This window comes from Pleurodeles waltl, chromosome 2_2, assembly GCF_031143425.1.
Source record: "Pleurodeles waltl isolate 20211129_DDA chromosome 2_2, aPleWal1.hap1.20221129, whole genome shotgun sequence".
Classification (NCBI taxonomy): domain Eukaryota; kingdom Metazoa; phylum Chordata; class Amphibia; order Caudata; family Salamandridae; genus Pleurodeles; species Pleurodeles waltl.
In genome coordinates, this window is record NC_090439.1 from 687,135,382 (window position 1) to 687,207,470 (window position 72,089).

Below are 72,089 nucleotides of genomic sequence, written 5' to 3' on the forward strand. Positions count from 1 at the left end.
GAATACAAAGACCCCCACCATCTTGCAATTACATGAAATATGTCCTAATACCCCAATGTCGTGTACCTAATCTCTAACCTAAAAGAGAGCTGAGCTAGCCATGTTAAACCTAATCTGCCAATGCCATGTCAATGAGAAGAGCCCCCCCCCCAACCCTGGTTACCTTGGAATGAGGTCTCTAGCTCAGACTCTGTAGGGACAAGAAGACTGGATCAGCGTCAAGGTGACGTGCAGCATCAATAGCAGCGATGGCATCTAGTCAGAATCCCTCTGACTATCTGTCCAAATGGGGTGCATTTATACAGATCTGCCCGGACCCCTGATGTAGGTTTGTTCCCAAACAATAGATAACAAGACATGCTTGGGACAGTAATTTATGTAAACAATTCCCTCGAAAGCGTGAAGAGGCAAAGTACCGAATGTGAACACCTACAGTTTGTTTATCTTTGTCACTTGATATTGACGCCATAGCGCGGTGGCACTGATAACATGAAACTAAAACATAGGCCTTAGCTAAAACAAGGCAGCCATTTTAAAAGATATAATAAAATAAATGCGCTAAAACAGAGCAAACTAAGTAGGGTGAAAGTCACATTTGGTGACAGGGACACAAGTCTGCCACCCAAAGGCTAAGCTAACTCCAGTTTCCCATTAAAACAAACTAGGATTCACTACAATTAAATGTTTGCTTGTCCCAGAATTTTTTAGAACTCTCCTATGCTTGCTTGGTATTATACATCTTGCAATCACTTAAACTGTGGCTCTTTTGGACTGTCCCCAAAACGATCACAACCTATGCTAGAGTCCTGGTCTATTTGAAGAATGTCTTTGAGCCGATGGTGTATTGCAAGTGTTGCTGCTTACCCTTTAATATTTCCTAAGAGAATTGAGATTGTGGCAAAAGTGCCCATTATTTCACCCCCAAATACAGGGCGAGACAGCCCCATGTTCATTATTTGTTTTAACACCTTTGGAAGGTTTGAGAGTGTTGGCGAATAGACTGCAGCAAATACTGTGTCCCAAGTGGCACAGTCATCTACGGAGGGATCTATCCCAAATTGCAACCATATTATGAAAATTCTATCTTTATCTTTGGATCCCGTATTGGGAATCAGTGCTTCCAGCTGGTTTGTTTTTTGTGCAACCCAAAACGGAATTTCTTCACATTTGGTGAGAACTTTACCCATAATTGCATTGATAGTTACTAGGTTTATCCCTGTTGTCATCAATTGTTGGGCAGCTGGAGCAGCCCTTGCTGGGGCAGTAGTTTCAGAGTTTGCATTACAAATTGTATTAAGTGTCTGTTTAAGCTTACTAAATTGTTATAAAAGGGCCATAAATCTGCTGCCTGCAGATTTTATACATTTGGATATGATGAATATATAGCAAATACCGACTATGTTGGTCCTCCGTCATTGCTAGGAGGACCTAATCTAACATGTTGAACCTCATGTGGGAGGGCTCATTGAAGGGGAGAGGCGATTTGTGGCAAACTAAATCTGACACTGACTTCTCAGGGAAGTCATGAAACAGACCATACCCCTTTCCCTCAGTTTCCTCTGCACACCAAGGCAGGAACAAGATGCTAACTGGATTTCAATGTATTGAAACAATTGCATCCTAGTATAAAAGCGTGCTGCGATAAGGCAGATGAAACATAAAAAAGTAAAGTGGGTGTGACAACAGGACCTATGAACACACAATATCATAGTACACAGGGCATGTATGTAGGACACTAGAATTGTCTTCATGTGTACAGTCAACACCAATGATGCACATATAAACTCAAAACATGAGTACTAGCAGTAGGAAATGGCAAGTGCCTGTCCTGTATGCAGGGACAGGTGGAAGTGACTTAACTCCGCCAGTGTTAGGTGTCATGGCGGAAGGCGGTCTGCACTTCCGTGCTATTCCTCATTGGCTAACATTGGGATCTGTGGAGTATAGGAACCAATGATGATGAAAGCCGGTGGTGACGGTGTTCCCCGCCGCGGACGTGACTGCCATTTTCTTTCTACCACTTCACTTGATTCCTGACTTTCCACTCAACGACATCTCCACTGTGTGTGCTGTTGTGACCTGTGTCTGGAATCTGCCATGACTCGTGCTACAAGGGAAAGGGCCCAAGCCTTCACGTCGGAGGAGTTGGAGAAGCTCGTGGATGGGGTCCTACCCCCTGTATGGGCAGTTCAATGGGCCTCCAGACCAACAGGTGAGTACATCATGGGTATGTTGCATGCAACATGGCTGCATATAGATGTATGTGTGCTAGCAGTGTGTCATTTGGGGTGGGGTATGGCAGCAGGCAATGTGAATGCAGAGGTATGGGTCATGTGTGTGCTCAATGAGAGGAAACTGCAGTATGGAAGCCATTTGTGTGACAGGCTGGATTGTATGGTTCATGGTGTCTTTCTGTCTGTGTCCTCTGCAGGTCAGCACCCATTAGAAGAAAGTGTTGTGGTGTGCCATCGCCAAGGATGTGCGGACCCTGGGGTCCATAGCCGGCAGAGCACCCACTGCAGGAAACGGTGGGAGTACCTTAGACACTGGGCCCAGAAGACCGCAGAGGCCCAGCTGGGGACGGCCTCCCAATGAGGTAGAGGTGTCCATCGGAGCCGGACCCCCCTAATGGCCCACATACTGGCGGTGGCCAATCCTGAGTTGGATGTGCGCTTGAGGGCAGCACAGCAGCCACAATGGGGTGAGTACAGACTGTGTGGTATTTTGTATCTGTTGCCTGCCATGGGGTTTGGGTGCAAGGTTCTAGTCAGTGGATGCCCCAATTTGCCGGTTTATCCATTCCTGCGTGATCCTGTCTAGCTATGTAGGGTGGTATGCATTTTTGGTATTGCTAGGTAGCTAGCATACCATGGCTAACAGGGCTTAGTTGGTCCCAGTTGGTGTGCAGATGGTAGTGTTTGGGTTCCTTACTGCTGTAGTCCCTAGGCAATGGTTTGTTCCTGTGGTCCATACTGTGCTATGTAAGTCCCAGGGAGTGATTGTGATGTGTATGCCATCTGTGCTGTTGGTGCTGTGATTAACCTGTGCCCCCTTTCTTTCTCCCTTACCCTCTCTCCTTTTGTCATCCTGTCCATGTGTGCATTAGCATCATTTGGTGAAGGAGAAGGGGCACTGGTGAGTGAGGGAGCTGCAGCCCACTGGACCCAGAAGTCAGAGTCCACTAATGCCGAGGGGACCAGTGGGTCGGAGGGCGAGGGGAGCATCATGGCGGAGACCAGAGCAATGACTACAGACACTGATTCCTCCTCCGATAGAAGCTCCCTGGTGGTGGCGGACCCCTCTGGAACCACCCCAGCTACTTCATCTTCCGCCACCCCATACCAGCACTGCCCTCCTAGTGTCCCCCACCCAGGTCAGGTGGGGCATCTCCTTAGCCCCAGCACCTGAGGCCCTGCCCCAGTCAGCCCTGCTGCCCTCAGTGAGAAGGCCATTGACCTCCTGAGATCATCTCTATAGGGCAGTCAACCATAGAGAATGCCATCCATGGGCTGGCATCCCAGATGGAGCAATGCAATGCTTACCTGGAGGGCATTCATGGTGGATTGGCTGCCACACAGAGATCGTTTCAGGCTCTGGCCTCCTCTCTCACGGCAGCAAGTGTCCTGGTCCTTCCGTCCCCCCTCCAACTACCTGTTCCCAGTCGCAAAGCCCTCTCCCCAACCCTTCCCACGCACAGAATACTCTGCACAGAGAAGCACAGGCACCACACTTCACTCCACAAGCACACACACAGCCAACACACAGAAGCACATACAACAACCACTGCCTGCTCTGTCTCCCCCTCTTCCTCCTCACTCACCGTCACATCAACACTCACACCTGCATGCACTGCATCATCAGTCCCAGATCCTGCCACCTGTACAGCCTTGCTCACAGTCACCACAACAGCAGACACGCAGACATGCATCACAGACACCACATGGGCAGTCGCCACCACCACCATCACCACCTCGTGCAGCACACCCACCTCACTTCCACACACTACCACAAGATCCATCCTCATGTCCTGTTTGTCCTCCCCCACCCTTTCTGCCCCTTCCAAAGACACAAACGCTCCCACTCAGATCCCCAACAGCCATCCGCCTCATACACACACACTGTCCATGCACCCAAGTCCAGCACATCTCCTCCTCCTACAGCCACTCCCTCTACCTCCACTCCCATTAGTTCTCCCACACCCTTCCCCACTGGTCCTAAGAAGCTTTTCCTTTCCTGCCTTGACCGCTTTCCTACCCCACCCAGTCCTACCCGTAAGAGGAAAGTCCCCCTCAGCCCAGTACCTCCAGCTTCCATTAGACTCTTGTTCCTCCCCTTAAGAGTTCCCCTGACACTAAGGGGAACAAGAGTGGCATTCCGGCCTCCCTCCCCCATCCAAAGGCCACTTCTCCGCCCCCTACCCAGAAGGGCAAGGAATATCCAAAAGCCACGCCCAAGGACCCCTCCCAAAAACACCCCCATTCCGCCTGAGGTGCCTGCCCACCATTTCCATAATACCCCTGCCCAGTGGAGTGCCTAGGCTGTGAGGAGTCAAGTTGGGCCTTGGACATTGCCCTGTGGCCATTTTAACTTTGGACTGGTTAATGGCCCTTTCTGTACATATATATATTTATCACTATTTACAATTGAGGTCGCTGTTCCCACCTAATTACAGTTGTTGGACAACAGGTATGTGTTCTGGCTTTCTTTGCTCCTGGGTTATGTTGCTGTTGATTCATTCAGCAGATTGTTCTGGGTGTGTGGCATATGTGTTTGGTATGTGTTGTTCATGTGCCACTCTCAGCTCCCTCCCTTGTGTGCTAGGCGGCACCACTCACCGCCATCGTCTTCATCGGTGTTGGTGCTCCTGGACAGCCATTGTGTGGGACAGCATGGGGAAAATTTCCAGTTCGGGTTCCATGGCGGCAGCGGACTCCTCTGTCTCTCTGGAGGTGAGTGCCTCCTTTTATATGATGTGTTTCCGGCAGGCTTTTGATGGCATTGCTAACCCCTAGAAATCCTGCCAGTCTGCTATGTCATAATATGCAGGGTGGGTCCTTGTCTTCCGCCAGCCTGTAGGTGGCTACCGCCATGGTCAGTGGCCATACTGCACTGGCAGTTGCAGTGGTACATTGGCTGTTTATGGGAGGGATCCCCACCATTGTCATCATTTGGCGGTCATTACCACCAGTCTGGCGACTGTACTACCAGCGTGGTTGTCACCTGACAGCCAATGTCATAATCAGGGCCAAAGTGTCAACATAAAATTTGATAAGCAAAATATTCATGTTGTTAAAGTGATCCACAGTTAGAATAGAAGAATATGATCACAGAATATAGGTAATTCGGCATTGTGGTAAATATCTCAATTGAATAAAGTCAGCCTGATCAAAATAGAAGAATTTGAAGCTGAAGAAACTTCATTTTAGTGAAAAGTTAAAATGACGAGACAGCTTTTCCACAAAAATATGTTTTAGTGGAAAAGGAAAATGATAAGGAGGTAAGACGCTAAAAGAGGGTGGGTGTACAGGATAAGGGGAGGCATGGCTGGGGAAGGGGAGATAGAAAAAGGTTTGTTAAAAAAAGGAAGCAAAGTGAGAGAGAGAGTAAATGATTTGAAAAGAGCAAAATATGAGAAAGTCACCTTTTTGGACCTGATCACCCCAAACCTTTTGACTGATACTGGTGGTTAGTGACTCTGACTAGGTCATGGGCACTGCTAACCAGTCCTGGGTCAGTGCTCTGTGTAAAATGGTATATGCAAATTAGGCATAATTATAATTGCCTCTGACAACCTACCTATAAGTCGCTAGTATATGGTAGGACATGTAGTTTTAGGGACCCCAGAGTAGTTAGGGCACCCCTGGGTGCCCTGCTGTGGTCTCTGGTGTCTTTGTAACAGCAGGCCTTCCTTGCTGGATGCTTTTAAATTAAAGGTAACCCCAAATTTGACTTTGGAATGAAAAGTACTTCCAAAGTCTCATACTACCTTATTTTTACATGTGTCACCCCTAAGGTCTGCACTAAGTGCTCCAAGGGTTGGGTGCAGTGTAAATATAAGCAGGGAAGTTATAAAATATGTTTTGTAAGCCTTGGTGAGGGATAAACAGACACATTTGTTTTCCCCATTGTAGTACATTAGCTCCATGGCTAACATTGGGGGGCTTTATTTAAAATGAATATAAAGTCTCAGTTCCACTAGAAAAGAGTTAACTCATTCAAGTTTGGTATCAAATTAAAAGTTAGAATAAATCAAACGTGTCAAGGTTGGATTTATTATAACTAATACAGAGAAAGAGTTTTAGAACTCTTTATGAAAGACACCAAAATCAGCCCTTTCGTGTCTGGCAGCCTGCACCATACTTCCTTAATGAAGTGTGAAGTGGCCTGGGCTGAAACAAAATAAGCATCTGGTCTGGTCTGAAACAAAGGAAGCATCTGGTGGGAAGAGACCTGCTGCAGCAGATGGCAGAGCAGATGACAGAGCAGGATGGGGGTAGAATGGCCAAACTAGTTTCCAAAGAAGGAAAAGCCACCTCGGATGGAAACTGGACCTCCCCCATTTCCTGTTCGTCCAGCCAGATGGGAGCCCCAGTAATTGAATTAGGAGAGGGGCTGGAAGGGGTGTGCTGTAGAAACTTACCAACATCAGTGGGTGGGCTCACACAGATGTAACCTTCATGTTGGATCTTTAAAGAATGCTGCTTTTTGGGATTGACTTTTGCTACACTTCGTAGGAAGTGGCCACTCCAGAGGTCAGGGGTGCTCCCTACCTGTCAACTCAGGAGCCAGGATAAATATGGCAGAGCTGCCCAGCAAATCAGACCCCTGCTGGAAGAAGTTACTGGAGAAGAAGTACTGCCCTGCAAAACCCCTGTTCTGCACCTGAAGCACTGCACCCACACGGACTGCACCAGCTGCACACTTTGGGGATCACCAAGATAAGGATTTTGCCTTGCTTCTGCAACTCCAGGAGTGGACTCCCTGTAAGCTACAGATACAAAGGAGCTGATCAGAGTTCCCTGCATCAACTCCTGCAAAAAGAGCCCAGCTGACAAGCATCCAGCAGCCATTTGAGGATTCTGGCAACTGTAGTACCAACTTCCAAGGAGCAACTTGGAGCTTCTGGAAGCTTGGATAAAGTTTGTGGACACTTCAATGACCCAAAAAAGACTTATAGAAGAATATCCAGAACTTTGGAGGAACTTTGCAAAAAAGCTTCATAAGGTGACTGACTGGTCCGCTAGAGTCAAGCTGGCGACGTCGAACCGCAACCCAGTCTGAATTTCAGGTTTTCCCCACTGAATCTCCAAAGCTATTCCCCATTGACGAGACTTCCAAGAGTTGGCTGGGACCACACTATGAGCCAAGCCGATGATGATGCACTGCTATCCGGCCTGAAGAGGAGCCTCACCCAAAGCCGAAAGAAAAAGCTCCAGAAACATTTCTAAGTGTGAAGGTAAAACTTTGACTGAGGCCTCCTACTAAGTGTACCTGAGCAGGGCTCAATTGTGGTTGGCTTCAACTTTTGACTTTGCCCAAGTTAAGAGCAATGTCCCTGGTTGGGCAAGGATTAATTTGAGACCTTAACTGGGCCTAGTGGGAGATGGAGGTACCTACCTGCCCTTACCAATCACCCACTTTCAAACTTTTTTGGTGGGCAGTGGTGGGATCCAGAACTTGTGTTTAATATTAAAATACAGTGTTATTTTAAGCAAATTAAAAATCCTCTAAATTGTCCTAGGGCAAAAATTGATTTTTGATTTTTAATTTTCAAAATTTCAATTAATTAATTTTGTGATGTTTTCTAAATTCTAAATTCCTTACTTAATTTTTCATTTTTTGTGTGTGCCACATAACTTAGGGATACAATGGAGCTTGATCTGGCTAGCCTACCCACTCTCACTGTAGTCCAGCTTAGGGAGTGGTGTACTGAGAGAGGGTTGCCAGCAGCCACTAACCTTAAGAAGGCTGAGCTGGTTAAGTCCCTTAGGGCCTGGGCAGAAGCTCAGCAGGTAGGCACAGAGAAGCCTGTGGTGAGAGAAGAGAGGGAGGATGTCATTTCCAACCTCTCATGGGGAGGGAGAATCCTAAAACCTTAGTGATGAACTTGAATTTGTTGACACCTCAAGTTAAGGCACTAGAGGGCTGGATACAGGGTTACAAAGTAAGTACTTATGAATGGCTATACCATTTTCTTGATCATAAAGGAGCACATCCTGACTAAATGTATCTCATAGAAGTTATGTCCGTCTCTGGTAGACTCTAAGTTGTCCAATCCCAGGGACCTGGGAGAGGCAGCTGATGAGTGGTTGAGAACCAAGGTTTCCAACTAACACCGAGGGGAGGGGGTGATCAGAAGAAAGAAAAGAGGATGAGGTTCCCCACCCGGGGAAAAGCCCAGGGGAATGAAGATAAGTCCAAGGAGTCCTCGCAAGAGCCACAAAACCCTGCACAAGGAGGGGGAGCCCCAGGTAATACCACTTCCAATGGGAGGGCGGTATCATGGGAAGCATTTTGAGCCTTCTAAGACACTGACGTTCTATGACCTCGCAAAGGCAGGGAAATGTTTTGACTCTTACCAGCCAGGACACAAAAGAGGAGATGCTGTCTGCTCCAAAAAGCCCCCAGCTGGTGAGCAGTCCCATGGGATTGCTAGTGTAGGTGTTGGGGTGAAACTTGGCCAAGAAATGGGGGTCAGGATACACAGAGGTTACCTTAGTGTCTGTGGGAGGGGTGGATTTTGCAGCCCTGGTTGCCTTTCCTCCAAGCATGGAGAAGCACAGGTAGAGGCCGTAAGTCAATAGGACTGAGGTTGAGGCTCTAGGAGATACAGGTGCCAGTGTGACTACTGTCATGGACAAACTGGTTTCTCCAAAGCAGATCCTACCTGGTGTATTTCACCAGATGACTTATGCAGACAGCAAAGTCAAGCTCCATCAAATGGCCATGATGAGCTTGGAATGGGGAGAGGTGACTGGCACTAAAAGGAAGTTGGTCTCATGCCCTCCCAGTGGAGTGTCTACTGGGAAATGATCTTGAAGCATCTGAGTTGCCAGAGGTGGAAAAAAGGGTCCACGCACAGATGGTGGACCTCCCTGAGTTGGTGTGTGCTGTGACCTGGTCACAGGCTGCACAACAGGGAAGTGCTGGACACTTGGACCCTGGAACAATGGAACAAGCCTCCAGAAACAAGAGAAAGGGTCTGGTGAGCCAGCTCAGGAAACTTGATGAATCCAATTCTGAGGTACAGAATCTGAACTCTGAGGTAAGGACCCCACCCCTGCAAGCTTTGCATGACTTAGCAGAATAGCAAGGAGCAGGAGGACCCACCAGCCAAGAGTTGTGCCAGGGGCAAAGAATGTGTCCCACTCTTGAGGACCTGAGGCAGATTGCCTCCAGGTACGAGCAGGGTGATCTCAGTGGATCCCACAGGATGGAGTCCTCTATACGAGGCAAGGGACCCCACACTAAGGGCAACCAGGAGAGTGTTGGTCCCCCAGAAGTACAGGGAATTGCTCCTCACTTTAAGCCATGACATCCCCTTGGCATGCCGTATGAGTCAGACCAAGACCAAGACCTGGAGTAGGCTGGTCAACCATTTCTATTGGCCCAGCATGTCTTCTAAAGTGAAGGTGCACTGTAGCTCCTGTGTCACCTCTCAGGCTAATGGCAAGACAGTGGGAAAACCAAAGGCTACCTTAATACCATTGCCGGTGGTCAGGACCCCCTTTGATAGGGTGGGGATTGATACTGTTGGTCCCCTAGATCCTCCAACTGCCTCAGGAACCAGGTACATTATGATGGTAGTGGACCATTCCACAAGGTATCCAGAGGCAATACCCCTCAGAACAGTCACTGCTCCCACAATGACCAGGGCCCTTCTTGGTGTGTTCAACAGAGTGAGTTTCCCCAAGGAGGTGGTCTCAGACAGGGACAGGGCCACAAACCTTATGTCTGCCTATCTGAAGGCGATGTGGGACGAATGTGGTGTTTCTTACAAGTACACCACCCTATATCATCCTCAGACTAATGGTATGGTGGAAAGATTTAACAAGACCCTGAAGGGCATAATTATGGGTTTGTCTGACAAACTCAGGAGGATATGAGTTGTTCTCTTCTCATGCCAGCTTATTGCTTACAGAGAGGTGCCCCAAAAGGGGACGGGCTTCAGCCCTTTTGAGTTGCTGTTTGGGCACCTTGTAAGGGGCCCATTGTGTTTGGTGAGAGAGTCTTGGGAGAAGCATCTCAAGAAGTTCAAGCAGAATGTGCTTGACTATGTGCTAGGTCTGCAGTCCCACATGACAGAGTACATGAGGAGAGCAAGCAACAACCTGGAGGCCAGCCAAGAGCTCAAAGCTCTGGCATGACCCAAATGCTACTATGCCTGAGTACCATCCAGGTCAGTTGGTGTGGGTATTAAAGCTTGTGGCTCTGAGGGCCCGCCAGGCCAAGTGGACTGGGCCCTACCCCGTTCTGGAGAAAAAGGGGGAGGTCACCTACCTGGTGGACCTCAGCACCCCAGGAATCACCACTGGATCCTGAAAGTGAACAGGCTTAAACCCTGCAAAGACAGGGCAGACATGACCATCCGTATAGTCACAGATGAGGGAAGGAAAGAGGAGAATGAATCTCTGCCAGACCTCCTTTCTAACAATGTGCAAGATGGGTCAGTGGAGGGAGTTGTACTATCTCCTAAGCTGACAGCAGAAATACAGCAAACAAGTGTTTGAGCAGTTCACTGGGCTGTTCTTCCTGACCCTTGGACTCACCACTTGGTATCTCCATGACACTGACACAGGTGACAGCCTAAGTGTCAAAAACAAGTTGTACAGGTTGTCAGACCAGGTCAGAGCCACCATCCAGGCTGAGGTAGCTAAGATGTTGGAGCTGGGGCTAATCCAGCCCTCTGAAAGTCCCTGGGCCAGTCCAGTGGTGCTGGTACCCAAACCTAAGACCCAAGGTGGGAGGAAGGAGTTGAGATTCTGTGTGGACTACACAGGTTTGAATGCAGTCACTAAGACTGACATTCACCACATGCCTAGAGCTGATGAGGGCATTGATAGGTTGGGGGCTGTGAAGTTCCTGAGCACATATGACCTGACCTTAGGATATTGGCAGATTGCCTTAAGCCCAAGAGCCATGGAAAGGTCAGCATTGTCCACACCAGAGAGCCACTATCAATTCAAGGAGATGCCCTTTGGTTTGAGAAATGCTCTTCTGGTACTCAAACCTAATCCCCAAGGTGGGAAGAAGGAGTTGAGATTATGTGTGGACTACAGAGGTTTGAATACAGTTACTAAGACTGACGCTCACCACATACCTAGAGCTGATGAGCTTATTGATAGGTTGGGGGCTGTCAAGTTCCTGAGTACATATGACCTGACCTCAGGATACTGGCAGATTGCCCTAAACCCAAGAGCCAAGGAGAGGTCAGCATTTTCCACCCCAAGAAGCAACTATCAATTCAAGGTGATGCCCTTTGGTCTGAAAAATTATCTTGCCACCTTTCGAATGTTGGTAAACATAGTCTTATCTGGGTTGGAATCCTTTAGTGCAGCTTATCTTGATAATAGAGCTGTATTCAGTTCCACCTGGGAGGATCACCTGGTCCACCCGAGGGAAGTGCTTCAGGCCCTGCAACAAGCAGGCCTGACTATCAAGGCAAGCAAATGCTAGATATGGGAGAGTTCAGTCGTGTACCTGGGCCACCTTGTGGGTGGAGACCACCCAGACTCAGGTCAGGGCCTTTCTTGGCCTGACTGGGTATTACAGATGATTTGTCAAGAACTATGGGACCATTGTGGCCCATCTGACAGACCTCACATTCAAAAACGTAGCCTGAAAAGGTCATTTGGACCCCAGAGTGTCAGAAGTCCTTTGACACCATGAAGGAGGCTATGTGTTCAGCACCAGTGTTGCTGGCCCCTGACTACACTACAAATCTTTTTGTACAAGCATATGCTTCAGAGCAAAGGATTGGGGCAGTGTTGTTAAATGATGAGGGCCAGGATCAGCCACTTGCTTGCATTAGCTGGCAACTACTACCGAGATAAAGATGGAGCACATTTGAGAGGGAGGCCTTTGCTGTGGCCTGTTCTCTGAAGAAGCGGAGGCCATACCTGTTTGGCACTCACTTCTGTGTTCAGACTGACCACAGACCTCTCAGATGGCTTAGGCAGATGAGGGGGAGAACTAAAAACTGTTGAGGTGGTCCATTTCCTTACAGGGGATGGACTTCAGAGTGGATCATAGAGCTGGTAGTGCCCATGCCAATGGAGATAGACCTTCCAGGATTTTCCACTTAGCTGATGAGGACTTCAGGATGTAGGGTAGCACCCATCACCTTTCGCCTGGGGGGTGGGGGCAGTATGAGAAAGTCATCCTTTTGGCCCTGGTCACTCCCAAACTTTTTGACTGATACTGGTGGTTTCTGACTCTGACTGTGCCTTGGCACTGATAAGTCCTAGGGCCAGTGCTCTGTGTAAAATGATATATGCAAATCAGGCATAATTATAATTGGCTCTGACAACCTACCTATAAGTCCCTAGTATATGGTAGGACATGTAGGTTCAGGGACCCCAGTGTAGCTAGGGCACCCCTGGATGCCCTGCTGTGGTATCTGGTGTCATTGTAAAAGCAGGCCTACCTTGCTGGACGATTTTAAATTAAAGTTAACCCTATATTCGATTTGGAATTAAACATACTTGCAAGTCTCAAAGTACCTTATTTTTGTTTTTACATATAAGTCGCCCCTAAGGTCTGCCCTAAGTGTCCCAAGGTTTGGGTGTAGTTTAAAGATAAGCAGGGACTTTATAAAAGATGTTTAATAAGCTCTAATGAGGGAAAACAGCCTAACTGCTCAAGGGCCAAGCTACAAAGGGTGGAGCAAGGATATATTTATTGAGACCTTGACTGGACCTAGTGAGGGATTGTGGCCTAATACTAAATGTAGGTACCTACCTGCCCTTACCAATAACCCACTTTCCAACACAAATATAGCAGGAGGAATAAGGAGTTGGCAAAAAACTATCTGAATAAGGTAGAAAGTAGAATGAGTAAATGGGGTCAAAGTTAATGAGAGTACAATATTTGCAAGAAAAAACAGAAGTAAACTGGAGGAGGTGTAAGGGGTTTGAAAAAAGGGTGTAAATCAGTAGTGGATTGGGGGGATTATGAAAAAAGAAGTACACCTGGAGGGAAATTAAGGGTTGAAAAAGGGAGTAAGTCTGGAGTGGGTTTAAGGGTTGTGTAAGAACGAGGGAGTACAGTTGGAGGGGGTCAAGGTTATGTTAAAAAGGGAGTAGATTGGAAGGAGGAGTAAGTGGTTCATTAAAAATAGGAGCAAGGTGGAAAAGGGAGGAAGAGTTTGTCAAAAACAAACTTGAGTAACAGTGGGAGCAAGTAACACAGGGGGCATAAAAGACAGGGAAGGGGGTCTAGACAAAAGGGAAGGGGTTAAGTGGAGACTCCTTTCTCCACCAAAGACCAGAAAATGAAAATAAAATATGAAGAACTAAAAGTTTCTTTAAAGATGAGTTCAGTTTAATTTCATCAACCTCATGAAAGCAATTCTAAAAAAGACAATTGTCAACATGATTTGATGAAATAAATTCATCCAAACCATTTGTCAGGTTTGATGTTCCTCACAATCACATAAAATCAAAATATAAGCATGTTATTAAACAGGATTGAGACTTTTGTATAACTGGGATAACCATCTATTTTCTCACAGTAATTCTAAAGTAACCATCACCAATCAAAAACAGTTTAGGTGATTTATGTCCTGGAGGATAATAAATCAGACAACCTCATCTTAACACAATTTTGGAAAAATATATAAAAAATACTCTAAGATAGCGTGACAATGAAAACACAGAAGGAACAATTCATACTGTCTTTAGAAGTTTAGAAATGTGTGAATTTCTACTTTACGCATTCTTGTGTTTTGAGCAGAATAAAACACTCAAATTGTTTTACATCCTTGTGGCATAGAACTGCATTAGAGAAAACCAAAATTATTATCTAGCATGAAGCGAAGCTTCATATTGTAAGTAAGCCCCCACTTCGAAATAACATACCGTGAATCTACAAATATGAGTATGTCACTCTAACATAGAAAATAAGTAAGTAAGCATTCTGCAACACCACGTAAAGTCAAACAAGCTTTTATTTTAACACAAGCCGACGGTCACTGATGAGGAAAAGGAGTATTATCGAAGCAAATGTGAAAGCTCAAAATGTTGCAATTGTGAGCTATATAGTGTTTTCCCTAAACAGAATCATCTTCAGAACAGATATTTCTCTAGAGTGATCAACTTACATAAATCCTGTACACTGTCTCCCACCAGTGCTGATATGGTTGATTTTCATACGCACAATACCTCTCCTTTGTTCGAAAGGTGAAAAAGTAGAATTGTCTCAAAAAAAATCATGTTAGTAGTATTTCCAATCAACCAATTTGCTAAATACATGTAGAAATGTACTGCACCCTTTTTATAGGCTGAAGAACTCTCACCCTCCAAACATCCCCAGTAATGTAATTGGACAGACAACCAATATTTGCAAAACAACTGCTTTTGAGGTGATATTTTTAACCTCAAATCCCATGAACAATGATTGCAGGTCTTCAAGAACATATAATTGGTTATATCTGTATTGAGATTTTAAGGCCATGAAATCTTTATTTAGTTTTAGCACTTTTCATTCAACAATGAAGTGTTACTTAGGGCCAGATGTAGCAAAGGGTTTTACCCATTTTGTGTCTATGGGAAAATGTGTTCGTGCATATGGCCCTTAGTTTTTTTCTTAAGCAGAAGATGGTGATGCAATCTCCAAAACAATGTTCTGGAAATCAGTGACCAGGCAGTTGATAAATATTCACTAATGCACATAACATTCCTCTGGATACCCCATAAAATGGTGTATCAAACGTGGTCTTGTTTAATTATTTGAAAGCAGTGCTTAATGTAATCATCTAGAACAATGGTGTTATCATGAAATGTTAAATGATGAATCTCAGAGAAAGTTGGTGATCTCCAGTGACACATTATTCTTAGATGTTTATATTATTTTCCACTGTGAAACCCTGGGAAAAAAATAAAACCCAAATCTACGATCTTCAGTAAGCCATGCCACACTGTAATGCAATATATGGAAATTTGATCATGGTGGAGACTTCATTGTTTGGCCATAAAAAAGATTTACTCTTTAGAATAACGAGCAACAGCATTTGATCAAGTCTAAAATGGAATAAAATTTGAAAATAAGCTGTGCCCAGAGGTGCACAACTCACTTGAACACAGATGAATATAGAGTTTTACATGCCACCCTCAACAAATATCCAATTATTTTAGGAGGAGTCTGCAAGTTTGTTTTGACAGCATTGCATGAAAATATTAAACATGTGAGTAACATGCTCCTTTTTAGAATTGTAATCTTCTCTTACAAACTTAAAGTGAATAGAGATTGTCTTTCACAATCACTTTTAATCTCAGGCAGGATTTTCATAATAATAATAATAATAATGTCTACATAAGTAATGTAGCCATAAGGCAGCCTAAATCCTTCATAACTGCATATTATTTAAGGCAGATTTGAAAGATGAGAAATAATTCTAATTTATTAAAAATTCAAGCTAAAGCACAAGAGTTTCCCTAAATCTTCTGTTTATTTTTTGTATGTGACACAGAATGTTTATAACTGAAAAGTAACAAATATTTAATATCAGCATAGAGGAGTTTACGCTCTTGGCAGAGATGAGTGAATGTAGTAATAACTTGTTCAATATCTTGTAGCTGTCAGTCTATTAAAAGTAATGGGAGAAAGAGTACATTTCCAATAAATCTCCCCAGCATGAGGAAAAGAGTCTGAAAGTATTGTGTTAGTGACTTGCACCTTGGCACCAAAATATAATGTTCAGATTAAAGTCACAGACATAGGAAGGGAGGCACATTTCTCAAAATTCCAGTGTACAAAAAAGCTAGTTTATGTGACAAATATATTTTTCCATTTATATAAATATCAGTAGCCAACCTGCTGCCAACACTATTAATCTCAATGTCAGTTGATGATTGGATGATAAAATCTCCATACATGCACTTTACAAAACCAGTCTGTGAGCAGTGTACTAACTTGGACAATCTGTTCTACGAACACAATTCATAATTTGGGGTCAGACCTAAAATCCATATTTATTATTAGAGACATATCCTACAATGATTGTAGTTAGGTTTGGGAACAAGAGGTGCTGTAGCAGAATCCATTGACGTTGATACCGAGCCACCAAGTACTAATTACACATTGACTTTCACCAACAAAAGGAGAATGCTTTTAGCAAATATAGTTTACAACTCCTCCGAGAATCCATCGGATTTCCTTCATATACCCTAATGAATAGCCTTAACAAACATGCCAATGTTCCCCCACAGTGATATGGACAGAGAGAAAGTTGATGGAAGCATCTGCTGTGTACAAAAAGGCAATCAGGATTATCATTTTTGGATAATACCATTCTATAGAACTCCGAAAAAGCATAATTGATCTTTCCATGCCCCATAAAAACATTACATCTACATCATCTTTAGTAAAATTAACACACACATCTTGAGCCTTTCTTCATATCATACAACTGGAATGTGCAGTGCTAATCTATCTATAATGCAAATGGTCTGCACAGATTTTTGGTTGGCGCGCTCAGCTGCCGTGCTGGTGACAGAGGACACAACAATTGTAACAAAAGGTAATTCACCGCACTTCAGAAGGTCCGATAGAAAGTCTCTTTATTTGAGTGTTTCAGCGACCAATGCATTTCAACTCACAAAGAGTCTTGCTCACGGTCAGTGAGTCCTTCTAATATAGTCATTAAATAGTGGAGAGTATGTTTTGCCCATAATGAGTCATTCTAGACCTTGTAGTTTGTATAAAAGCCTAAACAAACAAATAACACCAATTAGAAATAGTAAAAAAACATGATGGTTATAACCACATAAATATTTTTGAATCAGCTGAAACAATTATCAATTGATGCTTAACACTGTGCTGTTTATGATAAGATTGAATCTTGCCAGTACATTTTAAGTGATGTCTCTAGGCGATTGTATCTAATCTAGTTAAACTTCAAATCGTTCATGCATTGATATCTATTCACCAAAAGAGAGTACTTAATATGATGATTTGATCAATATTAGCTAAGTGCCAGTTAGATATTGTGTTAGGTGAAATTTTGTCTTTAAGTGTCATATACAATCGCAAATAAGTGCTGTATTTGTTATTATTGCAGTTATGTTCTCAAACTAGGGGATAACACATTATCAACCCTTCACCATCACATGTAAATCACTTACATCAACGACTGTCAATTGATTGTAAATTTAAGACATACTGTATGAATGTACTTTTTTGAACTGTGATATTCTGTCACTTATAAATGTTCAAAAATGTGCTCATCCATATTCAGTCCATAAGATGTCTTAGTTAGGAGTCAAATTATACATTCACTCTCAAGATGTCGCAGTTTTAAGATTCTATCTCCGCCACGTTTATTTTTACTGACCAGAGCCAGGCCACAAAACCTCAGGCTTCACCAGTTTATAGTATGATGATTATTATGATGTTTTGCTATTGCGTAACTTTGATCCTGATGTTATATCGCCCTAATATGTTCCAGTATTCTCTTTTTCAGTGTGCAAATTGTACTGCCTATATATCTTAGACCGCATTTGCATTCAATTAAGTAGACAACAAACTGACTGCTGAATGCTATTCTCTGTGAGATACAAATGTCTTTCCCCTTACAGTCCTTAAAGTTTTTTAAATTTTTTCTTATTACACAGGCCTTGCAATTGTTGCATTTGTAAAAGCCCATGTTTCCTTATCAAGCCAGTTTCTTGTTGGTTGTGTAGTAAAGTGACTTTTCATCAGCATGTCTTATCGAGAGCAATCTTCTATACGTTACTTGTGGTCTTGTGCCTAGATTGTCAGGATTGTCTTTTGGCTGCGCTATATAGACTATCTTTTCATTATATGGAATGGCTCAGAAGAAGAATTTGACACATACTTTCACAAGCTAAATCAAAACAATTGTGGTCTGCAGTTCACATTTGACATCTCAATGCTATACAAATACACTTTCTAGATATCAGGGTCTATGTGGAGAAGAACCAACTACATACAACTGCTACAAACAGCATCTTACATGGAAAAAGTTTCCACCCGAAACCACTACTTAAAATCATCCCATTCGGCGAATTCCTAAGAACCAGAAGGAAATGTTCAGATGACACTGAGATGGAAACCCAATTTTCAAATGTAAAACAACAATTCCTTTGGAGGGGATACCCTAGAACTCACATTGAGTTAGGAGCTGAGAAAGCAAGAGGAAAAAAATTACCTGGAGCCATCACATAAAAAGTTCCGGCAAGATTCAATCTCATCACGAACAACACGGTGTTAAGCATTAATTGCGAATTGTTGCAGCTGATTCAAACATGTTATGTGCTTATAACCATCATGTTCTGTTACTATTTCTAATTGACCTTATTTGTTTGTTTAGGCTTTTATACAAACTACGAGGTCCAGAATGCCTCATTGTGGGCAAAACAGACTCTCCACTATTTAATGACAATAGCAGAAGGACTCACTGACCGTGAGGAAGACTCTTAGTGAGTTGACAATCATTGGTGGTTGCTGAAACACTCAGAGACTTTCTTTGGGACCTTCTGGAGTGCGGTGAATTAACTCTTTACCATATAGATATATATATATATAGATATATATATATATATCTATATATATATATATAGAGAGAGAGATATTATTCTCCAAAGCCACAATTTGACCGCTGAACACTTTTCAGAACAGGTGCATCCTTCCGTGCTCGTGGCTGCATGTACTCTTTGTGCTTATCAGGATTCAATTTATTAGCAAACAGGCAACGCATTTCGACATAAGCATGTGTTTTTCAATGCCGATTTCCGTGGGTGAACTTTGATCACGTGTTTCTATACCTCTATTATCTGCTCCGGCAGCCACATTGTTCACAAGTCACACAATGAACTTCATTGAATTACTGTACACTAGCTGAAATCGATGTATTCATCAAGCGGCAGTGATTCCACAATTACTAAATAAATGTTCCATGTCCCTCATTCAGCCTCAAATGCCATTTATTCACATCCACATCAACAAATGCTCCTTTTGTAACTCACGCTATACATTATAGTAATGTCGACTAGGTGTTGATCGGTGTGCCAGACTTCTTGGTTTATGACTGGTCAAGCAGTTCATTAAATAGTCCTTCTCCAAAGCCACAATTTGAGCCCTGAACATTTTTCAGAATGGGTGCTTCCTTCTGTGCTCATGGCTGTACGTACCTAATCCATTCACAAAAGTTAACAAGGAACAAAGGACTCAATTTATTAGCCAACAGGCAGACGTGTTTCGACATAAGCATGTTTTTTTCATTGCTGATTTCTGTGGGTGAACTTTCATCACGTGTTTTAATATCGCCATTATTATATTGCTGCAGCCACATTTGGCACAAGTCCCATAATGCCCTTTATTGAATTACTGTACACTGGCTGAAATCGATGTATTCATCAAGCGGGAAAACCACCCTGGGGACTGCCCACAACCGCTGTACTCGTGTTCAGGCCCCAAGTCTTTACTGCTGGGACAGTGATTTCCTTAGTGCTAACCACTGACTTTGGATGACCATCACACTTTAAGTGCTCTTCGCATTGTTAAATGCAAATTCAGCTTCCCAGAGGAGGTTTTGCCAATCTCCCGCTTGACCCAGCAGAAATAGCCTCAAATATTGCTCCAACTCCTGATCAGCTCTTTCTCGCTGCCCATCTGTTTCAGGATGGTAACCAATTGAATACCTAGTCTCTATATTCAGCCCTTGAGTCCTCCAGAAATGAGACAAGAATTATCACTCCCTATTAGAGATGATTACATTTGGGATACCATGTGCTTGTACTATGTGTAAACTGAATTGTTGGGCCAGTTCTTTTGCATTGAAAATGTGCTTTAATGCAACAAAATGAACCATTTTTGTAAAGGCATCTACCATAACTAGAATGGTATCGTAACCCTGACTGGAGAGCAAGTCAACAATTAAGTCCATTGTAACTGTTTACCAGGGATAAGGAGGGATGGGTAATGGTTTTACGAGTCCATGAGGGCCTTGTCTGATCGATTTTTCCCTGTGCACAAACTCCACAATCAGCTACATATTGCTTAATGTCTTTATTTAAGTTTGGCCACTCAAATTGTCTTCCTATCAATTCTTCTATTTCATGGGTTCCTTTGTGACCTGCTAGAGGATTGTCATGACAGTCATATAACTTTTTCTCTTGTAACTCTTGAGTGGGCGAAAACAAGAGCCCATTATGGTAAGGTAGTTGATTCTGGATTTCTCTTGAAGGATCCATGTCCACTCATTCTTGCATTTCTTCTGGCGTCAGGGACCTTCTAATCCTTTCTTCCAGAGTTTCATTCACTATAGTTCCCACAACCTTTGATTTAGGAATGGTCTTCTGATTTTCAATAGGAATCTTCTGTCCCTCGGTGTTAATTCAAGACATCAACCTTTTCATTTTTGTTTCCTGGTAGATAAGTTATCACAAAGTTATAGTCTGCAAAGTAAAGAGACCGACACAGCTGTCTGGGCATGAGAGATCTTGCTGACCTTAGGAACTTCAAATTCTTATGATCTGTGAACACAGGTATGTTATGTCTAGCTCTCATCAAATAATACCTCCATTCCTTAAGGGCATCTTTTATGACCAGCAACTTCTCAGTAATGGTGTAATTCACTTCTGCTGGCATTAGTTTCTGACATCTGTAAGTCACCGGATGTAATTGTCCAGTTTCCTCACGTCTTTGCAATAGAACACCCCCATTTGCCAGATCTGACGCACACGTTTCCAAATAAAATGGTTCAGAAGGATCTGCACGGAGTAAGATAGGAGCTATGATGAAAATCTCTTTCAAGGACCGAAAAGCCTCTTCGGCTTCCTTAGACCACATGAGTGGAACTTCTTTTCTCAACAAACAAGTGAGGGGAATCACCTTCTGGGAGAATTAGCTATTACATCTCCTGTAAAAATTGGCAAAGCCAATAAAGCTTTGAATCTTTTCAACACAGGTGGGTGAGGGACAGTCTATCACTGTTTTTATTTTTCATTCATCCATGGTTACTCTCTCAGGAGATGGAATAAAGCCTAGGAAATCTACTGTTCTGACGCTGAAAGCACATTTCTCCAATTTCACGTATTGACTGTTCTCTCTCAGACTTTGTAGTACGCCTTTAACATGTTCTTGATGTTCTTCATCTGAAGCCGAGTAGATTAAAATATCATCAATATAGACAATTGCACACCTGTGCAACAACTAACTTGGTGCATCATTTATGAAGTTGGGAATGGCAGCTGGAGCATTGCACAGACCATAGGGCATTATCTATTACCCATATTTTGTCCTGAAAGCGGTCTTCCATTCATCTTCTTCTCTTATTCTGATGAGATGATATGCTCCTCTTAGATCCAGCTTTGTATATATCTGTGCTTCCTTCACCTGGTCTAGGAGAACAGAAATCAAAGGTAAGGGATACCAGTTCTTGACTGTTATTCGATTGAAGCACGCGTAATCAAGCACGTGTAATCAATGTATGTTGTCAGATCTCCTGCTTTCTTTGAGACAAAAAATTAACAGTGAATTAACAGATGACTGGGAAAGTCAAATGAAACCCTTTTTTTTAAAGATATTTTTGAATATACTCTTTCAGATTTTGTTTTTCCTTCTCAGTTAAGGATTCAATTCTACTACAAGGAAGGTTATCACCTGGTTCTAACTCAAACTTGCAGTCATACAAATGGTGAGAAGGTTGTTTCTCAGCCTCCACTTCATTAAACAGATCCCGGAATTCTTTGTGCACCTCAGGGATTTTATAAGTGTGTAACAGACATACGGAGGTTCCAAATTCACACAAACTGGTGGCTAGACTGAGTTCCCTTGATTGTGAGTTCTTGTGGAAGCAATACTCCTTACAATACTCAGAGATCATTTTAATAGATCTTTTTCCCAATCTACTGTCGGATTGTGTTACGTTAGCCAAGGGAGTCCTAGGAATATGTGGAATTGTGGAACATCTATCAAATTAAACAATACAATTTCTTGATGGCCCTCTTGAGAGATTATCTCAACTCTTTCAGTAGGGCTGCTTATGGGACTAGAGGAGAGGTTCTTTCCATTTACTGCTCTCACAGCCTCACTCAAACTTCTGAATAGCCTTTAACCCTATATTAGAAGCAAAATTCAGGTCACAGGAGTTTCCAGTGGCTCTGGAATCTATCATCACTGAAATGTCAGACAGAGTTGATCTTCCAAATTTTAGTGTAATGGACACAGTGCGGTGCAGAACGGATGGTGTTGGCCAATTGATGGGTCTTCGGGGTTGTATCTTCTGTAGCACTTACCAATCCAAGTTTTCCTTCAGCAATAACGTAGGTTTTTAAAAAATAAATCACAACAAAATGACCACTTGCTCCGCATCATGGGCAAAGATTGTTTTGCCTCCTTTCTTCCTTTTCCTCTTTTAAAAGAGGCCCTTGTACAGCACCTATTTGCATGGGTTCTACCAATCGACCATTTTCCAGAGTCCTTAAATTTTCTGTTCTCATTTGATAGAACCTAGCCAAACTTGGGCAAAAGCCTCTCTTCTTCTCTCTGTTTGCTGGTTGTCTATCTACAAAACCAAATCTATTAACGCTGAGAATTCAGTAGGCCTATTTGGTAGTTGTGATAGAGTGTCCTTGAGTTCATACTTCACAGCCCTTTAGAACAGGGCTGCCTTTGCATTATCCAGCCATTCAGTTTCTACAATTAACTTATTGAATTGAGTGAGGTAGGCAACCAACTTTTTATTGCCATGTTTCTATTCCAACAGTTCACTATCTGTCACCTGGGCTACTCTTCGCCTGTCAAAAATTCAAAGGAATTCCTTCTTGAATTCTTCAAAGTAGTATAGAAATGGGGCAATGGCAAGGACCAAGCAGCAGCATCACCATATAAATAAGACAATATGAAGGCGACTCAGGGTTGTGCATCAAGGAAAATCGCAGGGCGGCAAATGAAATGAAGTGAACATTGAGTTAAGAAAATTTGGGCCTTTTGCAAATCAATACTAAAACGCTCAGAAGGTGCCAATGGAATTACCAGCGACAACCAGTGAACCACCTGAGTAGTGTTTCTAGGATTGGGCATAGATGTTGAAATGGAAGTCTGACTTTAGGGGACGAAGCTGCAAAACTTGTTCCAGTTAGATAACCACCTATCTTAGTCACTAATTCTGTTGTTTATTTCCAAGCTGCCACTATACCCTGCCGTGGGCTTTTGTTCTCTTCCCTGACTGCCATTAATTATTTTTTAGTCCCTTCTAGGATCTCTCCCAGGTTCTTTAAATCAAATCCTTCAGCCATTCTGCTCAGGTGAATAATTTGGATGCGGGCACTTCACTGTGTCACTAACCTGCACCTTCTTGTTTGCAGCATTCACAGGAGCAGAATGATGCTAAGAACCCACTATATGGAGAGTGGAACTCTGATCAACATTAAGATTGCTGACACACAGCTTGAAAAACCCATAATAGAGACAAGCTGCAACCTTCTTGCAGCACTGTAGCTGATCAAAACTACTCTAGTATTCAACAACGGTATGCATCTTAAGAGATGAACTTGAAAACTCATGTGGGCACTTTGACCCTGAGAGATATTTAGCCAGATGTTAGATAGGGATAGGTTTTATCATAGGCTGGTTTCACCAGCTAATGGTTTGATTTAAAGAATACCATTTAAATTGCTGACATTCTTTTTGTCTGTTTAATTACAACTAATATGCTTATCTTTGAAGAAACATCTATTCATATAGACCATATAGAGTGCACTAGATGAAGCCATTCGTTTTTAATAAAGCCTTTTTTAAAGGTAATATTGTAATCCCATAAGATTGTTTAATACCATATACGTGAAATAGGAGGTACATGTGTTATAGTCCGCCTGACACCCTAGCTTGAGTTTGATTCAGGCTGCACAGCCCAGAGGATTTTAGGTGTCTAAAACTGGACCATATTTGCTGGTAAACCTGCAAAATTCATATCACTCAACATACCAGTATTTATCACACAATGTACTAAAGGTGTGTTAAGCCTTAAGGTTAATGTTATCACAAATAGCATGGTTTGTTCTCTGTGAAAGTAATTTCTCGCAACATGCTTGCTTTCAAATAAAAAGCTAAGAAATCTATTTTCATATATTTTGCTTAATAAAAACAGAGACATATGAAGTTCTCAGTGCTTTAGTGCATGATTGGGACCTGGTAACAAACCAATTGACATGAGGTAAGAGTGAGTGGGTGTGTGGTTGCTGGGTGGAAGAAATAAACTAACATGATATACAATATTACCTGCCAGGTGTAGAATAGTACTGAAAAATAATGACATAAAGCAATTAATGTTACAGCCATCTTTCAATTATTGCAGGGGGTTAAAAAGTTTACATTTTAAAATTCAGTGTAGTTGAACAGGCAAAGAATTATTGTTTAGTTTTTATCTTTAGGCTATGTTTCTGGTTAGTCAAATAGCCTTCTCCTCTATTGACTTTGCAATCAATTCCTATGGTTTATGTTTGGAAGCACATGGATTTGCTGATGGTGCATTTGGACTTAAACCTGTCACTGGTGTTAGAGCCAGAGACCTTAAGCTCTTTAAATTTCCAATAGTTTTCCAGAAGCCAAAGATAACAGTTTTAGCTATGTTGTGTATCCATTTTAGTTATACAGTAGCTCCATGCACGTTATTATAGCACATTAGGCCTGCTGCTGTGTACTTTAACTTAGATATATTTTATTCAGCTTCATTTATTATTTTAACAAAAGCCACTTTAGCGATCTTGTTTTAGTTTCTCTCTATCTAGCTGTTTTTGCTTAGGCCAGCACTATGTTCTCAAACAAGATATTCTTGCTCACTCTGTGCTTCGTTCAAGCTGTAGTGACATATGTTGCCGGTGAACGTTTTAAAGGTTTTGTCTCTGGTATTCATGGAAAAACACACATCCTGATGTAGGGACATTTTCTCAGAACATCAGCTGTTTTATTATAAAAACACTTCCTTGTCCCTTACACGTTGGAGGGACATTCCAGCCAGAGACCCACGACTGTATGCTGATTGCTTCGCTACAGCTGCTTATGCAGACTTCAGGCATTGGCTCAGGTATGGGGGATGATGTCTTCCCAGGGGAACCTGATGGGCAGAATTAGAGCTTAACACGCTGTGCTCTATTATAGCCCAGGTAGGAATTAGTCTAATGACTCAAGACAATATGGTAGCGTTATTTCTATGCTTCACTCACCTTGTCACAATTTTAATCTTGTCAAGCTGTATCATCCTGGTTATTGCAGCCCATGCTTTGTTATCTAAGATGCAGTCGCTTAATTAAAATCTTATTGAAACATATACTACTGCCTCTGTTTGTCATTGTGTATGTGAGACTAATGTAACTGAGAGAAACAGATGAGACCTGAGTCACCACGATTTCCCTCAGAAATCAATTATGTCATGCGCTCAGTTGCACAATCATCCCTGCCCTTGGGTAGGGATGAGGCACTGCTAGTTAGCTGGAGCAAAACCCGGATTAGGGCGACAGGCGTCACCTGTAGTGGGTAAGACTCAGTCTCCCACACCGCAGGCGATTCTGCCGCTCAAAATCCAGTCGTCTCATTAGAATAATGAGAGCCTACGCGATATGGCGCTGCCAACGTTTGGTCAGGCTCTAATTTTCGGGTCCTCCTGAGTATCTCTGTCTAACAATATACAAAGACACCTCAGTACTACATACAGAGATGTCCGTGGTATTGAGGATTCCCTCCTCAGCTAAGTAGGGAACACCTATCTGATGCTGGAGGTTGTTCAAGCTTGAACTCTAAAAGAGAATCCCCCATTTGGTGTGCTTACCTCTGAACAAATTGACCATTCATTATGGTGAATCCGCAACAGGTAGCAATTGCAGTCAATATGTGACAACCCCTGATTACACAGTTATTGGCACAAGGCCTAACGGCCCAGGGGGGTCCAGTCACATTTTTTGCTGATGAGCACGCAGCTTATAGAACAGAACTTTTCTATTCTTCGTCACATTTCCAGCAGTTGATGGGAACACAAATACATTTCATCACTATACACTTGCTAATGTGCCTGGACAATACAAAGCATACGCATATTTAGAAATACCATTATCTTATCAAGAACATACTAATTGGCTTGATGGTGCTCTACCCCACACAATTTTACCAGTTAGATTAGGTCATCTAAGTAATGATGGTCCCACCTGGCCTTTATTGGCCACTTATTCACCTCACTCTGCTGCAGCGAACTTAACGGTAGCTGAAGTCCGTCACCTATATACTGATCTGACGGCAATATACAGACGTCTAGTGCAGTTTGTAATGCAAACATTAAACATTCTTGGTAAAACTGAATTTGACTTTTTCTCTACATATTCTCAGGGAAGCAAATCTTTTTCTATGTGGCTGTAAGGGATTGCATTCCTAGCATAACCTACCATAGGGCTGGCGTGGGACCAAAAGAAGCTGAGCTTGAAAGCCTTAAAGGGTGTTGAGATGTGTTGTAAAACATGCAAAACTTTCTACATGTTTGCAGGTTTTCACCAACACGTTTTTCAAGGAAGAACAAGCAAAGAAAGAATTAGAGATCGATTTGAAGTTAATTGGAGAGTATATGTACATTAGAAGAAGAACGTTCACAGTAATCAAACATCATTTGGGTATGGGAGGTGAGGTATAATTTAAACATCTACAAGTTTAAAGGTGCTCAGTTTACTAATCTCCAAATTATGAAAGGCTGAAATGTTTTTGACAGGATTAATACTTCTGACCTACAGATTCCACCACAGTTGAGTACATGTAAAAGCGCCACTTTAATGCCTATGAGACTTCTTTTTGATTGCTAGGTGAAAAATATAGCAAAAATATCATAGTAAAAAGTCATCAGTTTTGATGAGGGAATAGTTAACTAGAGAAAATGTTCAGTGTTACACAGCTCTGCTCCATGCCATGGCAATGACATGCAGTTGACATTAATTTCACAATAACATGAATAAGTATATATACTAATAGTAGTACAAAAAGAAAAGTATTGTTAATGAAGTGCCTCACGTTGGGGAATCCAATGGAGATACCATGTAGGACCGAGGATACAAACTAATTACTGAGTTGTTGAGGTGTATAGAGATTTGAAGGACTGTGCAGGTGGAGAAACCCCTTGAGGAGAAATGTGTGGTCACCAGTCATTATTGAAGTAGTTGTTTTAGGGATGGTTTCAAGAGACCTGCGGTGTCCGATAATTGATGTCCAACCTTAACTAGAAGTGTAGGAAATGCCTTAGGAGATGGCATGAAAGGAGTTTGAAGGAAAAACATTATGTATGTTCAAAGCAATTGAATTAAATTGATGCAGCCAGCAGTATTCTAGAAGTAAGTACAGACAATAAGAAACATTCTGTACTGCATTTAGGCAAGGTGATTCAGTGCAAGTATGTAAACAAAATCTGGATACATCTTACTACTTAGTGCATATAGATGTTGTTAAGATTTTCAGACTGGCATTTCATTGAATGTTTTATAGAACTGGATAAGTCTCACATTTGTTCACCGTATTATAAGGATTTACAGGAAAGTTAAATGTGCTATTTAGGTATAAGCCAATTTAGCCACGTTGCAAGAGCATCTGCATTCTACTCCTGGTTAGGGGTAAAGTGCACAGAGTTCTAAAGCCAGCAAAAATATATGGTCCAACAAAGGGCAAAAATTCGGTTGACCATGCAGAAAAGGCAGATTTTCCATAGATACTTAGTGCTGCGCTGTGTGTGTGTGTGTGTGTGTGTTTGTGTGTGGTGGCACCTAGAGTATTTGAAGGACTGTGCAGGTGGAGAAACCCCTTGAGGGGAAATGTGTGGTCACCAGTCATTATTGAAGTAGCCAAATAATCCAGTTGTTTTAGGGATGGTTTCAAGAGACCTGCGGTGTCCGATAATTGATGTCCAACCTTAACTAGAAGTGTAGGAAATGCCTTTGGAGATGGCATGAAAGGAGTTTAAAGGAAAAACATTATGTATGTTCAAAGCAATTGAATTAAATTGATGCAGCCAGCAGTATTCTAGAAGCAAGTACAGAAAATAAACATTCTGTACTGCATTTAGGCAAGGTGATTCAGTGCAAGTATGTAAACAAAATCGGGATACACCTTACTGCTTAGTGCCTATATATGTTGTTAAGATTTTCAGACTGGCATTTCATTGAATGTTTTATAGAACTGGATAAGTCTCACATTTCTTCACCATATTATAAGGATTTACAGGCAAGTTAAATGTGTTATTTAGGTATAAGCCAATTTAACCATGTTGCAAGAGCATTTGCATTCTACTCCTGGTTAGGGGTAAAGTGCACAGAGTTCTAAAGCCAGCAAAAATATATGGTCCAGCAAAGGGCAAAAATGTGGTTGACCATGCAGAAAAGGCAGGTTCCCCATTGATACTTAGTGCAGCGTTGTGTGTGTGTGTATGGTGGCACCTATAGAGGATAGCCTGAATACCATAAGACCTCGTTTTGTCAGATAATAATGATACCTTAGAGTAAACTATTACTAACAGTAATGTCATTACAATGTTGCTCCTAGGTGCTTTCGAAATACAACACTACATGTACAAACCTACAATTCATATTTGCTCTAAAACAGCTTTAGTGTAAATAACATGATTAACCAATTTAAACAAAAAAAAGAATTTTGGCTTAAGATTGTTATTCAGAACACAGTGGTCCTCTTCTTTCTGTTTACCAAGTCAGCACGCCAGAAGCCTTTCCTATCGGGTAGATGAGGACCGACATAGTTGCATAACTTCATAGGGTTCCCTTCACTTAATTTTCTTACATCTTCTAGAAGGCCATTAAACCCTGTAAATGCACTTTTGTTGCCTAAAACTCAATTAAAGGCAAAAGAAAAGTAGTTCAGAAATAATGACAATGAATGCCACTGTAGGGAAGACGCGCGTAGCAAATGAATATCAGTAAAATGTATTAAGACCTTTACTAGAGCCTGGAAACACCCTGAATCGTGAAGATCTGGTAACATTTGCTTATAGGTTAATGTAATGTGGTTAGACTCAACGTCACTGTAAACATGACCTTCGTAGACTAAGGCATCACAATTGTTTTTTTCCTATTTCAGTGCTAGGAATAGAGTTCTATAAGTGATTAACTCCAAAGAATTATAATGCTATGCTGAATAAAAGACGGATATGGCAGCCCATTGTGCCTGTGACTCTAGGTAATGATTGTGGGTCACTAGCTGAGACCTCCCTCATGCATATTAATGAGGAAGGTTGAACTGCGACCTACTACAATCCATAATTTTGTCAACCGACCTAATAGTACATAGGTCGGTTTGCAAAATTCCTTTTCATTCACAAAACGTCACTGCACAATTTGCAACCACTTTCTCTGAATGGAAACTGTGTACATCAGGCCCATGGTCACTGTGTAATTCTTTGTTTTTTTCTTGCTATGAAATTTAAATTGATTAGTATTAGCCACCTGTAAGCTTCATATACTCAAAGCATTCCAATACTTTCACAACGATGATTCCCAAGCAAAAAGAAGTGTATCTCCAAGTTACTGGTCAGCTTTCCAAATTTTGACCTCACTGGGCCTTAGACACAACTTTCTTCTATAAGGCTAAAACGTATATGGGGATGCTTTTTGTCTCTTAAGAGGAGGTCTGGCACATAAGTCCAGGATGGACTCTACTTTTGGGCCACGGCTTAAACTAAACTATATATAGTCTATGGGGTGGCACAGACAAGCTAAAACATGATGGTATCGATTACACTCTGAGAAATTGTAATTACTTCAGCTGAAAAGCACAACAGAGAACGAATAGCAGTAGTGAGCATGGTTAAAAGACAGAGAGAGATTACTACAGGCCAGACTGCCTGCACGAGTGACCTGCAAAAAGATGGAATTTATGTAAAATTCAGTTAAAGTAGTGTTGCAGAACCATTCAAACACTCCATCAACGGATTTGTTTGGGTTTATGGTTATAAAGAACAGTTGTGGTGATAAGTCCTGTTTAGCTCAGAGGTTTGATTATTTGCTGTTAAGATCCAGGGCTAAGGCCATTTCCACCCAATGGTGCTGCATCCGCAGAGACCATACATCCTACACTGAGATCATTAAAAAAAAACAGTTTAGAGTAACCCCTTGTCCAAATGTGACTTCTTCGTTAGCTTTCTCTTGCATCAACCACAAAAGTTGCCTTTCTCTACATTTGGCACATGATGAGATAATATACAAGCCAGAAGCAGCCTCTGCGCTACTGGGCCTGTCTGGGCTTCCCGCCCGTTCTTAGAAAGATTCTGCAATGACCCAGCTAACAACAACAGGCCGCCCTGCCCTGGGCAGAATCAGTGAGTGCAAGGAATCACAGCAGTGCTCAAGTAGGTGAAAAGGCAGCGGCGTTTGTCAGGGTTTGGCAAACACAACTATATGGCTGGAACTCTGAACTTTTCATGTTTGAAGATATTTCTTACGGGGGCTGTTGTGGTGATTATCATCCTCAATAACTGTACAGTTGTGCAGCTGTGTTGGGGGTTTCTCAATCACAAAACTGTGTATTAAATAGTTATCTATTTAGGGCGCAGCTCATCTGGGGATAAAAGAGCACTTCATAATGTAACATTAGAAAGACGACAGGAAAAAGAAGAAACACAGAAACATCCATAATGTAGTAAGTTGCCCTGAACAGTACACTACCAAATCTAGTGTTATTGACGTTATAGGGGAAAGGTGTTCTGGCTCTTCAATGACCCAGAACAGTTACAGCCTGGCACTCAGCAGTGAGTACAGGCAGCTGTGCTGCAAGCCTCCATCACTCACATGACAGGCAGGAACAGTGCATTTGTAGGGATTTGGGCCTAACATGAAATAAATAACTCACTCCGTATCTATAGACAGCAAGGAGTGAAGACTTTTCGGACAAACGCAGACTAGATGCAGAGCAGAGAACAGTTTAAGACCCCACTCCCTACCCAAAGAGAATAGGTAAACCATAGCAATCAAGCTAGGTTTCCCTCTTCGTCGGGGTAATTTCGCGCCTCAATATAGTGTCATATTTGATATTTCCAAATAAAAATACTCTTCAGACACCCGACCTTTCATCTAGACAGCTGTAGCAAAACAAAATATGAACTAAAACTGGCCTAAGCTTGACCACAAGATAACATCAATCCTTGCCCGGAGTTAATTGCAAAGTTGGTTAGTTTTTGATCATCTGAAACGTTCACTGTTAGTATGTGAAGATGTTAAGACTGGTACTTGTACCTTATGAAAATGTGTTAAGTTCATTTTACACTGTTCTATTACTGTGGAATGATCTTTGACGTTTTTATCCTGATGGATGTGATTCTTTTGATGATTACATTTTGTACATGATTCTTAATAATCAAGAATAAACATTCACCCAAAGAACAGGGAGTAGAGGAATGGTTGTGGCATATCATGCACTCCGTTTTACATAACCTTCTCCTCGAGTATTAACATTTTTCACGCCCACAATACTCTTCAGTTCTGAATGTTTCGGACCAGGCTCTGCTTTAGCAGAACTCAATACCATACGTCCCAGGGAGGATGAGAATTTGTGACCAGCACTATCATCACAGCCGTCCTACATTGCTAGCATCTTCAGGTGGCTATATTGATGAGGTACTTTTCATCCCATTTTGAGATTGTCAGACACTTTCCTGAGTAAGCAGAGCAAATTGGGGGAAGACCGCAATCAAGGATGTTTGCTAGATAGCAGTGGACCAGGTTTCAACCTCTTGTAGCTGCTGTGTTCTCCACCTCTGATCTTTTGTCCAACAGAGAACTAATTCTACTTTTTAGGTCTGGTTTACAGCCAGTTTAGTTGTTTAACAGAGCTTATAAAACCAATATGAAAAACATACGCAGAAAGGATTTTTTGTGTCAGCTCAATTCATAAACTGATTTCTTTGGCTCTGCCTGTTTCAGGCATTGCTTGAAAAAAGTGTTATTCATATTTTCTGTCTGACCAGAGGAGTAGGCATTAATGGCCATTGATGTAGCCTTTAATATACCAATGCCTAGTTGGATTTTGGTTAGAGGCAGATGCAGACCAGACAGATTCTGATGTGGATGATGATAATGCTGCCCTTTCTGTGATTCTGCCCTGCTTGCTGAACTTATGGACACTTGCTGGTATTGCCCTTTTTATCCATGTCCCATGGGATGCTTTGCTTAGTTTTAGAGACATGAGAAGAAGGCTCTTGACAGAGCTTTTGATATGCTGACGTTTTCTCCTTTTCTTTTATGCACCCTATTTAGAATTCGGATACCCAAGATTCTCCTTTTCCAAATTATTTTTTACTCTTTTTATATTTTTTGTATTTGCTTTGCATGTGTTATACCCAGCACATGCTATTCCCTGATTGGATTATTAATAGAGTCAACCCTTACTCTGAATTCGGTAATTTGATGATACAATTAATTCAATGTCTGAGAGAACTGAGCAATGCTTGTTATTTGTAAACCAGATTTTCTTGCTTATGTTTTTATGATTTTTAATAAATGTTAATTCTCTTAATGTTAGCGCAACTAAATGTTTCATCACTTTGGTCAACCCTTGGTGATTCTGTATCTTTATAACTTTATCTTGAGAATTACTTACATGACTTTGAGCCTATGATTGTAATAAAACTCCTAAACTTTTATCTTCGTCTGGGGTTTTCCTTGTATGTCCCCATAGGTTATACTTTGTAAATTGATTGCTGTTTGATTCTGCTACATGCTTTGCTGGTTCCAAAGATCTATTGACCTTGTTGAGCAGTGATTCATGCGAAGGATGAAAATGCTCTAGCACCATCAGGGGTGTTGCTAAGATGAAAGGTGTTCCACCTTTAAATGTACGCTTAACTTAATTTATTAACATAAGTTACATATTACTACTTGCCGCCACTAGGGGCATGTTGATGCCAACTCGTCCCTAGCCCTTCTGAGATCTTCCAAGTGACTGTTGGAATTTACTGCACATCAGAATTCTGTATTACCTCACAGACAAAATAGACATAAACTGCAGATACTAGATAAACAGCATACAAGACAGGATACAACACACACCCTTCTTACCAACAATAATTAGTAGACATCCACCACAACCACACACATAAAAATAAACCACATGACTACACATAGCCTGCCCACATCTGAAAGAAACCATTGAAAAGAAATGACAAGCACACAAAACATCCCGACCACAACATAACTAAGGTAAGCAACATGCAACTATGTAGTCTGACCATGCCTTACACACTCTACGAAGAGATGCTTGTGACCCATAGCCAGCCCATGAATTGCACATGGCCAAATCAATCAATCGATGATGCATGTGAACTATACCCTTCCCCTAATTTGCCCACAAACATGGTTCAATGCATGCAGTCCTCAGTATGTCCATGATTTAAATACATCAACAATGGGACATCTTCGACATATAGCACGCCTGTAACTTATAGAGTAATGGTGTGACACATGCGATCCACACCATGCCCCTGAATTATATGCCAAGAATGAATGACATGCAATCTGCCCATGTCTTGCTCATACATTGGCATAAAAAGACAGTTCAACAACCAACCTATCAAAGACCAAAAGCAGCGCACACAAACACATGATCCAAAACTCAGTACGTGGTGTGAAGGACATGGAAAATATTTTGGTGTTTGAAAAACAAACATGCATATTAGTAAATAAAGTGCATGGAAACGTTTCCTCAGGCATTACACATATATGTGCCAGTACCACAAAATCAGCTAAACCATATTAAATGCATAAAATAAATAGATATAGAACACATCTTTTTGTAAAAAAAAGTTAAAAAAAATCCACAAAAACTATTTGAAAAACAAAACAAAAAAAAAGACTATCCCATTTCAATTCTTCATTCATTGATACATTTTTTTTCCGTGAAAACATTCAGTCCTCTATAGTCAAAGACAAAGAGACAATATGAAGATAGGTGACAGCAGTCTTTTTGGGTCTTGCCTGCAAAAGGACATGTGCTGCGTGTGCTGTCAGTTGTGAGAGACATTGTATACAATAGGCGGATTGGAACCCACCCATATCTTACCATTTATTTGGCTTCATTGTCACTCCTGTTTTCATTTTCTGCCTCTTAATTGGGCAACGTGTGCCGGCTTCTCTTCCTCCTCTTTTCTCTGGAGCATGGACCAAGTACAAACTGCTTCATCTTAATTTGTGTCCTTCAGCTGCTGGCGCTGTAATTGAAGTACTATTGTATTGCTTCTTCTCCCATCGAAAATGCTTGCAGACTTACACTACATTTCAAGAACTTTGTGCAACAGCATTTTTGGTTTCATTACATTTGCACACATACGTTAAACTGTGTGTGACTGTATGCCTTTAACAGATGCACATGTTTTTCTAGCCTAAATATTACTTTTTTCTAAAATGTACAGTTTTTCTCCCATTCCATTTGCAGTACAACAAAAATAAATAAATCACAACTTGTTATATCCCATTTAGAGCAGGGTTTCACAGTATCTCAGACGCAACACAATGCACAACAGGCAGATGTTGAGGATTACCTTCTTGTCTGTTGCCAGTGAGCTTATATCTTCTGTTTCAGCTCTCATCCATGGACTTGCAGATTCAACCATTGTCTGCAACAAATTAAGATTTTTAAGGTAGATTGACTTGATGAGTCTTACATATTTTAGCCTTCAATAAAACAAAATCACTTAAAAAGCAGACTGTAACTAATTAAATTGAAAGAGGTGAAATTGAAAGGATTAACAGCTTGGACGGTACAGCAGTACCACCATGTTGTTCAGCTTTGAGGACACAAGGAAGGCAGCAGCAGTGGAGTTGTTTATTGCACACAACAGCCGTGAACACTCAGTGGCAGCAGTGCTGCAATTAGAAACAAGAACTAGCAAAACCAATAGGTTTTGCCCACGCCAGAGCTATCAGTGTTGACAAAATCTCTTAGCCATGTTAGCAACTTTGGGCCAGATGTACTAAAATGCAATTTTGCATTTCTTAAACAGCAACTTCATAGAAATCGCTTTAAAAAAAAAATGCAAAATGCATTATACTAAGATATCAATTTTCTAATAACGATTCCTACAGCTTAGGGATCCCTATTAGAAAATCGCAAATAAGAAATCCCATTGCATTTGAGTCAATGGTCCCGTTTTACATTTCCCAAATAGTGATTAATTATTAGGAAATCACTATTTTGTAAATGCAAAACCAAGCATTGTAATGTGCTAAAGGTCCCACCTTAGTGTTCCCTAAAAATAAGGGTGCACCAGTAGAGCACACATGTCCAAGCAGCATGTGTGTGCTCTATTGCAATTTAAAAAAACTAAAAAGTACTTTGGGGTGCTTTTTTTTTGTTTTGTTTTTCATATATTGCACCAGGTTACCATCGACATCAAGTTGATGGTAATTGCATCTCCTAAATGCCCAAATCGCATTTAGGAAATGCATCGTACATCAGAATAGGAATCGCAAATAGGAAATCCCTATTCGTGATTTCCTATTCTGGGATCTCAAATTGTGATTTCTACAGAGTGGAAAATCACAATTTGTGATGCCTTAAAGGACTTCGTACATTAGAAAAGCCCATTTTGCATTTCTTAATGGCCCGAAATTGCGATTAAGACCATTAAGAAATGCAAACTGGCTTCGTACATATGGCTCATTGTGTGCAGCATGGCTAAAGGTTAGAAAAGTGAGCTGTTTGTAGCCATGATACACACAACATGGCTAAAAGACAATCAAAGCCAGTAGCTCTAGCTTAGGTGAGACCTAGTGGCTTTGCCGGTGCTCATTTTCAATGTTGAAGTTCTTCAACTTAACGCCAGAAAGGCCACCCTTCTTTTTTCACAACCCATGTCTGACTTTGCCTTCTGACAGTAATAAGATGACCAACAGGCAAAAGAGTGCTGACCCCTCAAAACATTATTGTGTCAAATGGAAAGAGCAGAGAAAACATAAATACAAATATAAATGCCACCCTTGAGGTACATTTCTCCAAGCTCCCAGTGCACTAACAGGACCAATACCCAATCTTCATACAAAACTGAAGCATAACTGTTTTAATACCTTCTTCTGAGCATGAGGTTTTTTTTTTTTTGCAGTTTTAAATAACAGAAACTCAGACCGAAGGTTTTGGAGAACTTTACATAAGCACCAGTTACATTACACAACCTCACATTCCTTTTCTTTTCTTTTACATGAGGAGATTAAGCGATGTGCCCAGAATCACGTGTTTGAGCCTAATGTTGGCAGCTTTGGTTGTTAGGCCACATCCTCTCCCCTTGGGTCTGTCCCCATGGTAGTAAAAGTGGAGTTGCAAACTTGCTCCTCATGTTCATTACTACCTTTACACTCACATACAGAGCTCCCTCACATGCCAATGTGTCAGAGCTCCCTGCCCACACATACTAAATGCAGAGAAGACACACATGTAAGGAGCAACAGTCATGGGACAAGTTAAAGATCAATACAAGCAAGAACCATGTTGGTTCCGTTCTCCCCAATTGTCTCAAAGAACTGAAAAAATAAAATTAACAGAGCCTTGTTTCTCCTGGCTAAATGTCACTAGGGACCAGGACTCCTTCTACCAGTACATTGTATAGTATGCTATCTCCTCGTTGAATCAAGTGAGGCCTTGAGACCACTCTAGGCCTTTATCTTGGCTTCTTCTCACTGGGTCTTCCTGCAGCAGCATGGCATTGAAGCACAAGGGAATGGGACTTAGGGTGATTTGGGTAGCAAAATAAGATTACACTCTGCCCTATGCAAAAGAAAAAGCAATACTCTCCTTCTCTTCCCTGAAGCTGAAGATACAGATTAAACATCTTCCCAGCACAATGTCCTCCACTGCAAAGCGTGAACCTGCTTTTCTGGGCTGCCAGATGAGACATGGTATTGGTGGAGTTCTGCTTACTTTTCTTCTCCAGCTTACACTCTTGCTCTTCACTTTCAATTTCTTTAGTTCCTTGTTATATAACTCCCCTTAGTACTCTGTGTCACCACTTTCGCATTGGTAAAAAGAAGGCTTCTTCAAATATTCAATACAACAAAACATGGGTTTATTTATAGTTGCAGGTTAAACGTAAAGTTCAAGCACCTTGGTTTATTTAAATTAAACAACAATCAGGAGCTACCGATGTTTCCAGCTCAGGGGTTCCTCTGACTCTTACATCAGGCAGTAGTGGAATCCGGGAACGGGAAAATTTTGCAGACTGACAACACCCGACGCCACCAGCACACATAATAAAAACCAAGGCATGGGGACAGAGAGGATACAACATTACCATACTTGGCTAAAAAGAGTTTTCTAGTGCAGTGCAAGGATGGTGAGGCAAAGTATCCATGCACTATGATGGCAGTGCATTTGTGATTTTAAGATGGTTAGTGCACTCCCGCTGATATTGTACTTGAATAGGAAAGCATAATCCTCCTGACTTTGCACCACGTATGAGGTGGAACGTAATAATGAGTTGTGTGCCAACATGCGATTTTTACTTCAAAAAGTGTTTTGTCATCTTAAAGGCATTGCATTTCTGTTGGGCTCAAAGTGATAAAAACGTTGATTTCCATGTATTTTGACCAAAAAATATTTGTATAACTTTCAATGTCCCTTTACACCTTTCCTTTCAATTAAGTTAATTATATATATATATATATATATATATATATATATATAGCTTTGGTCCCTATGCATGATCTGCACCAAATTTGGCAATTTCTTAGTGTATTAAGTTAAGGTCCTGCTTGCCAAATTTATGAAGTTCCCTACAAGGGAAAACAGTTGAGGTGGGTAGAAAAAGATGCCACACTTAACATTAAACTGGAACTTTCAGAAACCGTGTCTTTTGTTAGTTTGGTATAAATCCGTTTAGTAGTTTTACAGATATCAGTGGTAAAAAAAAATATATCAGATGGGACTGAAAGGGGTAATACTTGCCCATTTTGGCCATTTTAGGCCATGTAGATTGGAGGGTGGGGTTAGTGGATTACAGTTAAAAAATTAAACCCGAGTCCATGGACCCAACAGCACTGAATGTCTGGCTGCAAGAGTAAAATTGGGCATGCAGCCAGCAATACAGTATGTGGGCCATGGTTTCCAGGCCCAGAAGATAAAATTAGAGGCCACATAAGGGCAAGTTGAGCACAGCCTTACCCCTAGGTCTTAGTGGAGGGAGCCTGGATGGGCCCCTACAAATAAAATAAAAGGAAAACGTCGTTTTGTAGTAGTCTTCTATCTATTTCCTTCAGGCCATGGACTCTCCTCACCTAAATTGGCAGCGGTACACCTTGGCCCTGAACAACTAGAACACAGACTTGATACACCCATAATGGTGCCCTTAGTCAGTTGCCTTGACAACCAAACATCACATTACAATGCCATTTTAGGAGTATCATGACTATGGCCGGAGTAATAGGTAATTATCTGTATTTACAGTTATTTAATATCATTTTGGTTTGAATTACAGCTCCCGGTTTTATGAGATTTATTTTTGACATTTCCATCTGTATTTAACCATATTAATTTTTTGCAATTTGTTTCAGTTTATCCATATTTACTTTGGGTTTTGTGAAAATATGAAGCTGATACAAGTATATTTCTACATTTATTTAACTAATAAATGTACACTCATTCCTGAACGCCTGACAGGCGTTAATGATATGAAAACACTTAGATGCTAAACTATGCACTTATAAGAAACCAAGCACGTTTTAGTATCCAGGTTGTGTATATCTACTTCTGATTAAGGTCTTTCACTAAAATTAATTTACACTTTTAACCCCCTTGCCTGTCAATCCACACAGCTATTGGCCTGGCAGTCTTGACTGACAGCATTCCGAATCACTCGGAAAACAACCCAATTTCCGTTTTTATCCACTTTCAAAAATAAATACAGGCAGAAAAATAAACGAGTTTCTGTCTGTAATAAGCTGTGAAAATCAGTCAAAACCGAAAACTGAAACCATAATTTGGATACAGACATTGTTGCAATAAATCATACTTCAACGGCATTCTAAACGCACTATATTAACAATTCCAGTGCATGTCAAAACAGAAGTTAAAATTCAAGATATGCGCACCCGTGTGTGCAGTACAAAATAGTAGCATATTCAAACTTTTTAGTGTACACAGTAGTGGTAGTACACTAATCCAGAGAACACACTCAATGGCCCTTTTTTAGGCAAAATAATCTATTTTGTAGAAACTGCCTACTCCGGGTGCAACAATATATGCAATACAGCGTACTACTTGGCAGAAGCCGAATTAGACATTATAGTGTTGCTCCATGGCAGACGCATAAGACATACATCTGATTTCAACAAACTTTCTTGAACTTAAGCGAGTCTGCCAAAACCTGTTTGTCCTTACAATTAACACATTTTTCTGTGGACTCGGTATCTCTTCTCGCACCAAGTCTATTAAAGAACGGTTTTGGAAACTGTCCCCATTCATTACTCAATGCCAGAGACAACGAAAATGAAACTATTGCTGGCTCTTGAATTGCACAAAGTACATTTCTCAAAATTCTTATTTTTCCAACTCTGTCCAGCGTCATTGAAGCTAAATAATCCATATCTAATTTGCAAAAACAATTTTAATGTACCGTGAGGGCATAAATAAAATATGATTTTATGCCTAGATCTAGCTAAGTCCCCCCTACCAAACTAAACGCCTTTCTGCTGCTGATGGGACTGTTTGTATGTATTGGTATTTAAGTAGCGCAAATCTATTACGCAATTGAGCACTGTAAATCATGTGAGGTTTAGGAGATCTACAAAATCGTGTATATTAAGTACAGAAAACACAAATACATTTTACAGATGTTACATTTCATATTTTTAGATGCAAGAAGATTAAGTGCATAATTTAGATCTTGGCAGTCCCAGCGTCAATTTTCCGTCAGAGTACCCACCCGGCGCCCTGGCAGTCCACCCACTTCGTTTAGATGTTGGTGGTCCATAGATGAAAGGCTGTCAACAAACCGCAGTCACTGCCAGGACTGTACATCTATGTTGATGGCGCAAATTACAATGTGTCTTCCCATCAACATAACTGTGGCGGCTAAACCTCCATACCTGAGTTGGCGGGTTGGGAGCTATGAGCACAAAATGTACCTTTTTTCGACTTTCCTAATTTTCTGCCACCATGAATACAATTGTACAAGTCCTACCTTTGCTGCTACTACTGGACCATGATGAAAATCAACCCTGTTGTCGCCAGAATGGAAGGTAAGCAATTGTTTTACCTGTTATCATCGGAATGACCCCCTGACCTGGTTCTGGCCGGGGAGTCCACTTGGCTCCACCAGCCTGCCTCCGTGCCCCTGACCCCTCCAACGGGAGTAGAAGTTCGAGGCCCTCCACCACCCGCAGGCACCCGCATGCGCCTCATCCCTGGTGCCTAGTGGTAGACATATCTTGTTGTGCTCTGTTCTGCTACATTTTGTGTATTTCATTTTTTTTTCATATCGTTTTTCGTTTTCTGTACTGTTTTTATCTGCCCCTGGGCCCTTTTTGTAATCTACTTCGTTTTTTGCCCTTATTTGTGCTCGCCTGTTTCCAGCCATCTTTCGCCAGTCTCCTGATCCCTGCCGCTGCGTCTCCTGCGGCCCCGCCTCCCTCGCACCTCCATTGGCCCTTTCCACCCACCTCCCAGCTGCTCCACCCTCCCACCTCCCCCTCTTAATGGTGGCCACTGCGCGGAGCCCTGTGTGACCCCCTCACCTGGTTCTGGCCAGGAGTCCACTTGGCTCGTCCCGCCTGCCTCTATGTCCCTGACCGCGCCATCTGGAGTAGAAGTTTGAGGCCCTCCACCACCCGCAGGCACCCGCCTGCGCCTCATCCCTGGTGCCTAGTGGTAGGCATATCTTTTTGTGCTCTGTTTTGCTACATTTCGTGCATTTTGTTTTTTTCATATCGTTTTTCGTTTTCTGTACTGTTTTTATCTGCCCCTGTGCCCTTTTTGTAATCCACTTCGTTTTTTGCCCTTATTTGTGCTCGCCCGTTTCCAGCCGGCTGTCGCCGGTCTCCTGATCCCTGCCGCCGCGTCCCCGCCCCCCCGCAGTCCCATTGGCCCTTCCCTCCCGCCTCCCAGCTGCTCCACCCTCCCATCTCCCCCTCTTAATGGCGGCCGCACCGCTGACGTGCCAGAGGCAAACCCGTCTGCGCCTGGACCGCGCCCAGCGCCGGTCCCCTTGGCCCTCGCTGCCACCACCTCCCGAGGCAGCATTACTCCTCCACCAAACTCCATGCTCTCAACCCAGCACAGCACCCCGCTTGCGCCCAGGCCAACCCCAAGCACACACATGGACCTTTCACATGCCACTCATTGGGTGTTTCCTGCACTCACACAAACACCAACACGCACCACAACAACACCAACACGCACCACAACAACACCGACACGCACCACAAAAACACCAACACTCACCACAACAACAACCCACGCACCACAACAACAACCCACGCACCACAACAACAACCCATGCAACCACCTTAACTGCATACTCCTAAACACCCGCTCCGTCCACAAGCACGCCACCGAGCTCTGGGACCTGATCACAACTCACTCCCCTGACATCGCCTTCCTCATGGAAACATGGATAAACTCCTCATCAGAACCCAACATAGTCATAGCCATCCAAGAAGGCTACAAAATCTCCCGTAGAGGCCGCATAAACAAGCCAGGAGGAGGCATCGCAATCATACACAAAAACACCATCAAAATCTCCACAAACACCCATGACACCGTAGACAGCGCAGAACACCTACACTTTTTAATTCACATCAACGCCAACACCACCCTCAGAGGAACCCTCATTTATAGACCACCAGGACCCCACCCGCCACCCTTTTTGTGACCCCCATCGCTGATACTATCAGCTCCCACGCCCTCACCTCCACAGACTACATACTCCTTAGTGACCTCAACTTTCACCTGGAAAGCACCCACGACTGCAACTCCACAACCCTGCTAGACAACCTCATGAACCTCGGACTCAGGCAACTGGTCACCTCACCCACTCTCTCAGCAGGACACATGCTTGACGCAATTTTCACCTCCAGCAACCACGTCATCTTTAACCACACCACCAAACTCCACTGGACTGACCACCACTGCATCCACTTCTCCTTCATGAAACCCCCCAACACACCACCTACAACACACCGCACCCTACTGAATGTGGGACAAGGTCTCTAAAGAACACCTGAACACTAAACTCACACAAGCTCCACCCCCCATCACCAACGACCCCAACATGAAAAGAAACAACAACACCCGCACCATCAAGATCGCCCCCTGGTTCACCACAAAACTCCAAGCCTCCAAACGGGATTACTGCAAAATTGAGAAAGCATGGCGACAAGAGCCCTCAATGAGCAATTTCTCCGCCCTCAAAACAACCATACGCAAACACCACCAACTCATCCGGACCACCAAACGGTCATTCTACAAAGAACGCATAGATAATAACTCGCACAACAGCAAGGACCTCTTTACCGTCGTCAAAGAGCTCACCAAATCCAAATCCAGGACCATCGACCCCGCACACACCCAAAACCTTTGCAACTCCCTCTCCAACTACTTTCACCTCAAAATCATAGACATACACAACAGTTTCACAGAATCAGCACCCACCGTCACCCCCACCATATATTCAACAAGGCCAGCCAAATCATCACTCCCCAGCTCAGCACCATAATCAACAGCTCCTTCGACGCCGCAACCTTCTTAGACACCTGGAAGCACGCCGAAGTCAACGCGCTCCTCAAAAAACCCAAAGCAGACCCGGAAGACCTCTCGAACTACCCCCCCATCTCTCTTCTCCCCTTCCCCGCCAAAATCGTTGAGAAGATAGTGAACGCCCAACTGTCTGACTTCCTAGAGGAAAACAACGCACTCGACGCCTCCCAGTCTGGATTCCGCAAGCACCACAGCACTGAGACCGCCCTCATCGCCTGCACAGACGACATCAGAACCAGAGTGGACAAGGGCGAAACCATCGCTCTCATCCTTCTGGACCTCTCCGCAGCTTTCAACACTGTATGCCACCAAATCCTCTGCGCACGCCTTTTCGACGCAGGAATCCGACACAAGGCCCTAGACTGGCTCACCTCCTTCCTCGCCGAAAGATCCCAAAGAGTTCGCCTCCCTCCCTTCCAGTCCCCAGCCACCAAGATCATCTGCGGGGTCCCCCAAGGATCCTCCCTCAGCCCTACCGACTTCAACATATACATGGCCCCCCTCGCCAACATCCTCCGCCCCCACGGAATCACCATCATCTCGTACACAGATGACACCCAGCTCATCTCCCTCACCAGGAACCCTTCCACCGCCAAGACAAACCTACATGCCGGACTCCTCGACATCGCCAAATGGATAACAGTAAACCACCTCAAACTCAACTCCAACAAAACAGAAATCATCATCTTCGGCCCCAACAAGACAGTATGGGATGACTCCTGGTGGCCCACCGCCCTCGGACCACCCCCAACACCCTCCACCCATGCACGCAACGTCAGCATCATCTTAGACTCATCTCTCTCTATGGCCCAACAAATCAACACCATATCGTCCTCCTGTTTCAACAACCTTTGCATGCTACGGAAGACCTTCAAGTGAATTCCCTTAGAAACAAGAAAAACGGTCACCCATGCCCTCATCAGCAGCAGACTGGACTACGGCAACGCCTTGTACGCTGGTACCACAGCCAAGCTTCAGGAAAAACTCCAGCAAATCCAGAATGCAGCCGTACGTCTCATCCTCAACCTCCCCCACCACGAACACAACTCCGCTCACCTCAGATCCCTCCACTGGCTGCCCATCAGCAAAAGGATCATCTTCAGAGCCCTTATCCACGCTCACAAATCCCTCCACAACACTGGACCAGCCTACCTTAACGAACGAGTACACTTCCACACACCTACTCGACTTCTCCGCTCCGCTGACCTCACCCTCGCCACAATCGCCCGCATCCAACGCACCATCTCCAGCGGCAGATCCATCTCCCACCTCGCCTCCAAGACCTAGAACTCCCTCCCCACCAACATACACAAGCCCCAGGACCTCGTAACTTTCAGAAAGCACCTCAAGACATGGCTTTTTGAGCAGTAAACGGCAACCCTCTCTCCCTTCCCCCTCAGCGCCTTGAGACTCTATTGGGCGAGTAGTGCGCTTAATACATTTTTTGATTGACTGATTGATTGATTGAATTGTCTGTGTACATTAGCTCTGGACTCGGGCATGTTTAAAAAAATACGTGCAATAGTACCATGATGTGCAATGCATATGTGTGAAATGTGGTAGTTGTAAAAACTTAAAGAAACACACCTCAATATCTGGGGCAGCTCCTCCATTAGAGCAGAGGAGCATTACCCCACTGGCAAAAAATGCCTCCAGACACTGCCCAGAGATGAAAAATACAATGGTGATAAAGTTAATTTATTACCATTATATTTTTCATCAGCCGTCCTGAAACCAAGTGTTAGGGTGGAGCGGTGCTAACAGAATGCCAGTAGCAGGGAGGAGTGGTGGGCTGCCTGTGCTCTTGTTCAAAGTGCACGTCTCTTTGGCTGACTGTTTTAGGTAAGCCAGCCAGACATGCGCCCTTTAAACCTCTCAACCCAGCTGGGCTGAGAGCTAGCACAGGCCTCCATTGCCCTCAGAGCATCGAGACAGGTTGCTTCCTCCAATCTTGGCAACTCTCTCATGCTGGTTAATAGCACGAGATATCACAAAAACAGTGGTCTAAAGGTAGGGATCAATTACATCAATATTTTTAAACACAGTGATCAATACTGTCTTTATGGACCGATTATTGTCCAAGATTTATTGAAATTAATTATATGCAAGGTAGACAATAACTTATTGGTGAATATAAAAAAAAAAAAGAACATTTTTTCTACAACATAAAACATTACAAACATCAAATAAAACACATGGACTTGAATTCGCATCTTAATTCAACTCTGGTCAACAACTAGCTTCTCAACGTCTTATAGCTGACCGGGTCGTGAATAGAGGATTATGCCCAATAACCTTTCTTTGTATCAAAATGGTGGTCACAATTTCAAAAAATTCCAATTGTAATCCACTCTGTTGCAATGATTGGAGGTTCATACACAAGCAGCTAGCAAATACCTCAATGTCTTTTCAGGTATTTTGTAGTGCATATTGAGTGAGTTGCCATCTGCCAAAATTAAGAGAGAACACAAAACTCATCTCTCACTTGTAAGTGCTCCGGTGACCGTTATTTAAACCAAAGTGAGGGCTATACACAACTGCCTCTCACTATCTAAACGGAAATTAATTCCAACCAGCCCGCCCACGCGTAACTGGTGACCAGAGAGCAAGCAGCGTTGGTCTCAGTGCTGCTTGCAGAAAATATGAGTGCGGGTTAACTTACTTTATCTGCAGAAGCTTCTCCGATGATTATAAATCGTTTCGGGAGGCTATTCGGCCCACAGCATCACAGCAGCAATTCTGCCTCAATGGTCTGTTCATTCGGACTGCGCGCGTTATAAGCGCGGCGGCATACCTGGTAACACTGAGGCTACGTGGGAACGTTCGCATTTGCTTGCGGTCACCACTAGACCGTCAAGTATGGTGATGCACGTATGGCGCCGTGGCGGCCATTTTGGAGAGAACAAAACATCTTATAGTACTGCCCGAAATATCGGACTACCTTTCTATGTACAAAATCGGTCTATATTTTTGTGGAGCACACCTAATATATACGGGTGTCTTCTGTTTATAATATTTAAAAGTGGATTTAAAATATCAAACAAATAAGTATGTAAGCATATCAAAACATTTGACATATAGACCGTTGTGGTATCTCAACCTCTATAGAGCCTTTAGGTTTCACCAGTCAGCCATTGCCTAATTCTACTTTTCTACCACCTTTTGGAAGCCCCTACATTATCAGTGTTACTCAGAATTAGTGTAGTGCAACCCTAATACACATTCATCTATGGATCACTCTTTTCTCATATTCCAACATTTGAGCATACAGAAAGTTGGTAGCGCGGACACAGTTCTGTTTGAGTCATTATGCAATGAACGTCCAAACTTCATCCATATCGTTCAATCCATTCCAGGCTGTTTTATATTTCTCAATCAGTTTGGCTTCCAATTTTAAAAGTTTATGTATCGTTGGTAATCCATCTGGTTTAGTTTGCACCACAGTCAGTACTGTCCAACGAATGTCTTCTGCTTTGTGGTTACATTCCAGAAAATGTTCAACCAGAGGGGCTCCTTTAATAGCACATTTGATTCTTGATCGATGTTGTAAAATCCGAGTCTTGTCTGGTTGAGAAGTTTGTCCTATATAGACTTTGTCACAAGGACACATTATACAGTAAATTACATTTTTCGTATTACAATTAGAAAAATCGTTTTGCACATGTACTTTCCTATTTAGTGATATTTCTTTAGAATCTTGTGTGTAATGACATGCTATGCATTTACTGTACCTATAGTGTCCCTGAAGAGCTGGTAGTTGTAGCATTGATCTCACATTTCTCTCTTTTGTTTGTGTTTGGCTGCTTTAATCCACTGGTCTCTCAAACTGCGTGCTCTTTTAAATGCAAACAGCGTTTTTTCGATCTCTAGATCTTTAAAGATTTTCCAATTCTTTTCTATGATCGAGCGTATTTTATTGGCTTTTGGACTATATGTAATAACGCAAGTTAGTGGAGTTTGTTTTGCCTTTACTTTGGGAATTAATAGTGTATCTCTGGGTGTGAACCAAGCTCTTTTAGCCGCTGTTTTCACCAGTTTCTTGGGGTATCCTCTACTGATTAGTTTCTCTGTAAGCTCACATGCACAGTGCCAGTAATCTTCCTTCTCTGTGCAATTTCTCCTGATTCTCAGGAATTGACCATATGGGAGGTTCTCTTTAAGTGTTCTAGGATGTCCACTAGAAAAGTGTAGCAACGTGTTGCGGTCTGTTGGTTTTTAAAAAAGGCTAACTTCTAGTTCCCCATTCCTAGTTAGGATCCATAGGTCAAGGAAATTAATTTTTGTTTTTGTCTTTATTCATGGTGAACTTAAAGTCCACTGTCCGTTCATTTAACCAATTATGGAACCCGCTGAGTTCCTCAACTGTCCCTTCCCAAATCATTAGAATATCATCGCTATATATATACCATTTGGTAATCTGTGGTTTGAAAGGATTGAATTCTGAATAAACCCACTTATGCTCGAAGCAGTCCATCACAAGGTTAGCAATTTCAGGAGCGAAGCTACACCCCATTGCTACTCCTTTGACCTGCCGATACAATTTATCTTTATATTTAAAGAAATTATGTTTCAGGCATAGTGTGGCTAAGGAGGCTAAGAATTAAATGGGAGGATTTTCTGGCTCAATATCAGTAGCTAGTACTTTCCTGATGATTTCTATCGCTTCATCATGCGGGATGTTGGTATACAGCTATTCTATGTTGAAGGTGACGAACAGTTGTCTGTTTTCATCAAAGGGCATTTTCTCTAGCTTGTTAATAATGTCCATTGAATCACGAACATAAGAAAGCGTCTTAATCACGAAAGGTTTCAGAAAAACGTCAACAAATTGTGCAGGGGGTTCTAAAATAGAACCACAAGCTGACACAATAGGCCTCCCTGGAGGTTTCTCTAAGTTTTTATGGATCTTTGGCAAGATGTAAAAGCATGGAGTTCTACCTTCGTTTTGATTAAGGAATTCAAACTCATTCTTACTGATCCACCTCTGTTCCCTAGCTTCAAGTGTAATAGCCTCAATTTGAGATCTAACTTGTTTAGGGGTGTTGGCTTCAATCTCTCGATAGTGCAAAATATTGCTGAGTTGTCTCATCACTTCTTCATCATATTGTTCTAAATCCCAGATCACTATCCCACCTCCTTTGTCAGCTGGTTTAATTATAATATATTTTTTCTTAGCTAAGTTGGTTATGGCTTCTCTTTCTATTTTGGAGCAATTATCTTTAAACTAATTTTTTTGTATTCAGTGCATCCAGCTCTTTTAATACTATGTCTTCAAAGACTTTCACTTCCAAAGGCATATCGCTTTTTTCTGGCAAGAATGTGGATTTGGGTCTAAGTCCGCTACTACTGACCTCTTTCAATGGAGATATCGAATTGAAGAAAGCTTTAAGTCTGACTTTCCGAAGGAATTGCAGGACTTCTATTTTACTGTCAACCGGATCTTGGTGTCTAATTGGTACAAATGATAGTCCCTTACTGAGGATTTGTCTTTCTGCTTGGGGGAGTAAATATGAGGACAGATTATAAATCGGAATAAGATCTTCTGTTTTTTTTTAATCTCCTGTAAGCTCTTCGTGTGGTCCAAAAAAATCCTTGATCTTGGAATTGTCCCCTCGGGATGCCTCCCCCTCTGGTTCCTCTGCGACCGCCTCTGCCTAAAAAAGGTTGAGACGCAGTAAATGCTCCTTGTGTATTTAGATCAGAATCAGAAGATCTGTCAGAGAAGGCTATAACTCTCTTACGTGATCTCGAAATTGTAAGTTTAAAGTATTTGGATTATTGTTCTTATAAAAGTCTTCTTTCAAGTAGGGGTATGTAGTAGTGATGTTAAAGTTTTTTATATCCCTTGCTAGTTTTGTTTTTTGATTTATGGTATTCATTTTAAATTCTGCTATTGTTTTGTTAACAGATTCTAAAAGCTGTTGAGCATTCTGAATCGTATTGTCTATACTGATTTCATGCTCCAAGTCAGCTATTTCTTTAAATTCACTTTCACTAATCCGTAAGGCTGTCTCTACTGAAAGGGCTAACCAGTCCCTGGAGCATTTAGTGCCAACACCACTAAACTGTGTGAGATATTTAGGGTCACCTATAAAAATGACAGGGATATTTTTCACCTGTAATCCAAGTGGCATTGTATTTTTCTTTAGGTGTTCTAATAACACCTGTGCATGAAATTGTGTACGTATGTTTTTCTTTTTGAGTTGCTTTAGCTTCTCTAGTTTGTCAAGTTTCAGTGTTTTGCTAGGGGGTAACTCCCCACTAAGAAGTGAAGGAAGTTCTAAAAGTTTTGAAATCTGTTCTTATGTGTAGCAGTCAAAGTCCAATTCCTCGGGATCTGTATGTTGCTCGTTAATGACCCACTTCCAGACAATACTAATTCAGATATCGTAATATCACTAAAGGTTAGAGAGACCAGGCAAGGGGGAAAGAGAAATAAGAGAAGAGCAGCGTGGAAGGAGATCTGAAAAGGAAAATGTTAAATGCAAAGAGAACAACTATAAAGACATTACACACTAATCAATTATTTTTTTTTGTGTAATTATGTAGAAATAATCCTATAAGGTAAATATGTAGGATAAACATACAAAAAATACCAAAAGCAAAAAAAATAAATAAGTATCTTTCATTTATAAACGACCTTAAAACACTGTGTCATCAACACCAGCAATTTTTTAAGTATCCAAACGTTTCCAAAATCACACACCGAATACAAGAATGTACTTTTCAATCCTACACGCGCGCGTGTAAATGTCTTTGTTTTTAAACATAAACGTCTTTGTACTCATGTGATATTGACACAGTTCGCTTTGCAAACAAGAAAATCTTCAAAAAGAAAACCAGCCCGAGAACGAGCTGGTAACCACGGCAACAAAACAATTTCCTAAGCTCCGCGGATCACCGGAGCGGCAACAAAGTAGCAAAGGATTTCTTTGCTTCTAAATAAACACTAGCGGAGAGAAATCCTGACGGAACGTTCTCACCACAGCAAGTCCGTCCACTCGCTCAAAGAAGGACTCCGGAGGTCTTTATCCAAACGACGGTTAACTGGAAAAGGAAGATCCACACCAGGAACTGCAACCACGATCCAAACCCAGGCAAGGTTCCAAAATAGTAAGCACTGAAACCGGGGTGTGGTTGGGTTTTATAGAGGAGCCACACCCTTAATCATGGCTTCTCCTGAAGGTTGCTGGGAATTGTAGTCCCATCATCAGAGAACAGTGCGGATATTTACAATTAAGCCACCATCAAGCACTTCTGCTAGAAATATGTATTTTACTGCATGGATAATGAGAAAAGTGCGATTTGGTGCAACAAAGTGCGTGACAGGGGCGTGCTAATCGAGGAAGGTTTTTAGGAGAGGCTAAATCGATACCGCGCCTAGGTATATTACTATGCCAACTCCAAAGCCTGACAGTAGCACACTGTGTGGGATTTTGACATTTTAACTCAGTGCTCACTCTTGCAACCCAATTATAAACATAACAGTCAGCTGTCTCCTTTCACCAATTCGTAGCACAATGGCACCTCATCAACCTAGCATGAACTCTTTATTATTTCATTGCACTCCCAATATTGGGAGGTGACATATGTGTTTTATCGATTATTACACACGTACTCACACCTCACAAGGTGTCCACAACATCATGCTGAGAAGAGGAAACCCAATAACTGTTCCTGACCTGGGTTATATAGCAAAATATCACAAAAACAGTAGTCTAAAGGTAGGGATCAATTACATCAATATTTTTAAACACAGTGATCAATACTGTCTTTATGGAACGATTATTGTCCAAAATTTATTGAAATGAATTATGTGCAAGGTAGACAATAACATATTGGTGAATATCAACAAAAAACGAAAAAAATTTCTATAACATAAAACATTACAAACATCAAATAAAACACATGGACTTGAATTCGCATTTGCATCTTAATTCAACTCTGGTCAACAACTAGCTTCTCAATGTCCGATAGCTGACCGGGTCGTGAATAGAGGATTATGCCCAATAACCTTTCTTTGTATCAAAATGGTGGTCACAATTTCCAAAAATTCGGATTGTAATCCACTCTGTTGCGATGATTGGAGGTTCATACACAAGCAGCTAGAAAATACCTCTATGTCTTTTCAGGTATTTTATAGTGCATATTGAGTGATTTTTTGCCAAGCTGGTTCCAATTTTAAAGAACGCAATCTCGCCAATATGTATGTCAACGCGTTTCGGCCTTTTCAGTCAGGGCCTCATCAGGACTATCAAAGGGCAGCGTCACCTCTATGAAAATTAAAAACAAGGAGACTGACTGAGAGTATATTTGGATAAACACTAGTGCAAGAGAGCTCAACTATGTGCAATAGTGTTGTGAGATCACCACATATTTCCTGTGAACCCAACTGCTTGACCCCGTCCACCAAACATACTTACTAAAACTTGGTGTTTCTAACACCCAAACAGTATGAGTGTCTCGCAGTGTCCTCTTAAAAGAGGATTTTTTACTTCACAACATGCTGGCCAAAGGCATGCACTTAGTAATCTAGACCGCACGTAAGCAGTGAGCAGTACCTGTCAAATGCCATATCTTTCTTAAAGCGCATCGGGAGTTGCCATCTGCCAAAATTAAGAGAGAACACAAAACTCATCTCTCACTTGTAAGTGCTCCGGTGACCGTTATTTAAACCAAAGTGAGGGCTATACACAACTGCCTCTCACTATCTAAACGGAAATTAATTCCAACCAGCCCGCCTATGCGTAACTGGTGACCAGAGAGCAAGCAGCGTTGGTCTCAGTGCTGCTTGCAGAAAATATGAGTGCGGGTTAACTTACTATATCTGCAGAAGCTTCTCCGATGATTATAAATCGTTTCGGGAGGCTATTCGGCCCACAGCATCACGGCAGCAATTCTGCCTCAACGGTCTGCTCATTCGTACTGAGCCGCGTTATAAGCGCAGCGGCATGCCTGGTAACACTGAGGCTACGTTCGGACATTCGCATTTGCTTGCGGTCACCACTATATAATATTTAAGAGTGGATTTAAAATATATTTTAAATCCACTCTTAAATATCAAACAGAAGACACCCGTATATATTAGGTGTGCTCCACACAAATATAGGCCGATTTTGTACATAGAAAGGTAGTCCGATATTTCGGGCAGTACTATAAGATGTTTTGTTCTCTCCAAAATGGGCGCCACAGCGCCATACGCGCATCACCATACTTGACGGTCATAGTTGTATCTGTGTAAATAGAAATCATCGTGAACTTTGATCAAAAAACATTAGCCAAGTTTTCATATTTCACCTGCTTCAAGGCTCTCAAACATTGGGTCTTTATCATCATTATCTCATGCATGTAGGGAACATTTTCAAAAGCCATTTGTTCTCTGTTTTGTTATTGCCCAAGATTGTTCCCATATCATGTATGACCTTGACTCTCATATCCATTTGAATGTCTCTTCAGTAACTATTTAACACCTCTGAATAGGTGGGCTCTGTCATTTAAAATAGTGACCAGAAAGGATATAACCCCAAAATACTTTTGCACAGTGTGTTTACAAGGCCTAAAAATCAGCATTATTTGCAATCACTAAAAGTAAAACAAGAATCAATGTGTGTCAACAAACATTGCACTGTTGTACCAATATTTGCATAAACTGAAATCCTGTTACGTTTGTTTGGGCATTTCACAAGGGTCACTCTTTTCAAGTAACTAATGTATATTTCAAATGTTAAAAAGATTAGTTGAATTCTGTATGGAAGTAGTTTATGTATATATCACACACTATGTAGATAGCTCTGCTGTTGAAGAAATTAAGAATAATATTTTGTGGTGGGTTGATAAATGACTCATGCAGCACAAGTAAATACATGGGCCTTAATACATTTCCAATCCACTTCAGTACTGAGCAAAAACATTTTCACATTTTAATCCTAAATAGCTCTAGATCATTACAGTACATATTACATACACTGATTCATATATATTTTTTCCTCAAATATTCACATGCAATTCACAAAATGCTACAGATTACACCTTGATGCATGTATACATTCACAAAATGAGTCATGATTTGGTCCTGATATTGAGTTTTCCAAATGGGATATTCCAACAAACATGTGCTGGAACCTTCTGCAAAAGTCCCTTTATGTATCCCATTTTTCTCCATCATTGATTTATCATCTGGACATAACAAAGGACATTATAAAATGGTGTACAGCATGTGGCACTTTGTCACAAATATGTATACATTTCAGTCTTTTTTGTACTAGAACGGTATGCCTACCCCAATTATTTTACCAAAACAGACTGGCTTACATGCACATTTGTGAAGGAGCAAGACATTATGTAATCTGTCAATTTGAACATGAATGAAATTATATTTTTGTTTAAAAAAACATCTAGGATATGTTTTGAAAAAAAAATGTAGCAATTTATTCTGATGTTACTAATCATTCAGGCTCACATGCTCACACTACTTGGTGTAAAAAAACAACTTACCAATAGCCACTGTATCAGTATAGCATTTAATGCTATGTCACCTGTAATAGGGCTAACATAACATCACTCACAATAGTGAAGGACCATCGCATCTAACACAATAAAGACCAGTGGCTTGTTTGTTACTACTTTGTTGTTTAGGCAGGCATATGACTGCTCAACCATTCCTTTGGTACTGAACACAAATCAGGTGGTGTCTTTTCCCAAAATTTAGTGTCTTATTTACAAGCCCCTTGTGCCACTGGAGCGTCACGTTTAGCAATGCTCCAGTGGGGCAATGACCTGCGCCATATTTACAAGGCAGTGTTAAGCCACTTTTTGTGGCTTAACGCTGCCTTGCAAATACACCCCCTTTACATGCATCACTTAGCGCGAAAGGGCCGTGCATGGGTATTGCTGGGGCATTCCACTACAACACTCACTGCATTTTGATGTCACCCCAGGTTTAAGAGGAATCGTAAACCTGAGGCAACACCAAAAAAACTAATGCCACCCCAGGGGTGGTGTTAGCATGGCGCAATGAAGAGAAATACTTTTATTTACCCTTCTTTTTACTTTTTCAATGTGTGCTGCATTCTGCAAAAAAACCATGAATGATTGTTTATGTGTAGGAAGGTGTCCCTTCTTGCACATAAACAATCATTAAGTAATGATGATTTGCTACTTCTGTGTGTGGTGTATTTTGCATCCTGCACATAAACCATCTTTCTCTGCAAGGCAGGCACCCTTGCAATATGGTGTAAGGGTGCCTACATTGGTGATAGAAAGCTACATTTAGCACCAGCACTAGGGGAACCCAGGGGTGTGCCGTAATTTTGTAAATACGGCGCATCCCTGCATTTCTGAAGTGACACAGCACTGCCAATTTTGGCACAGCATCGTGCTTCACCTCTTTCTTGTAAATTAGGCTTTAAATGTACAAAACACATTAGCATTCACCCTGAGCAAAACTTACACCAAGAACTCTTCTTCTGCATTGGATATATGTCAACCTTACTGTTGATGGCAAAATTAGTTGCTGTCACAAAAATTAGTTATTTAAGCTGTTGAACGCACATTAGAACTTACCACCTTGATGCTGCTGTTGGGCTCTCAACTGCCTATATCAAGGTCCGGATGGACCACCACAAGATTGCAGGCCATTAGGGGCACCAGGGTCAGTGCATAAGCTTCCCACATTGGGAGGACAGACCGAGCTGGACTTCAGCTGAGTTTCTTGTCCAGCGTCATAGGTCTTCCTATCTCTTTTGGCAATGGACGCTGCACCGCTGATAGACCCCCAGTGTCTGCACCTTCTTGGCGATGGCCTTCCATATTGCCTTCTTCTGATGGGTGTTGACCTATATGGCTAAGAAAAAATGAGATATTTTTTGTCTGTATTGAAAGATTATTTACCAACATTTTACCTTTCCTATAAAATACTAATTTGTAGTGACCTGTTGAGAACCCTCAACATTTCAATGTTCTCACATTACTAACCCAGGCCACAAACATCTAGGCAAGTGGTCTGAAACCTTTCCTCTAGTGAGAGCAACTCCTGAGCAGTACAAACCATTGTGAGCTGCTAAACAACTTCTGCAATATTAGCACAAACCTCTACGCACAGCTACATTGGGTAATGCCAAATATTTTAGAGGCATATACTATGGTCTGAAAAACATATAATGACTAAGGGCAGTGTGGAAGGGCTACCATGTGCACAGAGAAAGCATGGTTTTTGGGGATTTATGAACAAGTGTGTGTAGTAATGGGACAAACTGGTATGGGTGATTGAGAGCCTGTGTCATTTCTACTTTCAGGACAGGATATATCTTTCTTCATATGTGGCACTACTACATGGCTAAAACATACACACAGTCATCGTTCAGAACATGGGATGTAGTTTAAATGGGAACAAAAACATCAGACAACTCCATAACTTGAAAGTTTCTTCTTGCACTTAACATTTCTCTCTATGTGACAGTTGGCTGTATTTTCCACTTATACTACTGGTACAGTGTCTACAGGCCGCTGGAAGTTAGGGGTGTGCAGTTTGTCAAACGAAATAAGGATTTGTGAGTAAAATGACCTGAAAAGTCAGCTTATTCACTCAGATGACTTTGAATTTCAATTTACAGACACTTCAAACATTGTCACATATAAATATGTCCCCTGCTAAATCATTTAATTCACTACATTCCAATCATAAGACTTCACCCATGATCAAAAAGGGACAAATTAGCCTGTGAATGAAGAAGAAACAAGTTACTTAAAAAAACAATTCCCATTCAAACATGTACCTTTTCATCTTGGTTCCTATACAGTTGGCTATACAGGGACAGAAACGCTGTAGTGAAGAGTTCCAACTCCTCAGGGGAGAAGTTAGGGGACCTGTAACCTTCTTTTCCCAGCATCCTGGCTCCCAGAAGTCGGTAACAGCAGCTAATGGGTGGGGGTTTTGTTGGCTGCAGTATTAGGAGGCAAGTGAGCTTTTAACAAGATGCCATGTACAGGTACATAGCGCATGTGATCCGTGATGGAGGCAGACAGCCATTGGCTTTTCTAGGTAGCTGTCACACATGTTATCATATGGCTGTGTCCGTTGTGGACTGGTACACTTACTACATGGTCAACATCTGCAGACGGCCGTCAGATAGCCAATGTCCTGATGTCAAGTTCATGTGCTTGTCATTTCAGGATGTGAAACAGTTTATTTTTAAAAGTAATGTGCATCAACACCACTCAAAATGGTGCCTAGATTGTTTATACCTGTAAGATATGTACCACACTGTTATTTTTAAAGTTTTACATATTAAAATATAAAGTTAATGTGTTTAACAAAGATTGTGATGCAGTGTATTTTATACTTCTGTTGATGGATTTAAAAAAAAAACATGTGAAATAATAGACTTTAAATGTATTATTTACACATTAATATAAAAAATCTGACATGTAAAATAATGTTTTTCGAAGTTGCACCATAACACAAAAATAATGTGTACAAATATGTCACAAAAAGATATGTATTATTGCAGAGACATGTGATGTGTGTTGATGATCTATTTGTGATAAGTGAGACATTGCTAAGTTCTACTTATCAGCCTCTACTCCACCAGGGATTCCTGCCAAGCCTTCAGGATGTAGGATCTGCAAGACCTTCTCCTCCTGGGTAAAGAGTTCTAATGTGGGGCTGGGAGAACTACCACCAGTCCTCTGGGCCTCCAATGGACGCTTGGAGGCCATGGAGCTCACTCCTCCCGCAGGTCATTCCATCTTTTCCTAATTTCCTCCTCTGTGTGTAGATTGTTTGCTACAGTATTCACTCTGTCAACTATTCTATTCCACATTTGCCTTTTTCTGAGATATGGTTGTATTTTGTATTTGGGATTCAAATAATTGTGGTTCTACTCTAATAATGTCATCTACTATGACTGACAATTTTCCCTCTGTAAAACAAGGATTCCTCCTCCCTGTCATAGTGAGCAACTAAAATAATTATATAGTGCCCCAAAAGTTGATGAAAATCAAAAAAGTGAAAGGAAAGAAAAAGAAGGGAGAAAAATCAGAGGAAAAAGTCTGACTTCTGTGTTGCAAATTCAGCAACAAAATATTATTCTGCTGTGGAATGACAAAGGATCATGATGTGAAATGGAATGTGTTTTATAGTGTTTTTTGCAGGTGTGCACAATTGGCTAATATACATCAGGTGTGTGCTGCCAGAGTACAATGCTGAACAGGTCTCCTGACAAACGTCCGATGTTGGGTGACCACTGCTGGTACACCACCAGCATGACTTTTAAACGATTGGTAGGCGCAATTCTGTCATCGCGATGGCAGTGGAGCCAGCATTGGAGACTGCTGCTTCAGCAGTGGGATACTGCTCATCTGACAGAGTACACTCTGTCAACGCAGATGGAGGTTGAACTGCCATAGCTCTAAATACAGTGGTTGGAACTCCGTCAGCTTGACGGAGTACTTGGGTCCGCGGCCATGGCAGGGCTGTGGTAGTCCTACCAAGATATAAAACAGTCCCCAAGTGATTTGCCTAGAGTCACATGATGCTAAGTCAAGTGCCTGAGGCCAGGCTTTGAACACTGCCCCTGGTTTCCAACTGTATCAGCCAGGTCACACCTTCTCCACTGTGATCTGATCTAAAAGTTTTGTAATTCACGTCCTTCTTCAGAACTCTTTTCAGGAGACAATTGTATAGTCCCATACTCAAGCTTTGGGCTCTTCTAAGCCCCTCTAATGTATTATTTGATACTTAGGACCAACTGTTGCACTTCTCTCTATGACTGTTTACCGCTCCCAACAAAAATAGCTTTTATACTTGCACAGCTGATCAATGTTTTCCTATGCTAACACCTTTTTACTGACACTTTCCGAACCCATTGTTGATTTTGTAGCTCAAACTGCAGTGTTTTCTGGGCCGAGGATTTTGAAGGAGCAAAACTAAATAATCACCTCAATAGAATATAGTGAACCAACTCTAAACAAGGAGATTGCCTGGCTTGAAATGCCTCATTACCATCATTTATAGCTGGTAGAGATTTGGCACAAACTATTTCAAAAATAGGTTCTGGATAGGGGTCTGACTGCTCAGCAGCCAGATGTGATACCATAGGAAAACGAGCACTGGCAAAGCCAAAAGGTCTGGCATTGTCAGACAGCCTTTTGGCAACTATTTTGTTTCATTTCGACACAGCTTTTACAAACATTTGTTTGGGAAGTTGCTGGGAGTTTGTCAACCTTAAAAAAACATTCAATTAAGGCAAAAATGTGTTTTAGTTGTGTTTAGTGCTGCATGACACTGATGGCAACTACTTTGTGTATTGATGTGCTCCTGGTGAAAGAGCAACATGCTGTAACTCACTGTACCTGAAGTGGGGTGATGCGCTGCCCCTTGATGCATGCTTCATTGGGTCAAAGAAAAGTGTGAATGACAACCACAGGCAAATGAAATGTGGCTGAAAACCCCTATAAGTAACTGTCATGCACATAACTTTAGTAAAATCAATAAGAAATGGCTAACACAGACCTGAAAAAACTTGTTGCGCCATTGACTGCCAGCCTCTTGCCTTTGAGAAAGAAAGAAGGAAATAAAGAAGGAAGGAAAGAAAGCAAGCAGGAAGAAAAGAAAGAAAAGGGAAAGGAAGGCACAAAACAAAGAAAGAAGCTGAGAAACAAGAAATGCAAGAAGGCAGGTGAGAAAGCAAGAAAGAAAGAAGGATAACAAGACAGAAAGAATGAAATAAAGGATAGAAAGACAGTAAGAAAGAATGGAATGAGCAAGAAGGAATGAAAGCCGAAAGAGAAAGAAGGAAAGAGGGACAAAGAAAAAAGAAACAAAAGAGAAAGAATAGGAAAGCAAGAAAGAAGGAAGGAGATAAATGCAGGAGGGAAGGAAAGAATGAGGAAAGAAGGAAGGAAAGAAAGCAAGTAAGTAGGAATGAAAACAGGAAGGAAGGATCCAAAGCAAGAAATAAGGAATGAAAGCAAGAAAGAAAGAAGGCAAGAGAGACAAAGGAAGAAACAGGGAAAGAAGGAAAGAATAAATGCCTGAGAAAGAAAGAGAAGCAAAGGAATGAAAGAAAAAAGGAAAACACAAAAGAGTGAATGTAAACAAAAGAAAAAAGGAAAGATGAATGAAGTAATGAAAGAAAAAGACAAAGAAACATAGAACCAAGGAAATAATGTAGTCAAAAAAGTAATACAAGTGCTACCAATTAACATAATTAAGGCTTATTTTCCTTGTGGGCAAAGTGTGTTAAGGAATGTGAAACTGAGCCAAGAATAAATGTGTTATGAAAAATTGCCTCCTTATTAATTCACATGTATAATATTGAACGTTTCGATACCTAATTGTGGAACAATTTTCAAATAGACAATCTGTTATGCTCTGAAATACCAGCAGTCAAATAGTAAACAAAGGACACTCCTGTTTTGCTGTACTTCAGACTGAGAGGAAACTAAACGAAAGGAATGCCAAGAAATGCAGCACTCTTAGTCTGAGTAATGAATTTATGAAGTCACTTCTTAAGGTTCAAACAGTGAAAGCATAATGTGTGCGTTTAGGTCAAATGCAGCCACACAAGTGCACTTCTGAAAGTAATCACAGCAGTAGAATAATAATGATCATAGAAGCAAACAAAGAAAATGCACTACTTCAACCATGGATAATATATAGATTTATATATATATATTTAGTGATTATATATTGATGCACAATTCAAAGATAAAAAATAAGAATTAAAAATGCATCACCATGGGACTTGACATAGACATAATCTCTTTGCCAGCTTCAAGTCGTGAACCCATATGACCACAAAAAGAGAGAACTATTCACAATGGGATCTGAGCAAGGCGTCCCCTCCCAGAAATGACTTCTATCTAACTCCAGTTGTCAAGCTTTTCTCCTACATACTTAAAACAAGCTGAAGAGGGGAATTCTAGAAACTCCCCTTCCCATACAGTAAGTTGTTGTTCAAACGCTGGCTGTACCAAGTCAGCGCTGTAAGAACCCGTTAAGAGACTAACCACATCCCAAGGTGTGCTCCCAAGACCGAACTGTTCCCTGTGATAACATAAACATTCTCTGGTACATCCTTATCTGTCCCTCACACCTCCATAATATGTCCCTGCATTGGTGAGAAAGAAAGCAAGAGGAGCGAAATACATGTTGCAGATGTTGCGTGTGGAAAAATACCTGCACCACCAATATGACAGTGTTTTTGATGCTAAGCTAAGCACAAAATGGAGTCAGCGGTCAACATGGAGCAGTAGTTAAATACAGATAGCACTACAACTCCAGAAGGAATTTACAACAGCATTGGCAGGGGACAGGAACTGATAACGCTTGAAATGTGTTCGGGGCTCACATCTGGTAAAGTGTCCTACCGCCACATCCAACTCTGAACACAAATCAGCATCAAAGTAATAAATTATACATATTAGCACAGAAGAGAACTAGCTTGTGTGCGAGTGTGCTCTTTGTGAAAGAGCAAAATGGAGTCACTCAAAGGGAAGTTATCCAGTGACTGAAGTGTGCTGACTCCCTTACCCATGCTGTGTGCTGGAGTTGGCAGAAGCAAAAAATGAATGACACCCAATGAGTGAAGAAAGCTGGCTCAAAACCTCTTCACAATATTATATTGTACCTATTTTTAAAGCCTTGAGCCAATGTGAAACCTAAAGATTAACTGCTTTTGATTTTAGGCTGGCTACATGATGCTGATGCCTACCTCTCATGGGCTCATCCTTACCACGGTGCTGAGGCCACTCCCTAGCAGCATCATCTTTGGTGTTTCAAGTTTGTGGGCTCAAAAAGTAATTTGCAGATAACTGACATATTTGGAGGTGCTTAACATTTTTTTTTTAACACAACACACACACAAGCTTTACCTAGATGACAAGGTCCCCTAGGTGTGCTTAGGGACTGCATTCATTTTTTTTTTTTTTTAAGTACTAAGAGTCTGAAATCCCACTCGTAAACCACAGACCCAGCGCACATTATAACAAGGGCAGTCCTTCCTTTGTTGTTTAAGGGCTAGTTTACATTTTTAAGATCATATTAAGGTGCTGATTGGGTGCCGACTCTGTTAACCATGATCACAAGGAAACTGCTGTGTGCTGGACATCAAGCGTCGGAGGTACAATTTGCTGATAAGGTGACTAGACAAGTCACTGTAATTTTCCGCTCACATTGTACAGTCATGAGAGATGGCAGGAACATTAGCTGCTCCTGCACAGGAGGAAGAGAACGACATGCTGTGCTTTGATGAACTAGGAGGCAATCCCCTCTGGCTAAGCCTTGCAATGCATTTTGAAGGCACCGCGGCCAACCCCTTCTGTGCCGTCTGAATGCCTTGCCTAACAGGGAGAGTTGGCTACCTGTGGGTGGGTTAAACCTGGGGTTGAGGCTGCAGGCTAAGCCCTTCAGGCCAACCTGCACTGAACACTGCCAAAATACATGAGAATCAAAGGCTGAACATTAATGGTGAGCTGGCCACAGTGCCCAGGCCCTGCAGTCAACACCTCCCGCACTGTCAATTGGAGTATTCCATTTGCAAAATGTAAGGATGCATTGCAGTTAAGGATTCCTGCCATCTGCAAGTAGATGTAAAAGATGTTTGCTTGAAAACCACAAGCTTCTTTTTTACTATCTATTTGTTGAATTTTAAACAGGGCCATCCAGGCCTAATCAGTTACATAACCACCATTAGGCCTTTAGTAGTTGATATTGGTTGGCCTCAGGAGAAAAGGTATACCATCTTTTTTTCAAGGTTTATGAGGTGAATTGAAGGATGTATTCCGATTGGTTGTTAATCTGCCTTCTATTAAGTGTGCATAGCTTCTGGAATTTGTAGTACAATTAGATCATTGTTTAGCTGAAGGTTGCTCTAAAAAAATAAGTTTAGGCCCAAGGTGTTTGTACCTTGATTAACCATAGAAGAGAATAACATTTTAAAATGCCCAGACCCTAAGATTTTAGGTAGTGTGAGGGGCCCTCATTTAAAGCAAGGAAGACAGCTTCAAATACTATTTATGTTTTGTGGTGAATCTGGACACTTAAATAGTGATTGTCTAGGTAAACCTAAAAATACCAAAAGTAAAATGTGATGTCACAGGTAGAAAAATTACAGTTATAGAAAAAAACAGGATTCATTGACAATGAAAGGAGCTACTTTGTTGAGTGAAGAAAAACAATCAGTTCCAAATTAGGAAGTGAATGCTGTGCAGTCATCAGTTGCTTACTTGATAGGTCCTTTGAAAATGACATTGCTATGGACAGGGCAGGTAAAAACTGTCTGAGCCTTTAGATCTAGGAACCTCAGGAACCTATATGTACATTAAAAATACCTGTGATCAAGAAAACTATTTTTCAATCAATCATATGTGCATGATTTCCTTGGTATGTTTCAGAACTCACCATGAATAACCAACATAATGCCAGTATTGATTAGGCAGCAAGAAAAATGCAAGTGAATTCTGACCATTGTATAAATCACTGCTTGGCACCTGGTGAAAACCTCATAATCGTCTGTCAAAGGCATTAACAGGAATAAAGACAACTACTGTTACCGGTTGCGCAGTTACCTTGCCTTCTTTTTATGAGGATGTTTGTGATGTGTTTGATCAGAATATACCAACTGTGTTACCACTACACACAGATTAGGATTGCAAAACTGATTTCAAACCTGGGGCATCTATACTATGTAGGCATAGTCAAGAACCTGCACCTACAGAATCTGAAAGAGAATATCTTAGATGGTATTTAACCCCTTCACTGCCAGGCCTTTTCCCCCCTCAGGTGCCAGGCCTTTTTTTGGCTATTTGGGGCAGGGCGCACTTAGGCCCTCAGACCTTTTTGTCCACACAAGCTACCCACGCCAAATTTGTGTCCTTTTTTCTCCAACATCCTAGGGATTCTAGAGGTACCCAGACTTTGTGGGTTCTCCTGAAGGAGACCAAGAAATTAGCCAAAAATCAGTGGCATCAGCAAAGGGTTTGCAGTGCTAAAATCACCAGCTTCCCAGCTTTCAGGAACAGGCATACTTGAATAAGAAAACCCAATTTTTCAACACAATTTTGGCATTTTACTGGGACATACCCCATTTTTACGATTTTTTGTGCTTTCAGCCTCCTTCCAGTCAGTGACAGAAATGGGTGTGAAACCAATGCTGGATCCCAGAAACCTAAACATTTCTGAAAAGTAGACAACATTTTGAATTCAGCAATGGGTAATTTTTGTAGATCCTACAAGAAAATAACAACTGAAATAAAAACAATATTGAAATTGAGGTGAAACAACCAGCCATTTTTATCTACGTTTTACTCTAACTTTTTCCTGCAATGTCAGATTTTTTAAAGCAATATACCGTTAGATCTGCTGGACTCTTCTGGTTGCGGGGATATATTGGGCTTGTAGGTTCATCAAGAACCCTAGGTACCCAGAGCCAATAAATGAGCTTCACCTTGCAGTGGGTTTTCATTCTACACAGAGTATAAAGCAATTCATTTGCTGAAATAAAGAGTGAAAAATAGGTATCAAGAAAACCTTTGTAATTCCAAAATAGGCACAAGATAAGGTGTTGAGGAGCAGTGGTTATTTGCACATCTCTGAATTCTGAGGTGCCCATACTAGCATGTGAATTACAGGGCATTTCTCAAATAGACGTCTTTTTTACACACTGTCTTATATTTGGAAGGAAAAAATTTAGAGAAAGACAAGGTGCAATAACACTTTTCTATTCTATGTTCACCCAAGTCTCCAGATAAAAATGGTACCTCACTTGTGTGGGTAGGCCTAGTGCCTGTGACAGGAAATGCCCCAAAACACAACGTGGACACATCACATTTTCTCAAAGAAAACAGAGGTGTTTTTTGCAAAGTGCCTACCTGTGGATTTTGACCTCTAGCTCAGCCAGCACCTAGGGAAACCTACCAAACCAGTGCATTTTTGAAAACTAGAGACCTAGTGAAATCCAAGACGGGGTGACTTGTGGGGCTCTTACCAGGTTCTGTTACCGAGAATCCTTTGCAAACCTCAAAATTTGGCCCAAAAAACACTTTTTCCTCACATTTCGGTGACAAAGTTCTGGAATCTAAGAGGAGCCACAAGTTTCCTTCCACCCAGCATTCCCACAAGACTCCAGATAAAAACGGTACCTCACTTGTGTGGGTAGGCCTTGTGCTCACAACAGGAAATGCCACAAAACACTATCTGGACAAATCAAAATTATCAAATAGAAAACTACCTGTTTTTGCGGGGGGGGCACCTGCGTTTTTGGTCCTGGGCTCAGCAGCTATCTAGGGAAACCTACCAAACCCAGGCATTTCTGAAAACTAGACACCCGAGGGAGTCAAAGGAGGTGTGACTTGCGTGGATCCCCCAATGTTTTCTTACCCAGAATCCTCAGCAAACCTAAACTTTAGCTAAAAATAAAAATCACACTTTTCTCACCTTTCTGTGTGGGATAACCGCACTGGGACACATGTCCTACCACCCAACGTTCCCCTCAGTCTCCCGGTAAAAATGATACCTCAGTTGTGTAGGTGGGCCAAGTGTTTATGACAGGGAAGAAACAAAAACATGTCGAAATTGAGAGGGAACCAAAGTGGGTTCAAAAGGGCAGTTTGGAAAAAAAACATTTAGGCTGACAAGTGCAGCAGAAATTTTATCGGTATAGATGAGACAATGCTGGTAGGAATTTTGTGGATTCCTGCAGATTACGGAAGGTTCCATCCAAAAATGGGGGAAAAATGTGTGCTTTCCAGCAAAGTTGCAGGTTTGCAGGGCAGGCATTGTGGGTAAGGAAATGGTGTGGGGTGCATGTGAAGCACACCACCGTGGAATCAGCTAGATGTTTTAGTTTTCAGATGTGTCTAGGTCTTGTGGATTTTTCTACAGGGCAGCATCCAAAGAAAAAAAATGCAGTCCTCACCATTCCAAGTGGGACGCTTTTGAGAGTTACCAAGCTCTCATGGCCCAAATGTAAAACAAAAAAAATAAATAATCAAATGTCCTCTTGCTTGCCATGGGATAAGATGTTTTAGTGTGCGGGGGAGAGCTGAAAGATTGTTAGCCCCTTCAGTTCGGGTGGGTGCATAACCAGGCACATACTGGTTGGTAGCCACCACCCCACTATTTTCTTTTATTTTTTTTATGCCCTGGCCTCTAGTAGTCTTTCTGTCCCCCCGGGATGTGGATCGGGGGTAATTGCCCAATCTGCCCACGGGTGGGCATAACAACTTTGGTGCCATATATTTGGGGTGGTGGTATGGCCCAAACCTCTTATTTTGAAAAACAAATCTTCCCTGGTCTCTGGTGGGCTTTCTGTACCCCTTGGGGGCAGATGGGCCTTCCAAAAATATGAGGACAGATTATAAATCGGAATAAGATCTTCTGTTTTTTTTTTATCTTCTGTAAGCTCTTCGTCTGGTCCCAAAAAATCCTTGATCTTGGAATTGTCCCCTCGGGATGCCTCCCCCTCTGGTTCCTCTGCGACCGCCTCTGCCTAAAAAAGGTTGAGACGCAGTAAATGCTCCTTGTGCATTTAGATCAGAATCAGAAGATCTGTCAGAGAAGGCTATAAATCTCTTACGTGATCTCGAAATTGTAAGTTTAAAGTATTCGGATTACTGTTCTTATAAAAGTCTTCTTTCAAGTAGGGGTATGTAGTAGTGATGTTAAAGTTTTTTATATCCCTTGCTAGTTTTGTTTTTTGATTTATGGTATTCATTTTAAATTCTGCTATTGTTTTGTTAACAGATTCTAAAAGCTGTTGAGCATTCTGAATCGTATTGTCTATACTGATTTCATGCTCCAAGTCAGCTATTTCTTTAAGTTCACTTTCACTAATCCGTAAGGCTGTCTCTACTGAAAGGGCTAACCAGTCCCTGGAGCATTTAGTGCCAACACCACTAAACTGTGTGAGATATTTAGGGTCACCTATAAAAATGACAGGGATATTTTTCACCTGTAATCCAAGTGGCATTGTATTTTTCTTTAGGTGTTCTAATAACACCTGTGCATGCAATTGTGTACGTATGTTTTTCTTTTTGAGTTGCTTTAGCTTCTCTAGTTTGTCAAGTTTCAGTGTTTTGCTAGGGGGTAACTCCCCACTAAGAAGTGAAGGAAGTTCTAAAAGTTTTGAAATCTGTTCTTCTGTGTAGCTGTTAAAGTCCAATTCCTCGGGATCTGTATATTGCTCGTTAATGACCCACTTCCAGACAATACTAATTCAGATATCGTAATATCACTAAAGGTTAGAGAGACCAGGCAAGGGGGAAAGAGAAATAAGAGAAGAGCAGCGTGGAAGGAGATCTGAAAAGGAAGATGTTAAATGCAAAGAGAACAACTATAAAGACATTACACACTAATCAATTATTTATTTTTTTGTAATTATGTAGAAATAATCCTATAAGGTAAATATGTAGGATAAACATACAAAAAATACCAAAAGCAAAAAAAAAAAATAAGTATCTTTCATTTATAAACGACCTTAAAACAATGTGTCATCAACACCAGCAATTTTTTAAGTATCCAAACGTTTCCAAAATCACACACCGAATACAAGAATGTACTTTTCAATCCTACACGCGCGCGTGTAAATGTCTTTGTTTTTAAACATAAACGTCTTTGTACTCATGTGATATTGACACAGTTCGCTTTGCAAACAAGAAAATCTTCAAAAAGAAAACCAGCCCGAGAACGAGCTGGTAACCACGGCAACAAAACAATTTCCTAAGCTCCGCGGATCACCGGAGCGGCAACAAAGTAGCAAAGGATTTCTTTGCTTCTAAATAAACACTAGCGGAGAGAAATCCTGACGGAACGTTCTCACCACAGCGAGTCCGTCCACTCGCTCAAAGAAGGACTCTGGAGGTCTTTATCCAAACGACGGTTAACTGGAAAAGGAAGATCCACACCAGGAACTGCAACCACGATCCAAACCCAGGCAAGGTTCCAAAATAGTAAGCACTGAAACCGGGGTGTGGTTGGGTTTTATAGAGGAGCCACACCCTTAATCATGGCTTCTCCTGAAGGTTGCTGGGAATTGTAGTCCCATCATCAGAGAACAGTGCGGATATTTACAATTAAGCCACCATCAAGCACTTCTGCTAGAAATATGTATTTTACTGCATGGATAATGAGAAAAGTGCGATTTGGTGCAACAAAGTGCGTGACAGGGGCGTGCTAATCGAGGAAGGTTTTTAGGAGAGGCTAAATCGATACCGCGCCTAGGTATATTACTATGCCAACTCCAAAGCCTGACAGTAGCACACTGTGTGGGATTTTGACATTTTAACTCAGTGCTCACTCTTGCAACCCAATTATAAACATAACAGTCAGCTGTCTCCTTTCACCAATTCGTAGCACAATGGCACCTCATCAACCTAGCATGAACTCTTTATTATTTCATTGCACTCCCAATATTGGGAGGTGACATATGTGTTTTATCGATTATTACACACGTACTCACACCTCACAAGGTGTCCACAACATCATGCTGAGAAGAGGAAACCCAATAACCGTTCCTGACCTGGGTTATATAGCAAAATATCACAAAAACAGTAGTCTAAAGGTAAGGATCAATTACATCAATATTTTTAAACACAGTGATCAATACTGTCTTTATGGAACGATTATTGTCCAAAATTTATTGAAATGAATTATGTGCAAGGTAGACAATAACATATTGGTGAATATCAACCAAAAACGAAAAAAAATTCTATAACATAAAACATTACAAACATCAAATAAAACACATGGACTTGAATTCGCATTTGCATCTTAATTCAACTCTGGTCAACAACTAGCTTCTCAATGTCCGATAGCTGACCGGGTCGTGAATAGAGGATTATGCCCAATAACCTTTCTTTGTATCAAAATGGTGGTCACAATTTCAAAAAATTCGGATTGTAATCCACTCTGTTGCGATGATTGGAGGTTCATACACAAGCAGCTAGAAAATACCTCTATGTCTTTTCAGGTATTTTATAGTGCATATTGAGTGATTTTTTGCCAAGCTGGTTCCAATTTTAAAGAACGCAATCTCGCCAATATGTATGTCAACGCGTTTCGGCCTTTTCAGTCAGGGCCTCATCAGGACTATCAAAGGGCAGCGTCACCTCTATGAAAATTAAAAACAAGGAGACTGACTGAGAGTATATTTGGATAAACACTAGTGCAAGAGAGCTCAACTATGTGCAATAGTGTTGTGAGATCACCACATATTTCCTGTGAACCCAACTGCTTGACCCCGTCCACCAAACATACTTACTAAAACTTGGTGTTTCTAACACCCAAACAGTATGAGTGTCTCGCAGTGTCCTCTTAAAAGAGGATTTTTTACTTCACAACATGCTGGCCAAAGGCATGCACTTAGTAATCTAGACCGCACGTAAGCAGTGAGCAGTACCTGTCAAATGCCATATCTTTCTTAAAGCGCATCGGGAGTTGCCATCTGCCAAAATTAAGAGAGAACACAAAACTCATCTCTCACTTGAAAGTGCTCCGGTGACCGTTATTTAAACCAAAGTGAGGGCTATACACAACTGCCTCTCACTATCTAAACGGAAATTAATTCCAACCAGCCCGCCTATGCGTAACTGGTGACCAGAGAGCAAGCAGCGTTGGTCTCAGTGCTGCTTGCAGAAAATATGAGTGCGGGTTAACTTACTATATCTGCAGAAGCTTCTCCGATGATTATAAATCGTTTCGGGAGGCTATTCGGCCCACAGCATCACGGCAGCAATTCTGCCTCAACGGTCTGCTCATTCGTACTGAGCCGCGTTATAAGCGCAGCGGCATGCCTGGTAACACTGAGGCTACGTGCGGACATTCGCATTTGCTTGCGGTCACCACTATATAATATTTAAGAGTGGATTTAAAATATATTTTAAATCCACTCTTAAATATCAAACAGAAGACACCCGTATATATTAGGTGTGCTCCACACAAATATAGGCCGATTTTGTACATAGAAAGGTAGTCCGATATTTCGGGCAGTACTATAAGATGTTTTGTTCTCTCCAAAATGGGCGCCACAGCGCCATACGCGCATCACCACACTTGACGGTCATAGTTGTATATGTGTAAATAGAAATCATCGTGAACTTTGATCAAAAAACATTAGCCAAGTTTTCATATTTCACCTGCTTCAAGGCTCTCAAACATTGGGTCTTTATCATCATTATCTCATGCATGTAGGGAACATTTTCAAAAGCCATTTGTTCTCTGTTTTGTTATTGCCCAAGATTGTTCCCATATCATGAATGACCTTGACTCTCATATCCATTTGAATGTCTCTTCAGTAACTATTTAACACCTCTGAATAGGTGGGCTCTGTCATTTAAAATAGTGACCAGAAAGGATATGACCCCAAAATACTTTTGCACAGTGTGTTTACAAGGCCTAAAAATCAGCATTATTTGCAATCACTAAAAGTAAAACAAGAATCAATGTGTGTCAACAAACATTGCACTGTTGTACCAATATTTGCATAAACTGAAATCCTGTTACGTTTGTTTGGGCATTTCACAAGGGTCACTCTTTTCAAGTAACTAATGTATATTTCAAATGTTAAAAAGATTAGTTGAATTCTGTATGGAAGTAGCTTATGTATATATCACACACTATGTAGATAGCTCTGCTGTTGAAGAAATTAAGAATAATATTTTGTGGTGGGTTGATAAATGACTCATGCAGCACAAGTAAATACATGGGCCTTAATACATTTCCAATCCACTTCAGTACTGAGCAAAAACATTTTCACATTTTAATCCTAAATAGCTCTAGATCTTTGAAGTCAGTTTTACCATTGTGTAATTGTTTCACAAGATATGCTGGCTTGCACTTTAGGCAAAAACTGCAACAACATTACATTACAGTACATATTACATACACTGATTCATATATATTTTTTCCTCAAATATTCACATGCAATTCACAAAATGCTACAGATTACACCTTGATGCATGTATACATTCACAAAATGAGTCATGATTTGGTCCTGATATTGAGTTTTCCAAATGGGATATTCCAACAAACATGTGCTGGAACCTTCTGCAAAAGTCCCTTTATGTATCCCATTTTTCTCCATCATTGATTTATCATCTGGACATAACAAAGGACATTATAAAATGGTGTACAGCATGTGGCACTTTGTCACAAATATGTATACATTTCAGTCTTTTTTGTACTAGAACGGTATGCCTACCCCAATTATTTTACCAAAACAGACTGGCTTACATGCACATTTGTGAAGGAGCAAGACATTATGTAATCTGTCAATTTGAACATGAATGAAATTATATTTTTGTTTAAAAACACATCTGGGATATGTTTTGAAACAAAAATGTAGCAATTTATTCTGATGTTACTAATCATTCAGGCTCACATGCTCACACTACTTGGTGTAAAAAAACAACTTACCCATAGCCACTGTATCAGTATAGCATTTAATGCTATGTCACCTGTAATAGGGCTAACATAACATCACTCACAATAGTGAAGGACCATCGCATCTAACACAATAAAGACCAGTGGCTTGTTTGTTACTACTTTGTTGTTTAGGCAGGCATATGTCTGCTCAACCATTCCTTTGGTACTGAACACAAATCAGGTGGTGTCTTTTTCCAAAATTTAGTGTCTTATTTACAAGCCCCTTGTGCCACTGGAGCGTCACGTTTAGGAATGCTCCAGTGGGGCAATGCCCTGCGCCATATTTACAAGGCAGTGTTAAGCCACTTTTTGTGGCTTAACGCTGCCTTGCAAATACACCCCCTTTACATGCATCACTTAGCGTGAAAGGGCCGTGCATGGGTATTGCTGGGGCATTCCACCACAACACTCACTGCATTTTGATGTCACCCCAGGTTTAAGAGGAATCGTAAACCTGAGGCAACACCAAAAAAACTAATGCCACCCCAGGGGTGGTGTTAGCATGGCGCAATGAAGAGAAATACTTTTATTTACCCTTCTTTTTGCTTTTTGAATGTGTGCTGCATTCTGCAAAAACACCATGAATGATTGTTTGTGTAGGAAGGTGTCCCTTCTTGCACATAAACAATCATTAAGTAATGATGATTTGCTACTTCTGTGTGTGGTGTATTTTGCATCCTGCACATAAACCATCTTTCTCTGCAAGGCAGGCACCCTTGCAATATGGTGTAAGGGTGCCTACATTGGTGATAGAAAGCTACATTTAGCACCAGCACTAGGGGAACCCAGGGGTGTGCCATAATTTTGTAAATATGGCGCATCCATGCGTTTCTGAAGTGACACAGCACTGCCAATTTTGGCACAGCATCGTGCTTCACCTCTTTCTTGTAAATTAGGCTTTAAATGTACAAAACACATTATCATTCACCCTGAGCAAAACTTACACCAAGAACTCTTCTTCTGCATTGGATATATGTCAACCTTACTGTTGATGGCAAAATTAGTTGCTGTCACAAAAATTAGTTATTTAAGCTGTTGAACGCACATTAGAACTTACCACCTTGATGCTGCTGTTGGGCTCTCAACTGCCTATATCAAGGTCCGGATGGAACACCACAAGATTGCAGGCCATTAGGGGCACCAGGGTCAGTGCATAAGCTTCCCACATTGGGAGGACAGACCGAGCTGGACTTCAGCTGAGTTTCTTGTCCAGCGTCATAGGTCTTCCTATCTCTTTTGGCAATGGACGCTGCACCGCTGATAGACCCCCAGTGTCTGCACCTTCTTGGCGATGGCCTTCCATATTGCCTTCTTCTGATGGGTGTTGACCTATATGGCTAAGAAAAAATGAGATATTTTTTGTCTGTATTGAAAGATTATTTACCAACATTTTACCTTTCCTATAAAATACTAATTTGTAGTGACCTGTTGAGAACCCTCAACATTTCAATGTCCTCACATTACTAACCCAGGCCACAAACATCTAGGCAAGTGGTCTAAAACCTTTCCTCTAGTGAGAGCAACTCCTGAGCAGTACAAATCATTGTGAGCTGCTAAACAACTTCTGCAATATTAGCACAAACCTCTACGCACAGCTACATTGGGTAATGCCAAATATTTTAGAGGCATATACTATGGTCTGAAAAACATATAATGACTAAGGGCAGTGTGGAAGGGCTACCATGTGCACAGAGAAAGCATGGTTTTTGGGGATTTATGAACA